Source organism: Bos indicus x Bos taurus, chromosome 29 (assembly GCF_003369695.1).
Source record: "Bos indicus x Bos taurus breed Angus x Brahman F1 hybrid chromosome 29, Bos_hybrid_MaternalHap_v2.0, whole genome shotgun sequence".
In the NCBI taxonomy this organism is placed as follows: domain Eukaryota; kingdom Metazoa; phylum Chordata; class Mammalia; order Artiodactyla; family Bovidae; genus Bos; species Bos indicus x Bos taurus.
The window spans coordinates 14,085,978-14,150,966 of NC_040104.1; the positions used below are offsets into that span (position 1 = coordinate 14,085,978).

The 64,989-nt window shown below is 47.3% G+C and overlaps 1 protein-coding gene across 2 annotated transcripts; it reads left to right on the top strand.

Moving 5' to 3' along the window:
• The first annotated feature begins 24,876 nt into the window (after window positions 1-24,876).
• Window positions 24,877-57,635, top strand: SNX19 (sorting nexin 19). 2 transcript variants are annotated; one of them, XM_027531215.1, is made up of 11 exons: window positions 24,877-27,089; window positions 29,140-29,278; window positions 30,546-30,646; window positions 30,749-30,868; window positions 32,767-32,897; window positions 34,058-34,154; window positions 34,639-34,819; window positions 37,516-37,645; window positions 54,823-55,007; window positions 55,726-55,813; window positions 56,522-57,635. In XM_027531215.1, exons 1-11 carry the CDS (start codon window positions 25,416-25,418, stop codon window positions 56,676-56,678), a joined length of 3,003 nt encoding a protein of 1,000 aa, XP_027387016.1. In that variant the 5' UTR covers window positions 24,877-25,415; the 3' UTR covers window positions 56,679-57,635. The 2 variants fall into 2 exon arrangements, with proteins under 2 accessions (XP_027387016.1, XP_027387017.1); XM_027531216.1 differs by lacking the exons at window positions 54,823-55,007; window positions 55,726-55,813; window positions 56,522-57,635 and adding an exon at window positions 40,714-41,074 and having other exon boundaries at window positions 24,920-27,089.
• The last annotated feature ends 7,354 nt before the right edge of the window (window positions 57,636-64,989 follow it).

Here is a 64,989-nt window from a genome sequence, read left to right on the forward strand (position 1 = left end):
CACCGCAGTTCAGAAGCATCAATTCTTTGTTGCTCAGCTTTCTTTATAATTCAACTCTCACATCCATACATGACTACTGGAAAAACCATAGCTTTGACTATGCAGATCTTTGTTGGCAAAGTAATGTCTCTGCTTTTGAATATGCTATCTAGGTTGGTCATAACTTTCCTTCCAAGGAGTAAGCGTCTTTTAATTTCATGGCTACAGTCACCATCTGCAGTGATTTTGGAGCCCCCCCAAATAAAATCTGTCACTGTTTCCATTGTTTCCTCATCTATTTCCCATGAAGTGATAGGACTGGATGCCATGATCTTCATTTTTTGAATGTTGAGTTTTAAGCAAACTTTTTCACTCTCCTCTTTCACTTTCATGAAGAGGCTCTTTAGTTCCTCTTCACTTTCTGCCATAAGGGTGGTGTCATCCATGTATCTGAGGTTATTGATATTTCTCCCAGCAATCTTGACTCCAGCTTATGCTTCATCCAACCCAGCATTTTGCATGATGTACACTGCATATAAGTTAAATAAGAAGGATGACAATATATTGCCTTGACATATTCCTTTCCCAATTTGGAACCAGTCTGTTGTTCCATGTCTGGTTCTAACTGTTGCTTCTTGACCTTCTCAGGAGGCAGTAAAGTGGTCTGGTATTCCCATCTCTTGAAGAATTTTCTACAGTTTGTTGTGATCCACACAGTCAAAGGCTGTGTAGTTCTAAGTGTCCAAAACGTGCTCTTCAGTTTTAAAGACACATATATCTATTCACATTTGGACTTTCCCTGTATTATTTGCGATATTGTCAGTAGAAATCTTTTGGTATACCTAGGTCCTTAATGATTTTCATCCTTATATGGAATGAATATATTTGTTGCATCTAAGGCTCTGAATTTATTCTTGCACTACTCTATCTTCTTTACTAACAGTAAGTTTGCTTTTTAAGTCTCCGAACCAATTCTCTGTTAGTTTGTTGGTGTGTATATTTAGATTCTAACTGTAAGTGATATGAGATTTTTCTTTCTCTGACTGACTTCTTCACTAAGTTAGATTACCCCTAGTTTTGTCTGTGTTCTTCAAATTTCATTATTTCATTCTTTCTTGGCTGAGTCATATTGCATTGTGTACCTGTGTCACATATTCATCATTCACTTCTCCCAAAATCCAACTGCATATTCCATTTGTTGGATATTGTAAATCTAGTCCAGTGCAACTTGACGGCATGGATTTTTTGAACATTTTGCTTTCCCCTCAAGCACTCTGTTGTGGTTCTATGGGATTTTCCGATGGGCCTGTTTTATCTCCTGCAGCCAGTCCTATGCTTCTCTCTATAGTGACCTTTATCATTTATATGCGACGAGGACCTTTGTGTTAGTTGCTCTGTTATGTCCGATTCTTTGCAACTTCATGGATGGTAGCCTGCCAGGCTCCTCTGTCCATGGGATCCTCCAGGCAAGAACACTGGGGTGGGTAGCTATTACTGATCTGATCGAGCCTGGTCTCCAGCATTGCTCTACAGGACACCATTTCTCCATGCCTTTTCCACCATTGATTCTTTGTAGATTTTTCATGACAGCCTTTCAGGTTGACGGGGAATGATCCCTCCTTGTAGTTAGGATTTGCGTGTCTGTCATAAGTCACCAGGTTCAGCAGCTTTTCATGGACTATTTTTTTAAACAGCGTATGAGTTGAAGTTACTTTAGAAATTTTCTTCTTGATTGCTTGCCCAGTTTTTATTATTTTCGATTGGTTTCCCTTAAAAATGTTTCAAGTGCAAATATCAGTTAATGCCCAGTGGTCCTTGTGAACCATGAACAATAGTTAATGTTGTTTTTGCGGGAAGGACCCCTGGTGGCAGAATTTCTTCTCGCCCTATGCTTGTTACTATGGTAACTGGAGACTTAGGCTTAGTCCTGGTTCCTGGTTGAAAATCCATTTGGAATGTGACAGCTTGTGTGTCATTACTTCATCTTTTTTTTTTAAGTAGAGGTAATGTATATTTTTATTCCAGTAAATTTGACTTACATTGTTATTTTTCCTTTAAAGTTTTGAAATTTTGTTCTTTTATCTCCATGCATGTGTCTATTCATGCACATACAGGTTATTTCACAGTGCTTAATACACCTCCCTTGGTAATGTAGGTCCATGTAGGTTATGTATTTTACATGTTTCTTTGGTATAAGTTGATCCCAGCCTCCTAATTTAACCCTTCCACCACCATTTTTTTGGGGGGGGGTTAATTATGATTTCCTAAGATGTGTGGTTATATGAAATATAAATGAGCTTATTGCGAACGATTTCTCAATCCTACGTGCGAGTGATATCATATGATATTTTTATTTTCCTGGTGAATGACTTCTCTTAACTAAGATTATCTCTCAGCTAGCCTATGTTTCTGCAAATGACATTATTTCTGTTTTTTCACGCTTGAGTCATGCTCCGCGGTGGAGATGTGTGTCCATTCGCCTGTGCCCGTGCAGTTCTTTCATTTCCGGTCTCTCTGATCGTGTGCCTGTTGCAGTGCACTCCTTGGTGCACATGTTTTTCAGATTCAGGCTCTCTCGGTGTCTGTTCACAGGAGTGGGACTGTAGTGTGTTAATGCACTTTCATTTTTACCTTAAAAGTGCACTTCCATGTTGGTTTTCCTAAGGCTGTTACCAATGACATCCCACCAGCATGAAAAAGGGGCCCTCTTATCTTAACCCCACTGCAGCGTGTCTTGAAGGTAGACGTTTTGATAGTGGCCTTTTTGCCTTCAATAAGGCGGTACGTCATTGTCATTTAGATTTTCAGTGTCTCATGATTTGCCTTATTGGTTAACTTTTCACGTGCTATATTTTAAACATTATAAATTTATTTACCTTTTTATATTTTCTTGTGATAATTTTCCCTATTACGTTTTTTATATTATATTCCTTTTTTTTTTTTTTTCTGAGTGTAGGTAGAATTTAAGTTCCCTAAAGGAGAGGAAAGCCTGGCGTGCTGCAGTCCGTGGGATCACAAAAGAGTCAGACGTGACTTAGTGACTGAACAACAAAGCAATTATTTATAGGTTGCTCTGTGGCGGCAGGATTCGCACATGTCCAACTGATGTTACTGATGCTATGAGAGCCTGAGTGAAATTTTTGGTTTGGGATTGTAAATTAGAATGGAGTATACCAGAACAGACACCCAAAGGCTTGTGTCTCCTTCCCATATATTTTCATTAAATACAATTTTATTTCTCATTGTAAGTAAGTTAAGTGTTAGCTGCTCAGTCGTGTCCGATTCTTTGCGATCCCATGGACTGTACCTGCCAGGTTCCTCTATTCATGGAATTTTCCAGGCAAGAATACTGGACTGGGTTGCCATTTCCTTCTCCCAGGATCTTCCCGACTCGGGGATTGAACCTGGATTTCCTGCATTGCAGGCAGATTTTTTACCATTTGAGCCACCAACATATATATATATATATATATATATATATATATATATATATATATATGTTCATGTAGGTTGCAGGTATACAAAATCTGCCTTTTAATTTTAAATATATATGTATATATTCACATTGGATTTCTTTCCTGTCTAATTCATTACACAATGTTGATAGAACTCCCTTAGTATACCTAGGCCTTTGTGTAATATCTGTCTCATATGGAATGGTTATATTAGTTACGTCTAACCTTTTGAATATATATCTCTTTCCCCTTCATTTTCCTTCTGTAAGCATAAGTGTGTCTTAGTTAATTCGTTGCTGTGTCATTTTACATTCCACCTATAAGTGATACCATTTATCCTATGATTATTGTATTTTTTTCATTCTAATCTCTACATAGTTTGATTATCCCGTTTGTATATGTCCCTGAAAATTGTGTTGTTTCCTTTTCTTTTCCTGGCTGAATCACATCGCATCGTGTCCATGTGTCATTTCCTCTTTACGCATTCATCTCTCCATAAATGTTTCGAATGCTTCCATTTGTTACATACTGCAAGTTGTAGGCCAGGGCACACTGGCTGCATGAGCCTTTTCCAAATCTTGATTTTGCTTAAATACTCTATGACATGGTTCTGCAGGATTTAGTGTTAGGTCTATTTTCTCCTCATAAAGCAGTTCCGTACCCCTCTCTGCTGTGACTCTTACCATTCACATGCCACTAGGCCGTAACACGGTTCCCTTTTCTCCGTCTTTTCTGCCATTACCCTTTCTGAATTTTCCCGATGCCTCTTCACACAGGTCCAGAGTGACCTCCTATTGTTGTTTTGATTTTGTGTCTGTCCTAATTCACCACATTCTGCAAGTTTTACCTAGGCTCTTTATTAAATGCTGTGAGTACAATTTGCTGTAGATATTTTCTTCTTGACAGTCTGTCCTGTTTTTTACTAGTTTTGATTCGTTTCCCATGAAAATGTTTTAACTGCAGGTATCCAGTATTTGTGGGCTCTGTATGACTATGAGGTGCCCATGAACAATAGATTTAAGGTTGTTGTTTAGGAAATAGCACAGGGCAGTGGAATTACTTTACGACCTTGTCTGGGTGCTACGGTAACCAGAGTTTTAGGGATAGTCCTGCTTCCTGATCACAAATTAGAATGGAATGTGAGATTATTAGCCACCAAAGCTCGGGTCTGATTATTTCTTCTTTTCCTAAATAATGTGTTTTTGATTGGAGTAAAGTTGACTTCCAACGCTGTGTTTGCTCTAGTGGTACAGAATCTTGTTTCCTTATAGCCAGGCGTGTATCTTCTCATGTTTTTTTTTTTTTACAACTAGGTTATTACAGAGTGTTTAGTACAACTCTCGTAGTAATGTCAGCCTATGCTGATAATATGTTTTACACTAATCATTGGTATAATTTTATTACAGTCTTCTAATTTTATCCTTCAACCTGCCTTTTCTTTTTGGTTATTATAACTTTGTTTACTTGGACAATATGATCATTTCATATGTGAGTGAGTTCATTGAGAACAATTGCTCATTTCCACACACAATGGCTATGATGGATATTACTTTTCTTGTTCCAATTTACTTCAGTTGCTGTGATTATCTCTAGACTGATCCATATCATTGCAAATGACACTTGTTCATTTCTGTCCTGGCAGAGTCGTATTCTGTAGTGCACATTATGACTTGTTCTTTATCCATTCATGATTTTGTCTCCTTCCTTGTCTTGGCTAACAGACATCCTGTTCCAGTGTACTTTTGGGTGCTTTAGTTATTTAAATTATGATGCCTCTGCATTTATTCTTAGGAATGGACTGCCAGATCATGTGGCAGCTCTATTTTTGACTTTAAAAAAGTCACTTCCCTATTAGTTTGTGTAATGACAGTGACCAGTTACATCCCATGAGTAAAAAAAAAAAAAAGTTCCCCTTTTTAAACCTGACACCAGCATTTCTTGAATGTAGACTTCTTGATAGTGATCTTTTTGAGTTCTCTGAAGTGATACTTTGTTGTCATTTTAATTTTCATATCTCTCTGATTTACCACATTAAGTAATTTTAGTGTACTCTTTCTTTAAGCATTGTAAATTTATTTACTTTTTTTTTCTTTTGCTTCCAAATGATTCTACACCAGAACACTTTGCTGAAGTGATTTTAATCTACAGATGAAAGACTCTTTAAATGATACTCAGAATACATTACAAACTTGGTTTTAAATTAGATTTGAGTCTAGAACAGGACTCAGTCACAATGATTCAACACAATGTGGAAGTACAGCAGTAAGGTGATGTCTTCTTAATTGCTCAAGGGGATAAAGATCTTCTTCAAATATGGATGGAAACTAATCTCTAAGAGTTGTTCTCCTTTATAGACTACAATATTATTGTCGGTTTCATATACTTTTACTTTATAAAGAACTCCCACAGGAAGAAATTTCTGGAGGTTTTCCCAGATATAAACGGCTACATTTTCTGTTGTGCTTACAATGTCTGCAAAATACGGCACACCTAGATCCAGATTCTTATGATCAAGGGGCTTCATAATCGCCTCCTCTATATACTCTTTGAGGTCAGTCAAATTCATGACCATTCCTGTAACAGGATCAACCTCTCCATGTACTGTTACCACAACTTTGTAATTGTGCCCATGGCCATTTGGGTTGTTGCACTTCCCAAATAATTTCAAGTTTTCTTCATTACTAAGAGATTTGCTGTGGAGGCGGTGGCTCGCGCTGAAGGAGACGAGGCGGGACACTCGCGCCCACCAGCCAGGGCCCAACCCTGCCCCGTTCATGGCTCTACCTATTTGCCTTTTGATATTTTGTTCTTTGCCCTGTTTCATGTTTTTTATTAGTTTCCCCTGATTTTTTTTTTTTTTGATGGCCGTTAACATTTAGAGCCCATCAAATTTTGCTAATCTTAACTGCCCGTAAGGAAGAGTTTTTAGGTGGCTGTTGGAGAGAATGGTCAAGGGCAACAGAGGTTCCTCTTGTCCAACTGTGGTTACTGAGGCAATGAGAGCCTTATCAAAGTACTAAATTGGGGTTTTACATTAGAGGGGAGTCGATCATAATAAACACAAAGTTGTGTGTTTCTGTCTTTTAATAAATATACCTGAAGTCCTTATTGTAATTATCATTAAATATACTTTCTCATTCTCCAATGCAAGGTTCTTTGAATTATAGTTGTTCAAAATGTGGCCTTTAATTTTGAATATACATATATCTATTCAAATTCATACTTTCCCCCATATTGGTTATTAGAGATTGTTGATGGAACTCCCTGGATACCCTCAAAAGTGAAAGTCAAAGTGGAGTCGCTCAGTCGTGTCTGACTCTCTGCAAACCCATGGACTGTAGCCCACCAGGCTCCTCCATCCATGGGATTCTCCAGGCAAGAGACTGGAGTGGGGTGCCACTTGCTTCTTCCAGGGGATCTTCCTGACCCAGTGGTCAAACCGGGTCTCCTGCATTGCAGGCAGATGCTTTACCATCTGAGCCACCAAGGAAGCCCTTGGTATACCTGCTGCTGCTGCTGCTAAGTCGCTTCAGTTGTGTCCGACTCTGTGTGACCCCATAGATGGCAGCCGATGAGGCTCCCCTATCCCTGGGATTCTCCAGGCAAGAACACTGGAGTGGGTTGCCATTTCCTTCTCTAGGAGATCTTCCCGACCCAGAGATTGAACCTGCATCTCCTGTGTCTCCTGCGTTGCAGGAGGATTCTTTACCAGCTGAGCCATCAAGGAAGCCCTTGGTTATCCTTTTTTATTATTTTCCATTTGTTTCCCTTAATTTTTTTTTTAAGTGCAGGCATCAGTAAGAGCCCAGCAGTTCTTATGAATATGAGCTGACCATGAGCAATAGATTAAATGGTGCTTTTTTTGAAATGTCCACAGGGCGGCAGAATTTCTTCTTTCCCTACTCTTGTTAACTGTGTTAATGGGAGTCTTATAGTCCTGGTTCCTGCAACAGATGAGTTTGGAATGTGAGAGTAGAAGCAGAGAAACCTTGTGTCCCCTTCTCCTCCTGCCTTCCGTGTTTCCCAGCATTGGGGTCTTTTCTAATGAGTCAGTTCTTCACGTCAGGTGGCCAAAGTATTGGAGTTTCAGCTTCAGCATCCGTCCTTCCAGTGAATATTCAGGACTGATTTCCTTTAGGATGGACTGGTTGGATCTCCTTTCAGTCCAAGGGACTCTCAAGAGTTTTCTCCAACACCACAGTTCAAAAGCATCAATTCTTTGGCGCTCAGCTTTCTTTATAGTCCAGCTCTCATATCCATACATGACCACTGGAAAAACCATAGCCTTGACTGGATGGACCTCTGTTGGCAAAGTAATGTCTCTGCTTTTTAATATGCATTGCTTTAATAAGCAGTGTAGAAAAAAAGTTTGTCCTTTGCTTCTCCTTGAGAGCCCCGGACCCCTTTCTCCTTCTCAAGGGCCCCGGATTCCTTATCAACCTTTTAATATGAGTCTCATTATTTCATCTTTTTTTTAAAGAGTTAATCTCTGTCTTTTTTATTAAATTTGATTACAATGTTGTTTTTTCCTCTAAATATCCCAAACTTTGTTCACACCTTACCATGCGTGTATGTATTCATTATTGGTATTTTTTCACAAATAGATTATTTCAGAGTGTTTAATATTCCTCCCTTGGTAATGAAGGTCCGTGTTATATATTTTATATCCTTTGTTGTATACATGAATCCCAATCTCCTACTATAAATTTAAACCCACCATTTCTTTTTGTAATTACAAATTCATTTCCTACGATGTCTGGTTATTTCAAAAGTAAATGTGCTTCCTGGGAGCGATTTCTCAGTCCCACCTGCGAGTGACAGAGTCGGCATTCCTATCTTCTCTCTGCCTGATCTTCCCCTGTGTCATCTCTGGGTCTGTGCTCCTCACTTTCGTAGCAGAGTCATAGTCCATCGTGTAGGTGTCTGCCTTGCTCCTCGTCTCTCCACCTCTGCACGTATGTTTTCTTTCATGTCTGATGTACGTGTACAACCTGCGGCAGCGCCCTTTTGGGTGCATTTATTTATCAAAACCTGTTTCCCTCTGCACCTGTCTGTGTGAGTTAGACCGTCAGATCATAGTGCCCTGTGTTTTCACAGTTACTACACACTTCCACACTGGCCTTTATAATGGATTTGCCAGTTACATCCCACAAGCATCCTAAAGGGACCACTTTAACTATCCCCACTGGATCATTTCCTCGGTGTAGATTTATAGATCCTGGCCTTCTGATTTCTCTGTCTTGATCTTGTCGTTTTTTGATTTTAATGTCTCTGACGAATCGCATTATGGTGAACTTTTCTATGTGTTATTTTTTTAAACAATGCAGTTGTATTTACTTTTTTATATTTTCTCTGATAGTTTCCCTATTTAAAAATTTTTATTCATTATCCCTTGTATATATTTTTAAGGGTGGGGACATTAGGGCGTGAAAAATCTTGTGAATATTAATTGCTCATTACCCGTAATTGTCAGGTTGCAACAGCGGGAAGTGCCACTAGATGGCAGAAGTTCCTCGTGTTAACTGTGGCCACACAGGCTATGAGAGCCTAAGGCAAGGTCCTGATTTGGGCTTATAAATCAGAGTGGAGCATACCAGAGCAATTGCTGAAAACTTGTCTTACTTTTTTTTTTTCAAATTAAATATGCCTTTAGTTACAATTGAAGGCTCCCCTCATAGCTCAGTTGGTAAAGAATCCACCTGCAGTGCGGGAGACCTGGGTTCAATCCCTGGGTTGGGAAGATGCCCTGGAGAAGGGAAAGGCTATCCACTCCAGTATTCTGGCCTGGAGAATTCCATGGACTGTATAGTCCATGGGGTCTAAGGGAAAGTCCTGATTTGGGGTTAAAATTCAGAGTGGAGCATACCAGAACAATTTCTGAAAACATGTGTCTCCTTTTTTTTTTTTTTTTTAATTAAATATGCCTTTAGTTATAATTGAAGTAACACTGACAGACAAGGTGATATGGTTTATAGTGTATGTGTTTATTTAATTTTAAATATACATATATAGATTCACATTCAGGTATTTTAATGTAATTTATTACTACAGAATACAGATAGATTATAGATAGTATACCTAGGTGTTATAGGACACTGGACGCAAAGGAGCTGAGAGACTACAAGAGGCTTCATAACATACGCAACTGGAGAGTCACCAAGAGGCTCACAGACCCAGGAGCTGAGTGTCTGCACAGGGCCTCATAGCTACACACAAGGTGAGCGTCTGCCTAGGGGCTTCCTTGGAACACCAGCCGAGTGAAAGCCTAGAGGCCCCACAGGCGCACAAAAGATGTCTTACTAAAAGCCGTATAGCTATAAACGAGCTCAGCTTCTGCCTAAAGGCCTCCTAGTAAGACAGGAGCTGAGCATCTGCCTAGAGGACTCAGTTATACAGGAGCTGAGCATCTACTTAGAGGCTCGTAGTTACACACGAGCTGAGCATCTGCCTAGAGCCCTCACGGTCCCACAGAAGCTGAGCATCTGCCTTGAGGACGCCTGACAGACATGAGGTGCACACCTGTCTAGAGGCCTCATAGGAACACAGAAGATGAGCGTCTCCCTAGAGGCCTCTGAGTTATACACCAGCTGAGAGTCTGCCCTCAGGCCTCGTAGTTATATAGGAGCTGAGCATCTTCCTTGAAGCTCCAGACAGGCACATGAGAGCGTCTGCCTAGAGGCCTCTTTTTATTCACACGTGGGAGTCTGTCTGAGGCCTCTAGACAGACCTGAGCTGAGCATCAGCCTAGAGCCCTCATAGAAACACAGGAGCTGAGTGTCTGATCTGAGTCCTCATAGTTACACACAAGCTGAGCATCTACTAGAGACCTGATAGTTATGCACATGCTGAACGTCTGCCTCATTGGCTCACAGGATCTAAGAGTCTGCCTAGAGGCCTCACAGGAACACAGGAGACGAGCTTCTGTGTAGAGGCCTCATAATTACACAGGAGATGAGCGACTCCTTGAGGCCTCTAGACAGAAACAAGCTGAGCGTCTGCACAGAGGCTCTAGGCTTCATAGATCCTCAGTAGCTGAGCGTCTGCCTAGAGGCCTCATAATTGTACACGAGCTGAGTGTCTGCATTGAATAAATATGATTGTATAAATCATATTTATACATGATTATGTGTCTTGAAGCCTCTAGACAGATACTAGTGAGTGTCTGCACAGAGGCCTCATAGACCCAAAAGAGCTGAGTGTCTGCCTGGAAGCCTCACAGTTACACACCAGCTGAGGCTCTTCCTTGGGGCTCATAGTTACACACCAGCTGAGCGTCTTCACAGAGGCCTCATAGTTATACAGGAGCTGAGCACCAGCCTGAGTCCTCATAGTTGTACACAAGCTGAGCATCTGCCGAGAGGCCTCATAGTTATACACCATCTTAGCATCTTCTCTGTGGCCTCGTATTTATACACGAGCTGAGGATATGCCTAGTGGCCTCAAAGTAATACACGAGCTGAACTTCTGCCTAGAAGCCTCATTGGACAGATGATCTGAGGGTGTGCCTAGAGGCCTCAAACTTACACATGAGCTGACAGTCTGAATAAAGCATCATTGTTGTCCACGAGCTGAGAGTCTACCTACAGACCTCATAGTTATAAACGAGCTGAACCTCTAAGCAGAGGCCTCATATTTGTACACGAAGCGAGCATATGCCTGGAAGCTTCAAGGTACAACATGAGCAGTTCTAAATCCCAAGAAAACCACCATTCATAGAGAGACATGCACCCCACTGTTCACTGTTGCACAGCTTCCAATAGGCAAGGCAGGAACCACAAAATTTCCACCCACAGCTAAAGCTTAAACAAGATGTGGTACATATATACAGTGGACTATTACTCAGTCATAAAAAGCATTACTGAAATTATGATACTTTCCACTCTTCTCTACAAGGTTGGACCTTGAAGGATCATATGCCAAGTGAAATGTGCTAGACAAAGAAAGAAACTAGCAGATAAAGAACATTCCTGGAAAAATTTAGATGAGATAAAAGGAGCTGAGAAATCAAAGAATTATATATATAAAAAAAAAAGTAAAAGGCCAGTATGATATGCAGGAGGTTGGGACTAACATATACAAACAAATCCATCACTCCAACATATACACCAAGATCTATATATGTATGGATAATCCACAAGAATAATCTCATTTCCTCCTTCCTTCCACATTCACATAAAATCTGTATCTCTGATAGATACTGCAGAAGATTCTGATGTTCAGCACGGGGAACTTTTCATGACCTTCTGCAATAAGCTGTATGGAAAAAGATTCCAAAAAGGAAAGATATCCTGTGTGTATATGTCATAACTGATTCAAGCAGCCGTATACTGACGAAAAGTACAAAACTGCAAATCAACTGTATCTAGCATAGCATCTAAATGAGAGAAAATAAAAAGAAATACAAGAAATATCTATTTCATTCCCTGTGACCTCCCTGACTTGGGCTGCTAACCCGTCCCTGGAGCCTGAGGAGGCTTTGTTCCCATGGCTGGACTGTGTTTGGTCATGATGCTAGAAATCTGAAAGTAGAAGTGTTTGTTAGACTCTTTGCAACTCTGAGGACTGCAGTCTGCCAGGCTCCTCTCTCCATGGAATTCTCTAGGCATGAATAATGGATTAAGTAGCCATTCCCTTCTCCAGGGGTTCTTCCCAACCAACATATTGAACCCTGGTATCCTACATTACAGACAGGTTCATTAACATCTGAGCTACCAGGGAAGCCCCCACCAGGGGTGTGGTCGTGATACTGGGAAGGGGGCCCTTAGGTTAGAGCCCTAGCACACCTGCACCGTCCGGCTGGCTCGGTCTGTGACCACATTCCCTCGTGCGACCAAAGGATGGGGGCACACCCTTTGACTTTGAGGACTTCAGGAAACACACCTCGTTGCCAGGGGTCCTGCTGATGGGGTCCCCAGTTCAAGTCTCCACCCTGAGAGGGCGGCCTCCTAGGCAACTCAGCGGGGTTGCATCCCAGGACATGAGTTTCAGCATGTTCATGGTGAACACGGTTCAGCCTTCTGCAATAACCTCTATGGCAAAGAATCCCCCCAAAGAAGAGAGATGCTGTATGGACATGTCATAATGGAATCAGGCGACTGGATGCTGACAAGCACAAAATTGGAGATTCAAGAAAAGTAAAAGAAAAGGAACACCTATTTTGTTCCCTCCAGTCTCCCTGACTTGGGCTGCTAACCCGTCCCTGGAGCCCGAGCAGGCTCGGGTCCCGTGGCTGCACAGGATGCGGCAGACAAAGTGGAACAGGCGCCCGTAAGCGAGCCTCCTCTTCAACCTGTCCTGTCTGGTTTGCTTGGCTGGGAACAAAGTCCCCAGTGTACCCAGCCCTCTGACCTCCAGGCCCTTGGTAAAATTCACCTAGCCTCTAGGTCACCTGCTGCTAGGGTTCCCATGTCAAGCCTCCTTCCTGAGAGTGCAGCCTCCTAGGCCCGCTCAGCACGGCTTGTGGTTCAGGTTGGGAGCGGCCCGGAGCGGGTGGTGGTGAAGCTTCAGGGGGAAGAAGCAGTGAGACACAAACCCTTGAGTGTTTCCTCAGGCACATTCCACTCAAATTCACAGCTTGGCAATCCAATCTCCCCCAAGGATCTCACAGCCCCGGGAATGAGAGGTGGGCCTGAAGAAGGATTGTCACGCTGTGCACATTTCCTGGAACTATAACTTGACTACCAGTGCTGACTCACACCTCCGACTCACAAGTCCTGGGGGGCTCTTAATGACAACTGCCCGCAGGAAACACCCCGGGGCTGGTATTTCAAACACAAACGCCAAACACAGCCAACGTTCAAGAAGCCATCTGCAACAGGTAAATTGTCCTCGTACCCTTTAATGAAAAAGAAAAAAACAATAACACCAAATGGCCATGGGACAAGAAGCTCAGCATCCTTAAATAGTACAGGAAAATAGAAACATGACAACCAAGGTCAAACCATACTGCTCAGAATGGCCATTACCAAACGTCTACTAGCAATACATGTAGGAGAGAGCTGGGAGGGGTGGGAACCCCCTACACAGTCGGTGGAAATGGACATTGGCAAGAGTCACTCGAAAGGACACTCTGAATGCTGGGGCCAGGGGGGAACAACTCTCAAGTGACCAGAGCTAGGATCTGACATTCTCACACCTGGGCCTTTAGCCCAAGGAAACCAGTCTTCAAAAAGACAAAGGCACCCCAGCATTCACTGTAGCACTACTTAGAGTAGCCAAGACACAGAACCATAGAATTGCCACCGACAGCTGAGAGCTTACACAAGATGCGCTGTATATGTACACGTGTGTGTGTGTGTGTGTGTGTGTGTGTGTACACACGCAGCCACGAAAAAGCACCACTGAAATGATGAAATTATGCCACTGGTCCCCAGAAGGGTGGACCTTGGAGGTTCATACCCTAAGCGAAATCAGCCAGATGCACAAAACCGCAGATGATGAACCTTTGAGGCAGAATAAAAAGAAAGAGAGAGAAAAAGAGAACTAATTTACAACACAAAAGGATCCTCTGAGGAGAATTAACCCAGTTCAGTTCAGTCGCTCAGTTGTGTCCAACTCTTTGCGACCCCATGGACTGCAGCAAGCCAGGCCTCCCGTCCATCACCAATTCAATTAACCCAAGCAAGGAATTAAAGAAAACAAAAAACAGTACTGGGTCAGGATGAATTAGGAGATTGGAACCAACAAATACACAGAAAGCCCTTACTCCAGCCTATACACAGAAGTCTGTCTATAATAATCCACAAGGATTTCCTCTTTCCTTCCTTTGACATTCTCACAAAATTGGTATCTCTGATAGATACTGCACAAGGATCTGATGTTCAGCACAGGGAATTTTTCTCTACCTCTACAATCACCTCTGTGGAATAAGAACCCAAAAAAGAAGAGCTGTGCTGCATGTATATGTCACAACTGAATCAAGCATCTGTACACTGAAGACAAGCTCAAACTGCAGATCAACTCTACTCAAACATAGGACTGGCATGAGATTCAAGAAAATGAAAAGAAATAACAGCAATATCTATTTCTTTCCTTCCAGCCTCCCTGACTTGGGCTGCTACCCTTCCCTGGAACCTGAGCAGGCTTGGTTCCCATGACTGGGATGGGGGCGTGGCACCGGAGAGGGGGCCCTTAATTTAGAGCCCGAGTACACCTGCACTGTCTGGTTGGCTCAGTCTGGACCACACGCCCTCGTGCACCCAAAGGATGGGGGCACACCCTCTGCCTTCCAGGACCTTGGAACACTCACCTAGTCGCCAGGGGTCCTGGTGATGGGGTCCCCAATTCCAAGTCTCCATCCTGAGAGTGCAGCCTCCTAGGCACCTCAGCAGGGGTTGTGGCCCAGGCTGGAATGAGTCTGGAGAGGAGGGAAGAAACTTTAGGGAGAAGAAGTAGTGACACACAAGCCCTGGAGTGTTGCTCAGGCCCATTCCACTAGAATTGCCAGCCCAGGAAGCTGACTCTCCTTAAGGCTCTATTTGGCGGGAGGCCCAGAGTTGAGAATGAAGAAGTGCTGTCGCCGTGTGGACATTTCCTGTAACTACAGCTTGATCACCTGGGCTGAGGGACACCTTTCAATTCACAAGGCCTGTGGGCCTGCTCTTTTCCAGTAGTCATGTATGGATGTGAGAGTTGGACTATAAAGAAAGCTGAGCGCCAGAGAATTGACGCTTTTGAACTTTGGTGTTGGAGAAGACTCCCGAGAGTGCCTTGAACTTCAAGGACATCCAACCAGTCCATCCTAAAGGAAATCAGTCCTGACTATTCATTGGAAGGACTGATGCTGAAGCTGAAACTCCAATACTTTGCCCACCTGATGCGAAGAACTGACTCATTTGAAAAGACCCTGATGCTGGGAAAGATTGAAGGCAGGAGGGGACAACAGAGGATGAGATGGTTGGATGGCATCACCAACTCAATGGACATGAGTTTGAGCAAGCTCTGGGAGATGGTGAAGGACAGGGGAGCCTGGCGTGCTGCAGTCCATGGGATCGCAAAGAGTCGGACATGACTGAGCGACTGAACAGCTACAAATAGTAAGTGCTGGAGAGGGTGTGCAGACAAGGGAACCATCCTCCATGGATGTTTGGGATGAACGTTGGTAACAGCCACTGTGGAGGACACTGGGAGGGTTCCTTCAACCATGAAAACGAAACTAGAAAGCGTCCTAACACCATGCACAAAATAAACTTCAAATTATAAATATCGGGATGTAATGATGGGTATTATGGAACTCTTGAGAAAAATATAAACAGGACCCAATTTGACATAAAATGTAGCAAGTTTGTTGAGGATCTGCCTCCTAGGATAATGAAAATAAACCACAAATCAGAAAATGGGACCTCTTTAACCACAAAACCATTTGCATTCCAAAGGAAACTCTAAACAAGAGAGACAATCTTCAGAATAGGAAGAAAGATTTGCAAAGGAAGATACCCACAAGGGATTCATCTCTAAAACATACAGCCAGCTCGTGCAACTCAATAGCAAAAATAAATACAACCCAAGAACAAAATGGACCAAAGATTGAAATGGATATTTCTCTGAGGAAGGCCTGCAGATTGCACTTAGGCATGTGAAAAGATGCTCAGCATCACTAAGTGTTAGAAAGACGCAAATCAAATGAGTCCAATGAGGCAATCACTCACATTGGTCGGAATGGCCATCTCAAAACATCTTTAAGAATAAATGCTAGGGCTTCCCTGGTGGTGCAGTGGTTAAGAATCTGTCTGCAAATGCAAGAGTCACAATTTCAGTCCCTGGTCTGGGAAGATTCCACATCTGTGGGACAACCAAGCCCTTGAACCACAACCACTGAGTCCTTGTGCCAGAACTACTGAAGCCTGGCACTCGAGAGCCTGTGTTCTGCAACCAGAAGCCACCACAGTGAGAAGCCTGTGCAGTGAAACTAGAGAGCAGCCTCTGCTTGCCGCAGATAGAGAAAGTCTGCACTCAGCAACCAAGCCCCAGTGCAACCAAAGACAAATGAATAAATAAAATTATTTAAGAAAGAATAAATGCTGGAGAGGGTATGGAGACAAGGGAACCCTCCTGAACTGTTGGGCACAATCCACATATGAACATCCAGCAGGGAGAACAGTGTGGAGGTTCATTTAAAAAATACCATAGAAATACTTTAGGACTCAGCAATCCCACGCCTGGGCATAAACCTGGAGAAAATAAAAAATTTAAAAGACACAGGAACCCCAGAAATCTCAGCCCCACAAGTTGTACAATAGACAAGGCTGGGAAGCAAGCTAACTAGAAATCACAGCTGAATGGATATATGATAGGATACATGTACACAATGCAATATTTCTCAACCACAAAGAAGCAGGAAATACTGCCAAGTCCAGCTTCAGGGAAGAAGCTTGAGATGATCATTCCAAGTGAAGTAAGGAAGACAGGGACAGACACGTGTCATATGATATCACTTCTAGGTGTAATCGAAAAATGCATACAAATGAACTTCTTTACAAAGGAGAAACAGCTTCACAGACTTAGAAAAAGAAACTTACAGTTACCAAAACAGAAATGTGGAGGGTGTGCAGGGAGTAAATAGCTGGTTCAGAACAATAATACACCTTATGAACACCTTATACACCTTAGAACAGGAGCTGCTGCTGTTGTTTAGTCACTCAGTCCTGTCTGACTCTTGCAACCCCATGGACTATAGCCGCTCAGGCTCCTCTGTCCATGGGATTTCCCAGGCAAGCCTATTGGAGTGGGTTACCATTTCCTACTCCAGGGGATCCTCCCGACCCAGCGGTTGAACCCGTATCTCCTGCTACTCTCCTGCATTGCAGGCAGATTCTTTACCATTGAGCCAGCAGGGAAGCCATTAAACAGATGCTGAAGGGCTCCTAATGGTCACAAGTCCAACGGGGTTTTAAATGACACCTGCCCTCAAGAAATGTCCTGGGATAAATCATCAGAAAAGAATTCCAAACAGGGCCACGTTTCAGGAAGCTAGTTTCAAGAGGCAAATTGTACTCACAAGGCATAAAATATTAAAAGCACATGGAAAGATACTCCACATCAATAATTATTAAGTCAATGCCAATCAAAACTACAATTGGTATCACCTCACAATGGCCATCATCAAAAAGATCTACAAAGAATAAATACCGCATAGGATGTACAGAAAGTGGAATCCTCCTACAACCGTGGTGGGAACGCAAATGGTGAAGCCACTGTGGAAAACAGCATGGAGATTCCTCAAAACACTAAACACAGAGGTATCATATGATCCTGCAATCCCATTCCTCTGCTTAGGTCCAGAGGAAAATCACCTTGCAAAGTGACACATGCATCTTGATTTTCAGGACAGCACTATTTACAATAGTCAAGACACAGAGTCCACTGAAATGTCCACTGACAGAAAATGAAGACTAGGTGGTACATTATACCCTGGAATACTACTCAGCCAGAGAACAGATAATCATACTGACAGCAGCGTGGATGAACCGATAAATTATTCTATGCGAGGTAAGTCAGAGAGACAGACAATACCCTAAGATATCACGTAGAGGTGGAATCTATAAATTCATACCAATGAGCGAATGTGCAACAGAAACAGACTCACAGCCTGAGAAAACCAGATTATGATTATATCATCAAAAGAGAGCTTGAAGGGAGGGATGAATTAAGAGTTTGGGATTAAAATATACATACTCAGTTCAGTTCAGTTCAGTCAGGTCCGACTCTTTACGTCCCCATGAATCGCAGCACGCCAGGCCTTCCTGTCCATCACCAACTCCCGGAGTTCACTCAGACTCACGTCCATCGAGTCAGTGATGCCATCCAGCCATCTCATCCTCTGTCGTCCCCTTCTCCTCCTGCCCCCAACCCCTCCCAGCATCAAAGTCTTTTCCAATGAGTCAACTCTTCGCATGACGTGGCCAAAGTACTGGAGTTTCAGCTTCAGCATCATTCCCTCCAAAGAAATCCCAGGGCTGATCTCCTTCAGAATGGACTGGTTGGATCTGCTTGCAGTCCAAGGGACTCTCAAGAGTCTTCTCCAACACCACACTTCAAAAGCATCAATTCTTCGGCACTCAGTCTTCTTCACAGTCCAACTCTCACATCCATACATGACCACAGGAAAAACCATAGCCTTGACTAGATGGACCTTTGTTGGCAAAGTAACGTCTCTGCTTTTGAATATGCTATCTAGGTTGGTCGTAACTTTCCTTCCAAGGAGTAAGCGTCTTTTAATTTCATGGCTGTAGTCACCATCTGCATATATCAAGTCGATAATGAAAAAGTACCTACTGGATAGAACAGGGAACTCTCCTGAACAAACTGTAATAACCTACATGAAAAAACAGAAGAACAGATATATGTCTATGTATAACTGAATCAAATTCATGTACACCTAAAACTAAACATCAGAAATCAAACTTTACTCCAATATAAAATAACAATTCAATTATAAATTACATTACCTGGGCTCGGTCTAGGGGAAACCAGACTGTGGTGACCCCTATGAATTGGATCTGTGATGTGCTGTGATATTAATATGACCCATGCGAAGCTGCCTGACCTCATGTGAATGCAACAAGATGAAGAGAAGAAAAAGTATCACAGGTAAATCAGGGCAACACCCTCAATTCAGAGGATGGGAATCTCAGAGGGGACAATTCACACTGCAGGTAAAGAGCAGACGGGTCTCCAGGTACAGGATCCTGACCCGTGCGGGTGGGGTGAGCCCACACAATCCCCAGGACTGAACCGGGGACACACGTCCTCAGTCTCCAAGGCGACACCTCCTCCCCAGTCCCTGCACCTGGGGCCCCTCGACCCTTGGTTAAAACACCAGGTCTCTGCTGGTTGGACCCCTAAGGCAGAAATGAGGGGGTTCCCGTAACCTCCTGGAATGGTAGAAAGAAGGGTAGGGTCGGTCTCCTCTCCCCACATTGTCCCACAGAAGTCCTCCCCTTTCCCTTTGGTTCTGTGATATTAACTGTTTCTGTGGCTGTCATGATCATGTTGAGTGCACTACCTTGGTTCTGGCAGGCTCGGTCCTTTCTTGTCCCGCTGAGGAGCTGAGAAAACACACCAGAGGCAGGGCTGGAAGACGAGGGGCAGGTCTGGTCTCTGCTGAGTAGGACGGTCGACCTGAAGGAGGTCACGGCAGCAACCTCACCTGATCCCGCTGGCTTTTTGCCTGATCCACATGCCCTGCAGTCAATCCACCAGATGCCTGCCCCCCTTCTCCCCATGCTCATGCTGGAATAATTACCAGGTAGCCCATCTGAGGAGTCCCCAGGAGCCCCAGGGAGGGGGAACCTCGCAGGGGTAAAGAGGCAAACAGGTACAGGCCTGTGTAAAGTGAATACACTAAAGTATTCATTCCTAAACACAAGTGAAGCTCTCACGTGTTCTTCCCTCTTTCTTAGCTTTGTGTGTGGGGTCTCCCCACACACGATCCTGACCATGCAGAGGGAGTGAGACTCACACAGTCCCCAGACCCCCCACCTGGGGTCACACGTCCCCTCGGTCAGGACACCATGGCTGTGGTCAGCGGGCCCCCAGCGTGTAAACCAGCCAGGCCCCTGGGGCCTCCTGGGACCCAAGAAAGAAGTGAAGGGTCCTCTCCTCTCCCCAGAGTAGTCCCTGAGAAGTCAGGCCCCTCCTGTCTTCACTTGGTTCTGTGTGATCTTTTGCTGGTTTGAAAGCTCGTGCTAGAGTTGAACACACTACCTTGGTTCTGGCGGGCTCTGTCTTTCCTGTCCTGCTGAGATGATGAGGAAACAGGAGAGCTGGGCTGAAGGACAGGGGGCAGCCCTGTTCTCTTCTGAGGAGAGTCGACCAGAAGGAGATCACAGCGGCAACTCACCTGCTGCCCATTGACTTCTTGCCCGATCCCTGGAATCAGCTCAGCAGGTGAACCTGCCTCCCTACTCAACCTGAATGTGCTGGAAAATTGGAATAATTACCAGGTAGCCCACCTGAGGCGCCTCCATGCCCCAGGGCGGGGGAACCTGGCAGGTAGAGAGACTCAGAGCCCACTGCAGCCCCGACCCCGGGAGGGCCATGGAACTCCCTCAGAGAAGAGCACGTTGCCCAGAGAAGCCACCTCAGCTCCAGACCCCAGACATCTGAGTGCTGACATTCAGACGCAGGCGCGGAGTTTTCCAGGACAGAGGCAGCCAGGTCCTACCCAGGTCTCCAGTCCTAGTGTAGACCGAACAGGGTCAGGTCCAAATGTTCTCATTGTAGAAGCACATGGTCACGTGTAAACATCGTCAGTGTAGACAGGACTTGGAGAGGTCTAAATGTCTCATGTAGACAGACCTTGGTCAGGCTTAGACCATCTTAAAGCTGCTCTCCCCAGAGGCGCAGGTCACACACAGGCAGGGTGTCTCACTGTTGGAAGAGGCTCACCCTCGTGTGGACTAGGATGTGGGTTTCTTGAATAAGAAATCATTGCTGGGCTCCACACTTCACCCACATCAGGAAACTGAAGGAATCTGTGTCATTAAGCATTTCAACTGGCAAAACAAAAATGTTACCATTTCTGTAGCCACGTGATGGTCAGGATCCAGGGGAGAGCCAGGAATTTCTTAGAGTGCAGCCCAGTATCCTGTAAAGACAGACAGGAAGTGGCCCGATTCCAGCATCCAAGGCTTAACAGCAGGAGACTACCACACTGGAAGACTTCTGGAAAAGTATGTTCTTTATCAGAGAAAAATGTATTGTTGAGATTACAAGCATATTATTATTTGTGAACCTAAACTATTCTTAAAACCTTGGCACCCTGATCTTTGTGGTTCCCGTTGGTTCCTTTGTATTCAGATTTTCTAGGTAGAAACAAGCCATCATTTCTAATTAGTTTCTTCTAATTCTGTATTTCTTATTATATGTATGAAAGGTCACACTTGAGAAAAAATTCCTGCAAGCAATTAGTGACTCATGGAGCCCATTAACTGCACACACTTTGTCTTCTAAGTTTCATTTTTCTCCCTGAAGAAACCTGAAAAAATAGTCCCCCTGATGTTTTTGCCTCTCTGTTTAAACTGAGCTAAAATAAAAATGATATTCATAGCAACAGATAAGAGTTTTTGAGGTTTGATATGTTATACCAGGGTAACAGGGGCTGGAGAAGATGGAACCCATCTATGCTGTCGGTAGGCAGACAGCATCCTTAAAGTTTTGGGGTGTTGGTTCAAGTATGTGCCAGAATATTGTACAGACCCAAATTAAAACTGTTATAAAGTTTTCATTGGCAGGGTCGACACCTTTGGGCATGAGGGTGTCCTGCAGTCCTGTGGCAGTTCCCCACAACAGCAACTTTTAAGGTTTTCCTTCTAGTACTTAATAGTCACAAAAATTGCTGGGCTCCTCATGACACTCGCTCTCATGAAATCTCCAGAGATAAAGAATGAAAATGCAAAGTAGGTCAAACTATCAGAAGAAAATAGCATGAGGTAAATACAATCTATAATTTTTTTTAAGAAAGTGTAAGAAAAGGTTCTTTTGAGAACCTCTTCTCTTTCAATTGAGAAAAGGTTCTCAATTAGGTGAATAATTAGACACAAGACAATCAAAATGACAATCTATCACCATAGAGAAGTCCAAAGACCACTCTCAAAAAAGTCTAGAGACAAAAATGCTACAGTGGGGTGAAGAAAAAAGACTCTTATATAGTGCTGGTGAAATTTTATTGGTGATTGTTGCTAGTGAGGACATATCTAGCTGTGCATTTTAATGGTTGAAACAGATGAACCATATGATCTGGCAGTCCAACTTCTGGGAGCGCATGTGGAGAAAATCAGATTTTGGAAAACTCATGCACACAATTATGCACCACAGCAATTGACAAAATAGCCCCGATATGGAAATAAGCAAATGTACATGGACAGGTTAATGGATAAAGAAAAAGTAATACATTCATACAACGAAATATGACTCTGACTTTAAACAAATAATGTCAACTGCAGGGACACAGATAAATCAAGAGGTAAAGTTAGACGGAGAGAGAAAATTATTACATGATTTTTCTTCATATGTATTTTCAGGTATATGTATTTTTCAGGTACAGGTGAGAAAGAGTACTCATCATGTGTGTGCGTCCTAAGGGCTTCGGTACTATGGACTGGAGCCTGCCAGGCTTCTCTGTTCACGGGATTCTCCAGGCAAGAAGACTGGAATGGGTTGCCACGCCCTTCTCCAGGGGATCTTCCTGACCCAGAGGATTGAGCCTGCGTCTCCTGCATCTCTTCCATTGGCAGGCGGGTCTTTACCACCAGCACCACCTGGGAAGCCCTATGCAGAGTACATCGTGTGAAACGCCGGGCTGGATGAATCACAAGCTGGAATCAAGATTGCCAGGAGAAATATCAATAACCTCAGACATGCAGATGACACCACCCTTATGGCAGAAAGTGAAGAGGAACTAAGCTTCTTGATGAAGGTGAAAGAGGAGAGAGGAAAAGCTGGCTTAAAACTCAACATTCAAAAAACTAAGATCATGGCATCTGGTCCCATCAATTCATAGCAAACAGATGGGGAAACGATGACAGATTTTATTTTCTTGGGTTCCAAAATCATTGCAGATGGTGACTGCTGCCATTAAATTAAAAGACGCTTGCTCTTTAGAAGAAAAGCCATGACAAACCTAGACATATTAAAAAACAGAGACATTGCTGACAAAGGTCCATCTAGTCAAAGATGGTTTTTCCAGTACTCATGTATGGATGTGAGAGCTGGACCATAAAGAAGGCTGAGTGCTGAAGAATTGATGCTTTTGAACTGTGGTATTGAAGAAGACTCTTGAGAGTCCCTTGGCCTGAAAGGAGGTCAAACTGCTGCTGCTACTGCTGCTAAGTCACTTCAGTTGTGTCCGACTCTGTGTGACCCCATGGACGGCAGCCTACCAGGCTCCCCCGTCCCTGGGACTCTCCAGGCAAGAACACTGGAGTGGGTTGCCATTTCCTTCTCCAATGCATGAAAGTGAAAAGTGAAAGTGAAGTCGCTCAGTCATGTCCGACCCTCAGCGACCCCATGGACTGCAGCCTACCAGGCTCCTCCATCCATGGGATTTTCCAGGCAAGAGTACTGGAGTGGGGTGCCATTGCCTTCTCCGGGAGATCAAACTAGTCAATCCTAAAGGAAATCAGTCCTGAATATTCATTGGAAGAACTAATGCTGAAACTGAAGCTTCAATACTTTGGTCACCTGATACGAAGAGCTGACTCATTAGAAAAGACCTTGATGCTGGACAAGATTGAAGGCAGGAGGAGAAGGGGATGACAGAGGACGAGATGGTTGCATAGCATCACCGACTCAATGGACAGGAGTTTGAGCAAGCTCTGGGAGATGGTGAAGGACAGGGAAGCCTGGGGTGCTGCAGTCTATGGGGTCGCAGAGAATTGGACAGGACTGTTGTTCAGTTGCTGAATAACAATTCAGGACTGAACAACACCCTTGAAGAGGCAGCAGAAAGGATCCCTTCTCTGTGAGATTCCCCTTCACTGCTACAAACCACAGTATAATAATTTGCAACCCTCATGCGTATAATAATTTGCATTTCACCATATCCCATACTGAATTGTGTCATTAAATATTCACTTGGGACCCAAGAACTCATCTCCCCAGTTATCTGCAAGGTTTTTGAGGACCCTTCACCACTTCTATTCCTCCACACCACCTATCACAGGGACTGAACAAAGATAATCAAACGATTTGATTGCTCGGGGTAAAGCTACTGACGAATAACCCAAACACAAAAATGATTTTGTTATATAGTATTATGGCACCCCACTCCAGTACTCTTGCCTGGAAAATCCCATGGACAGAGGAGCCTGGTAGGCTGCGGTTCATGGGGTCGCTGAGTTGGACACGACTGAGTGACTTCACTTTCACTTTTCACTTTCATGCACTGGAGAAGGAAATGGCAACCCACTCCAGTTTTCTTACCTGGAGAATCCCAGGGACGGGGAAGCCTGGTGGGCTGCCGTCTATGGGGTCGGGCAGAGTCGGACACGACTGAAGCGACTTAGAAGAAGAAGAAATTATGAAATTTTAGGAATACATCTATCTCTGTATTAATGTTTTATGCCTTGTATTCTGCAATTCCTGAGCTCAAGTTTGGTTAGCTGAGCACTGGGAATGAGAGAGGGGCGTTTTGGAATGTGGGGTGAATGTTAAAGTGTATCAGGCCATCGAAAAAAATGCCCATTTGAAATTAAAACAAACTGGATTACTGAGTTTGCCTAAACGGTAGAAGGTGTTTGCAGAGTTCATTTAAACACTGCAGCTCGCACCGAGTCTCGGAGGGGCATTACCTGCAAGACTGCTCCCAGATCCGCACCGCTAGGCACCTGTTTGGCGAGCTAGTGGTCGGCAAGATCTCAGGGCCCATACCTGTTCGCGCTGTGCAGTCACCGCTCCTCCTCACCACCAGGCGGCGCCGTGCAGCGCCGAGCAGAGCCGGGGAACGGATCGCACGGCGCTCTCCCCGCGCGCCCCGCTCCGACTGACGTCGACCCGGAAGTAGTCGCCGGCGCCCGGCCGGCCGGCAGCCTTAATAGCAGCAGGGTTGCGGAGGTTAGGTGCCCAGCTTCCCCAGCAAGGCGAGGGCCCCTCGGAGGCGGCGAAGGAGACACCACCGCTTTCACTGGAGCCGAGGCTCAGGCGGGCGGTGCGCGAGCCGGTTGCGGGCACCTCGATGGTGGACTCACTAAATATTCGGTGGGCCCACGGCCCTGCCGGGTCTCTGAAGCCGCAGGTCGCCGACCCCGCACCATGAAGGACGCAGGGTCTTCCTCGAGGGCAGCGTCCCGGCCGGACGGGGCTGCGGCGAGCCTCCGAGCTGGCCCTGTCGCCCGGCCTTGCCTGTAGGACGTCAGGGCCCGCGACCCGGCCCAGGCCTGACCGGCACCCGGCTCTTGTGTCCGCGCCACATTCGGCGCCCCCATCCCTGGCTTTGACGTGAGGGAGGGAGGCTCTGGTCCCGGGAGCCCTCGCCCGCCCGCCATGAAGACAGAGACGGAGATCCTGGCGCCGGAGCACCCGGCCGGGCCCGGCGTCAGTCACCTGCTGAGTAGCCGGAAGCTAGTGGCCCTGGGGGCCGTACTCGGCTGGCTCTTGGTCATCCACCTCCTGGTCAACGTGTGGCTTCTGTGCCTTCTGTCTGCATTGCTGCTGGTGCTGGGAGGATGGCTGGGCTCTGACGCCATCGTGGGGGCTTCAGGGCGGCTGCACCTGGAGCGCTTCATCCCAATGGCCGTCTGCCCCCCAAACCCGGAGGCTGAGAGGCAGCTGGAGCTGGAGATCGACCGCACCATCCGGATGATCATGCGGGACTTCGTGTCGTCCTGGTACCGCACGGTGAGCCAGGAGCCAGCCTTCGAGGAGGAGATGGAGGCAGCCATGCGAGGGCTGGTCCAGGAGCTCCGGAGGAGGATGGCCAGGGTGGACAGCCATGCTCTTGCCCAGAGGGTTCTGACTCTCTGCGGTTGTCACCTGCAGAGCTATATTCAGGCGAAGGAGGCCGCAGGGAAACAGAGTGGCCCAGGGGAGCCCTCCCAGCTCTGGGAGGCTTACTGCCGGGCCAGCGCTCCACACCCTGCAGTGCAGAGCCCCAGCGCTGAGGTCACCTACACACGTGGCATCGTGAATGTGTTGCTTCAAGGACTAGTGCCAAAGCCGCACTTGGAGACCCGGACTGGCAGGCACATAGTGGTGGAACTCATCACTTGCAATGTCATCTTACCACTGATCAGCAAGCTCTCGGATCCGGACTGGATCCACCTTGTACTCGTGGGCATCTTCTCCAAGGCCAGAACTAACCCAGCAGGAGTGGCTAATCCACTCTGCCCAGCCAGTGCCCTGGAACAGCCCTCAGTGCCCACATCTCTGCCGCTGATTGTTGAGGTCCAGGGTCTCGCAGAAGCCCCTTCTCCAGCAGCAGCCCCAGTGCTCCTAAGCTGCAGTGAACCAGACGGGCCTTCACACCCCTCCCCAGACATTGAAGAAGGCCATGAAGCGCTGGAGGGAGATCTAGGGGGAGTGCTGGAGGAGAGAAAAGTCGAAAACAGCTCTTCTCATTTCCTGCAGCCTCTGTTCTTGTCTGAAGATGCAGAGCTGGAGTCCCCGTTGTCTGAACTGAGCAAAGAAACCATCATGCTCATGACCCCAGGCCCCTTCCTCTCTGCCAGTATTCAGGATGCCCTGTGTGCCCTCGGGGGCTCCCAGCCTCTGGAGCCTAAGGATGGCAAGGGACCCGAAGGAATAGAAGGAGCAGAAGCTGAGGAGGGTCCAGGAACAGAAACAGAGCCGGGCCTGCTTGCCTCCATGCTGAATTCCTGCCCAGAGATCCAGATTGACACAGCGGACAAGGAGGGAGAGCAGGGAAATGACGCCTGTCTCACAACTTTGCTGCCCAGTCCAGAGAGGATATGCCCCCCACGCCCCTCGTGTTTAGAGAAGGATCTCACCAATGGTGGGAGCTCCCTGGACTCCAGTCTGCCACAGGTTCTGCTCTCCTCCTCTCCACCTGGACCCCTCAGCTCAGCCACCTTCAACTTCGAGTCCCTGGGCAGTCCAGACGGCCCCGTGGTCATCCAGAACCTTCGCATCACTGGCACCATTACTGCTCGAGAGCACAGTGGCACCGGTTTCCACCCATACACGCTCTACACGGTGAAGGTAACACAGTGCACGGTCACCACTCTGGTCTGGGAATGGATTTGGAAAGCAGTCAGTGAAGCCAGTGTTTGCAAGGAGGAAGTCTGCTCTTAGTTTGCTCTGGTTAATTCAACCAGTATCGATATGGAGGGTCTGAAGCTCATGAGTGCAGCAGAGTAGGCTTCCATGACACTCTCACAGACCGTCCTAGAATCTCAGGGCTGTCACTATGCTGGGAATCATATTTTTCCAGTGGATACAGCCCAGAAATCCTTTCCAGACTTCTTCCTTGCTAATTTCTTTTTTAAGTATTAATATCCTTTACACTTTGTTTTAGAAAGGAAGGTTGTTTACCTATATATACCTCAAAGGTGGCGAGTCCCTCTCCCTGGAGGTGTTTAAGTGTGGTAGTAGGAACTGCTTGGCAGAAGCGATAAGAAGGGGGTTCTTGTATCAGGTGGCTGGTTTGATTCAAGCAGCAGCTCCCTAAGGGTGATTTTGATAGAGTGAAAGTTGCTCAGTTGTGTCTGACTCTTTGTGACCCCATGCACTATACAGTCCATGGAATTCTCCAGGCCAGAATACCGGAGTGGGGAGCCTTTCCCTTCTCCAGGGGATCTTCCCAACTCAGGGATCGAACCCAGGTCTCCCACATTGCAGGCAGATTCTTTACCATCTGAGCCACAAAGGAAGCCCAAGAATACTGGAGCGGGTAGCCTATCCCTTTCCAGCGGATCTTTCCAATCCAGGCTCAAACTGGGGTTTCTTGCATTGCAGGTGGATTCTTTACCAGCTGAGCTATGAGGTTTTGATATAGGCTACCTCCAAGTTTCCCAGAAAGTTGTATTCTTAAAAAATAAGTAATCCTGGGACCCATTCTTGGGAAATTCTCATTCAGAATCCATTAGCACCTGTCAGAATCCATATTCTGACAGCAGATTCTGCAGCCCAAGAGATTCTGAGGCTTAGCCAAGTTTGGAGACGTATCATATAGTGTCCCTCACGGAGCAGAATAGCCACAGAGAGCATCCTAGCTCCCAGGGGCTCCGGATGTGAGAGCCCTCACCTGAATTCCACATGCATCTCTTATCTAGGCCTTTCCTTCTCAGTACTGGCCTGAGGGACTGCTTTGCTCCTTCCAACTCATAATGAACACCTCTGTCTGCCTCTAGACAAGCTTTCGACACCAGCCTCAGTCTCACCACTCTTGCATTGCTTGCCCACAGAATACCTTAACCAGACAGGAACACTGACCTACTCCTGATGAGAACAAGCATGTGTATCGTTCTCCCACAGCATTCGTTGTATCTTACACAGTCTCCCCCTGTAGGTTTGAAGTTGCAGCTTTCATGCCATTCGGGGTGTTTTCTCTGGGGGAACATTCAGCACTGCTGTCTTTTCCCACATGCCAGCCCTCCTCACATATGAAGACAGCCGACTGTGACCCCATAAAACATCTCCAGTCTTCACATGTCTTCTCATCATACAGACAGATGATCTGTCCTTGGAAAGAAAGGTTCAGTGTTGGTCCAAGAATAATAATTAATCAGCCCCAAGCAGAACAAAAACACATGTTCCTTTAGTGTAGTCCAGGCAAACAAATGATTGTTGTTCCTCAGCTGTTTTCGATTATTTGTTCTTCCCTCAAGTAATATAGATAATCACTGGTTTGAGGATAATGACAAGATGGTTATCTCCCTATAACATCCAGCCTCATAATTTAGGGGTAAGAGAGCCGGTATCATTATCAGTGTCATACCTTCTGTTTTATCCTCTGTCTTTGGGATTTGAAAGTGGTTATGAGTAAACAGGGTTTGCAGGGAGAACTTTGAAATGGAAGGAGTGAAAGGCAGTGGAACTTCGTTTCCCACCGCCTGGGCCGCCTCTGTTGGGAAAGGCATCGCATTGCATACAGCAGCCCCCCTGGGATTTGAGCTGTTCGTTAGAGCTTAGGGCGGCAGTGGGGCCTGAGAGGCTAGGGACAGAACAGGAGCAGCGTGCTCCCTTGACCCTGCTCTGCGCTTACTGTGTGCCAGTGAGCTGGTGCAGCCAACAGACGTTCTCTCGACAGTATGAGACGGCCCTCGACGGCGAGAGCAGCGGCGGCCTGCAGCAGGTGGCCTACCACACCGTGAACCGCCGTTACCGCGAGTTCCTGAACCTGCAGACCCGTCTGGAGGAGAAATCGGATCTCCGAAAGTTCATCAAAAGTCAGGAGTTCCCCAGCCCCGGAATGCCTGCTTGCCTTTCGCATCCAGCCACCCTGATCTGAAAGGCTGGAGGCCTGTTGTCTGTGAAGAGGGTGGAAAGGGAGAATGCGGCCTTGAGGGTCCCGTGCTCCCTCTGTTTGCTTTTAGGTGTTTGGGGTTTTGGTGCTGGGCAGCACTCATGACATGCTTTCTGGGGTACTGCTTTGCCTCTGAATGCTTTGTTCTGGGGCCCCATCTAGTTTAAGCTTAAAAAAGAAACTTCCGTATTTCCACCTGTGCCTCTGAGGAGTTAAACAGGTTCATAGACTGGTTGCTGTTAAATATTAAACTGTTACCCAGAAATCCTTGCTGCCTTTCCTTTAACAAAAGGCTTCTTGGTGTGCCGTTTGGTTCTCATAAGGCACAGGAACAATAAGAAGACATAAAATTTAATTCATACCATAAAAGCTGTTGAGCAGCTACTCTGTTTTTTAAGAAAATGCCAAGTGAAAGTGAAAGTTGCTCAGTCATGTCTGACCCTGACTATACAGTCCATGGAATTCTCCAGGCCAGAATACTAGAGTGGGTAACCGTGTCCTCCTCCAGGGGATCTTCCCAACCCAGGGATCAAACCCAGGTCTCCCACATTGCAGGCGGATTATTTACCAGCTCAGCAACCAGGGAAGCCCATGATCACTCAAATAAACATTTTTAATAAGTTGTGGCATAAATCGTGGATTTCAGTTATAGGTTTTCTTTCTTAATAGCAATAGTTAATACTGAAAATATATGCCCAGTTCTCTACTAAGCTCATTTAGTTCTCATAAAAGTCTACAAGATAGATACTATCATTATCCTCATTCTACAGAAAAAAGCAAAGATTAAGCAGGTTGCCTAAGGCCATTATTACAGCAGAGATTGGAGCCAAATTTAAAGTTGGGCAGTTAGACTTCAGGGCTGTTATACATCCTACTCTAGTGACCTCTTATACCTTAATATTATCATGAATAATGAAAGTAGGCCGTCTGTATCATGTCCTTGGGTTATATCTCTAACTCCTGAAATAAACTCCTGTGGAGGGAAGGCCCCAGGGGAGGGACTCTGAAGGGATGAGGCCCAGGCCTTGGTACCCAGCTCCCACCCCAACCTCAGGTCACTTCTCAGCTCAGTTTGCAGGTGAGGAGAAAAATCCCCAGGAAATACATTTGGCATTTCTGTGTCTTGTATATGTGATGGGTAATAAATGGAATAGTTCTTAGTAAATGTTAATTAACTTTTTTTTTTAAAGATGTGAAGGGCCCTAAAAAGCTCTTTCCAGATCTTCCATTTGGAAACATGGACAGTGACAGGGTGGAAGCCCGCAAGAGCCTCTTGGAATCGTTTCTAAAGGTCAGCATCCTCTGCTGTCACTGTAGCCACCAGACACCCAGGCCAAGGTGGGAGACCTGGGGACTGGAGTTTCTCTCTGAAGTCCTTCTTGTGTCTTTTCAGCAACTCTGTGCCATTCCTGAGATCGCGAACAGTGAGGAGATGCAGGAGTTCCTTGCTCTCAACACAGATGCTCGTATTGCCTTTGTCAAGAAGCCGTTTGTGGTCTCCAGAATAGACAAGGTATGAGCGGGACTGGGTTGCTCAGCCTTAGTTTCTTGCAGGGAAGGGGGAGGCATGTTTGAAAGGCAGGGGAGCCGGGGGAAGGGAGAGCAGCACAGAGGAGTAAGTGGAAGATGGACTGGGGTTTTCAAGACCTGTTACCAGTACGGCTGAGGCCATCATTGCTGAATGACAGCGAGTGTCAGTACTCCTGACGCTGTAAGCGTGCACAGGTCTCCTGATGGTATCATGACGCTGTGATTTTAGGGGAAGGGTACAAGGGTCGGTCCACATCTCCATGGACAGGTGGGAGCAGGAAGGCCTCTTCTGGTGATGAAGGTCATTCCCAGCGTTGGTCACTCAGGATGGAGCCCTTAGGCAGGACACTGAGCTGGATTTAGATTTGTGTAGTGATTCTCTGCTGGAGAACAAGGTTCCAGATGGTATCTTGGAACCTTTGGAGACAGTAGCAGAGCATTTGAGCACCACGCTGGAGCCTGTGAGCAGTGGTTTCTCACTGATTCTCACATCTCCAGGACAGAAGTCTGAGGTTTGTCCTGATCAAAAATGCATGTGTCGTAAGAGGTTAGAAAGCGCTGACTCTTTGGCAGAAGAGGGGGTCTCCCTCTTCCAATCTAGACTTTAGGGGATAAAATGATAAAGTGGGACTTCAAGTGAGGGATGTTCGGAGACATTCACTGCTATGAGGAGAAGACTGCAAACTAGGAAGGGGTAAATGCGGTGAAACCGCGGAGTTCCTTGCAGGTTTGCTCACCCATGCTGATGTGTTCTTTCACTGATTTTTTTTTTTTAACCTTCACTGATTTTTTTCAACACCTGCCCCTCTGGGTGCCCACTCAAAGCCACGCGCTATACTCATTGCTCATGACATAAGAGAGCACATACGGACTCTCCCGGCAGACTACCATTCTGTGAATCTGGAGAGGGAACTGTATTTTCTCAGCTACGTTCTCCACATCCATGCAGTTCACTATGTTCTTTCCCTGAGTTGCTGTCCCCTGGTCTCTACTGTGGTCCTCCTTGACCGTGTCAGTCTTGCCTTGGCTGTGCCAGCTGTGCTCCCCAAGGAGGACTAACACAGGATAAGACAAAGCCAGCAGCAGTGTTGATTAATAGCGAGAGTTACTAAAGGAACAGTCAATGTTTCCTTCCATCTCGTTGATATTTTAGGGTTTCATTTGTTTGTTCTCTTTAGCAGAAATCTGTATGTTATTTTCTCATTCTGAGAAATAGGGATAGCTCTTACTCTTCAGCAAAGATTGTTTTATTTCATCCGTATAAATAGAGAAGTTTGTATGAATTCCAGATCCTTAACTTTAACCTGAGTGGTTTTTGCCATTCTTTCTGTAGTTAAAGAAGAGGAATTGTTTGAACTAACTGTAAAACCAGTTTTTGTTGTTGTTTTTTACGGTGAATTGCTCTGCACATTTTTATATCATAAATGTTTTTAGACTATTCCTTATTTTGATAATCTTTTTCACTCTTCCTTTTCTTTGTATATTCTTACGTGTATCACTTCCTGTTTGTCACATCTTGGTGAAAGTGTTACCAATTTGAAAACTAAAAATCATTCTTCTGTATGAAAAGAAAGAAATTGAAAGTGAAAAGCATTTCACCAGCCTGCAGAACTCCCATATTTTTATTTGTCATGTTGTTTTGGCTTCTTTTCCCATGGAACCCATCGTCTGTCTTAACTCTGTGAGGAAGAAGATTTTCATGGCTGTGGAGGAAAGGGGAGAGAGTTGCCATTGAGTCATTAGCTGGTATCTGACCGTGTGGATGGATAGGGCTCTGCTAGACAGGTCAGCTGGCTTTTCGTCCAGGATGCAGAAAGCACCTTGAGACAGTTGCTGCTGCTCGGTGGTGCCTGTCTAACCCGCCGTCTATGACCCCTGCAGATGGTGGTGAGTGCTATCGTGGACACGTTGAAGACTGCGTTCCCTCGCTCTGAGCCCCAGAGCCCTACAGAGGAGCTGAGTGAGGCCGAGACAGAAAATAAGCCCCAGACAGAAGGCAAGAAGGCTTCCAAGTAAGATACCCTTCCCAATTCTCAGGGGATCCCCAGTTTTCAGTCAAGGCCCATCCCTGCTTTTAGGTCCTAGAATAGAGGGGAGGGGTCATCTGTGCCTGTTTTTATGCAGTCAGACTGTGTACCAAGCCCAAGGTCCTGCAGAGGTAGCCTGGCTTCATGTTGGTCTTGCCCTGGGAAGCCAGGGCCCAAACTGACCAGGGAATTTTGACTAGAAGGAAAACTCTAGAATATGGATGTTCTTTTTTTTTTTCCCCCTTGGGAAATTGAAACATTTCTTTTAAGAATTAAGGCTTATCATTGATCTCTGTTTGTCATGGTTTCTGGCTCAGGAGTCGGGTACACTAGCAGTAAACAGGAATGGGCTAGAAGGGACCCCTTCAGGGGGTCAGTGGTTATTGCTGCTGCTCCAGCCTACACTGGCGGCTCTCACAGCCAGCAGGTGGGGAGGAAGGGCACCACACTTACCTTCTCGGACGCTTGTTGTATGTATCTGGGCCATTACAGAGAGAGAGACAGTGCTGGTGGGAGGGAGGGGGTTGGAGAATGTTTATGTGTGCGTCTCACTGTCTTTTTCTCTGTGTTCATGTCTTATGGGCTGGCAAGAACCCTCGCAATTCTTAGCCTTTTTTTTCCCCCCTCACTGGGCCCATATTTTGAAGGGTAACCATGTTGCCTGTGCTTATAAGAACCCTATTTCTTGAAACATTGAGGTTAGGCCTTGTGATTCCCTTTCTGGTTTTATCTGGAACACAAGGGGAATAGTGGATGTGCAAAAAGGTGTGAAGAGCAAGGGCAACCTTGGTCTGTGGCACTTGTCTATTTAACTTTCAACAAATTTTTAACGAGTGCACAGTATGTGCTAGCCACTCTTCTAGCCTGTGGGATACAACTGTGACGGGCAAGTCCTTATTTTACATTAGCAAAAGCCCTTTCACAGGCGCATTGTAAGCATAGCTCAGTGCAAGAGCTGCAGTGTGTGTAAGAATATTGTTTGGAGGATTTCAGAGTGAGGCGTCTCTTGGCAACTCTGACCACCGTAAGCTTCCAAGAATAAGTGTGGACATGCCTGTTTTGAGGTATTAGTACTTGGTCAGCCCTTCGTATGGGGATCAAGACCATGAATTACACACTCTTTCTGCTCTTCGTTTCTGTGCCAGATCCAGATTGAGGTTCTCATCCAGTAAAATTGCTCCAGCACTGAATATAACTGAGGCACACGAGAAGGTTCTCTACTGTCTCCAGGACAGCGGTGTGGTGAGAATCCCTAGAGAATTCTTGGGATCATCAGTTAGGAGGTCAGTCCTGCCATTATAGGCAGTTGGGATGTTCTCCAGAATCAGAAAGGTCTTTGGTGCCTTCCTAAAGGACTCAACCGACATCTGGGTCTCTGGTTTTTATTCTAGGAGTATTTTCTCAGACTGGTTTGGAATTCCTATGAGTTCTGGGCTGGCCAGTTGGCTTCTCAAGGGTGGTGGGCTTCTCAAGGGTAGTAGCCTTGGGATAATAGGTGATAGAATGAGAAAGCCAGCTCCTAGAAGGAAACACGATTTTTGTAGCAAACGAGACTACGGAGGCATTGTTCTCCTTGCAGTTTAGGTTAAAACAAGCACCTTTTCCTTAAGTGGTCACAGGGTCAGTGGGGTCCTCTCCTCGAGACACGTGCAGGGAAGCAACGGGAGCCATAGGTGCCCCCACTCCCTGCACCCTGCCTGTGATACAGCCCCTGCTCTCTCCTCAGGAGTCAGAGACCCTCTCCGTGTCTGGGATGGAATCCTTTATTGAAAAACAGGCAAAGTTACTAGAAGTGCAGCCAGCAGATGCTCCCGGAAGAGATTCTGAACAGACTGCTGAGGGGTGTGTGGACGGTCATGTGTCAGATGCTGCTGCTCCAGCCCAAGGCCTCAGCAGCAGTGATCCAGGTGAGTGACAGCGGAGAGCCTAGTGTGTCCACTGGATTGTGACCGTTGGGTGGCTCTGTCAGGTGCCAGGGTACAGAATGGCACAGTCCCAGGGCTGAGTGGATCAGAAGAACTCGGGGCATAAGCAGGGCGTCCAGTCCAGCAAGATAAGGTCCATGCTTCTATTAATAGTAGTGTGATTATTTCAGTTGTTCCTAATGTACATTGGCATTATCTTTGGATTGCTCCCTTCGTTTAGAAACTGTCTTCTCTGGTGTCTGTGGTGCCACTTTCTGGTCTTCCTGTCTCTCTTGTGGTCCCTCCTCTGTCCCTTCTGTTGGCTCCTCAGCCGTCCAGAGCTTCATTCTGTCCCTACTCTGCGCACTTGTCCTGTGAGCTCCTCTGTTGATCGGTGTCAACCCTAACGTGTGCTGGTGATGCCTTAGTCCTGGAGGTGTGTTTCCACTTGGCTCCCGAAAGTCTCCACCTCGGTGTACTGTATGCTCAGTCTCTCAGTCGTGTCCGACTCTTTGCAACACCATAGACTGTAGCCTGCCAGGCTCCTCTGTCCATGGGATTTCCCAGTCAGGAATACTGGAATGGGCTTGCCATTTCCTACTCCAGGGGAATCTTCCTGACCCAGGGATTGAACCCACATCTCGTGTGTCTCCTGCATTGGCAGTTGGATTCTTTACCACTACTGCCTCCTGGGAAGCCCAGATGTACTGCAGGGCAGCTGAAATACAGCATGCACAAAATGGAATTTCTCTTTTCCTCTGGATCTTTTCCTTCGGTTGTGTTTACTGCCGTGGCCAACAATGCCGCCTGGTTACCAGGGTGGAGCAGAGGGAGATGAGGTAAGGCCGCTGCTCTGTCTTCAGGAGCTTGAGGCAGGGCAGTTGTGCTTCCTGGAGGTGCGGTGTTCTCTGCAGAGGGAGAATTAGGAGGCCTGGATACTGGTAGATTTGCTGTGCCAGAACTTATAAGAACAAAGTCTTTCAAATCCTGCCAAACAAAGGCTTCCCTTGCAAATAAAAGATCACAAAATCCTGGGCCCAGAAGAGGAAAAAAGGCTGACTTCACTATTGTTCAGGCACCCACAGTCAGTCCGCACTGTGGACCTCAGTTCAATTCTATGAAAAATGGAGTTTACAACCCCAGCTGTTCACCCACTTCTCTCTGGTTAAGTAAATGTGTTATGAGAGCAAAAGCGTCAAGAGAACTATGAGAAATTATAGATAAGATGGGATGGGTAAGATAATATAATTCCAGCCAAAATCAAATCTTTAAATGTTGTGCATTATCTCTCTAAAGAGATCATTTATTCCTGTGCCATTCTTTGAGCCCTGAGAGACTCCACGTGCTCGCACGATAGATAATTTACCACTTTCACCGAGAGGACCTGGGCCCTTGTTGCTTTCACTCATTGTCACTGCTATGCTCCTTGTCGCCACATGGTGGCAGCTCTGCATGTGTGCATGCTAAGTCTCTTCAGTGGTGTCCGACTCTGCAGCCGCATGGACTGCAGCCCGCCAGGCTCCTCTGGCCATGGGATTCTCCAAGCAAGAATACTGGAGTGGGTTGCTCTAGCATGGACTGCAACTCTAGGTAAATGCTAAACCTGCGAAGAAAAGAGAATTGAAGAGGGAGATTGAGGAATGCTATTTTTCCAAGAAACTGAATATCACATTTTGAGCAAATAACCAGAAAGCAGACACATCAGCTCCTATGCCCCCTTGAATGACAGAAAGAAAAGGAGAATATATACTAGATGGGATTAAGAAGAAAGTAAGCTTCAGTTCCAGCACATTTATCCAAGTTTGACGTCGTTCACATTCTGTAAGAACCCTTAAGTGAGCTGTGCTTGGGCACGCTTGCACAGAGAAAACCCACTGGTCCTAGACTAATACAGTTACTGTTGATGATTAATTATAACTTTAATCACAGCTGTAGTACCAGATAGAAGAGGATTTTTTCAGGAACATTCTGTAGTTCTGGGGCAGTCTCCTGGAAGGCAAGTCAGAGGCAATGGGGGACCCCATGAACAGAGTTAGAGAACAGACGCTTCCACCCATAAAATACATCTGTTTTAAAAAGTTCTGCTTAGTGTGAGTATGAGCGTGTTTGTGACCCTTTCCGTCTTTGAAACAGGAAAGAAGTGAGTAATCATCATGGCCTTTTACCAAAAGTACAGTGTTCTTCCCAGAACCACATGTTATCTCAAAATCAAACTGAGATCTCCTGGATCCTGACCCTCAGCTCTGAGGGAGCTGAGTTGCTTTCAGAGCCACTTGCTTACGGAAAACAAGTCCCACATCTGCTGGCCGCACATTTCCCTGCTGCCTGCGGAGGCGAGTGGATGGAAGGGAAAGGGACCGGGCTTTGCCAGTTGCAGTTAGTCACCAGTTGTGAGCACTTACTTGGAGCAAAATGTGTTCAGCTGCCTAGGGGAAACACAGAAGAACCAGAAGGAAAGTAGGCAAAATAGTTATCTATAATAAAAAATTACTCAGTGACTTAGGAACATAAATTGTAAAGAAAGACAGAACCTGCCACTGAACTTTGTAGAGATGCAGTAAACATCTCTTGACTTGAATACAGATAGATTACACAAATGTGAGATGCTTGACATAAAGGTAGAGCAGACCCAGGGCCCTGAAACGTGTCCTCGAGTGCGGGTCTCTGCCGGGTTACTCCAGATGGCCTTTCATCCCCAGGAACAGAGACCGAGTTGGCTGACACAGCCCTGGACCTGCTTGTCTTGCTGCTCATGGAACAGTGGCGATGGCTGTGTACAGAGAGTGTGCAGAAAGTTCTTCATCTTGTCTTCGGGACCCTAATCCAGAGGTAAGCCTGCTGGGTGCCCCTTCAGGTTAGAGTCTCAGGTTAGACGGAGGTTGGAGGTGGTTCCTGATTTCTGCCCTAGAGAGGGAAAGCGTAGAGTCCAGGAGACCTGCAGCCAAAAGAGAAGAGAGAACCTGTGTCCCGGGCTGCGGGGTGACGAGCTGCAGAGCATCACGTGGTTGTCTGAGGTGTGGACAGGCCTGCTTCTGCAGGACCCCTGGCATCACCCCTGAATTCAGGCGCTGAGCTGAGCTCCTCCTCCGCTAGGGTCCGTTCTCCCCCAGTTTACCCCCAGGCCCTGTACCTCTCACTTTAGTGGACGTGTCTCTTCACCAACAGTGTACAGTCACCGTGACTGCCAACGAGGAAGAAAAGAGAAAACTATCGTGTGCTCTCCTAGTAAAGACTAGTTTCTCCAGGAGGGGCGGACATGGTCACAGCTGAAGAAGCACTGACGCATGGTGGTGGGGAATAGGATACTGAGATTTAAAACTTGGGTTGTATAATTCCAGCACCAGTTGAATTTCCTGAAAAACTGGTACGCAGATGGAGTTTCTAGTGCTGGCTTTCTAACCATGAAACTGATGCAAGCTTTGCTCAGCTGCAGGAGTCCAGGAACCCTGCCTCTGAACCAGGCAGACACACACAACGCTTGAGCTGTGGCCGCTCATGCTTTGACCTCTCCCGTGTGAGACATCCTGGCCGATCCCAAAGTCAGGAGCCAAATCCTGAACCCTTCTGTTAGCGTGTGACTCATGCTAATAGGTCACTCTGAAATTAACAGTTTTATTAAAAAAAAAAAGAATTATGTATCTATTCTACAATAAGTAGGAAATCTATTAACATTAACTTTCCTACTGGGCAACTGTCTTGGTCATTTTCCTTTATTCATTGAGAAAATATTAAGGTCTGGTCGTTAGTGAACAAAACAGACACGGTCCCTCCTTTCACGTATTTTATGGTTTAATGAGGGTGAGAACGGAGGGCCTTATCCATGTTCACCAAGTGAGTGCTTGGTGGAGGCGCAAGCCCCCCGGGTGTTCCACAGCCGCATGCTTATCCACCGCAGCATACTGCTGCTCCGCTGTGTGTCGTCGCTCTGAGCTCTGGAACCATCGTGATGTCTGTCTGCAGGTGTCTGGGTGCATAGAAAGTGTTCCAGTAAATGTTGGGTCTTCGTACTTGCGATTCAGAAGAAGGGAAGGATAAGAAGTGGATTCTGTGTCTGATTCCTCCAGCTTGTGGCCCCAAGTTCCCTCCCAGTTCAGGGTGCCCCATCCAGGTCAGTCTTCAGCTGCAGCTTCCACTACTCCTATTACTCTCTGCTCTCTGAACCACACAGAACCCGTCCTGCTCAGCAATACGACCTTGTGAGGCCTTCCCAGGTGATTTTGTGCCCGTGACCAGAGCGTCCGTGTGTCTGACAGCAGGAGGCAGCCCCCAGGCCCCCTGCAGTACAGGTTCTGTCCCGGGGCGGCAGTGTTCTCCACGCACTCCTGCTTCCCCGCGTGCAGAGCTTCTGGAGTCAGGGCTGCCCTTCCTCACGAGAAGAGCCTGGAGTCAGGCTCAGTTCCTCCCCTGTCCACCCCCGTGCCCTGACAGTTGCATGGGAACCACACCTCGGGTTAGCTGGGTGGATGGCTGGCTGGTGAATGTGGCTTATGCCCTAAACAACATCAGAGAGAGAGCTTATGCCTGAATCCCCCTTGAGCTGCTTCTCTTTCCACTTAAAAAAAAAAAAATGGATGACACCTGTTGTTGTTGTTAAAGGGAAAAAATTTTGAATGTGTTAGTGAATTTGAATGAAGGCAAAGTGAGGATTGCAGAAGAGCAGAGTTTTGTGTCTAGGTACTTCCAGACAGCTCTCCATGACTGTGGTCTGTTAACCTCTGTTCGCCCTAGATGTTTTCAAGTGATGGCATTTTGTACTTGTTGACTTGCCTCATATCTCTTCCTGTCAGAACTTTATTCTTAAGACCATTTAGTTTTGTATGAGCTGCAGCAGAAATAGGAACCCAGCTGTTGACACCTTCCTCGCCCTGGGCCTCTACAAACTAGAGTTAAATGAAGAGCCTCATCTTCCTCTGTTCACAGTCTTTCATCTTCTCGATAAAGCATTATTCCCAGCTTTTTAATGGTACACTTGACCTTCTTCTCAAGTATCTTGTGCTGGGTCACATTGTTCTTAAAGCTTCCTTAAGACAGCAATCAGGAGGTCATGGAGAAGGAATCTCTCCCAGCGCCCCCTCCAGAGGCTCAGAGGACCTGATGCCTGTGGCCCGTGGTCTCTACCAGCAAGCTCTGAGTGCCGGCTCCCCAAGGAAGAGACAGGGCTTATTTCAGGTTCAGAGTGTAGACGTTGATGGTCTTCCTAGCTTCAGGATCCACCATCCAGCCAACATCTGTAGAGAGCTGACTTTGTGCAGACACTGTGCCAACATCATTTAATCCCCTCAGAAGCCCTGTGAAAGAGGCCTTATAATCCCTACTTTAAAGGTGAGGCAGCTAAGGCTTGCAAAGAATCATGATTGTTCAGTCAAGATCACAGAGCTAGTAAGTATGTACAGGCTGTTCAAACCCAGGTTTGTCTGATGTTCAGCTGCAGGATCAGACGTTTGCCCTGTGACTTGAAAAGATAAAAGCCAGCCCCCAAGTCTTTGACTCAGAGCAGTCCATATTCCCCACGAGGAGACTGCCAGTCAGCTTGTAAAATGAAAACTGCATTTGAATGTGCACCCACTCACATACGACACAGAATCCCCTGCGGCACACCAAAGCCAGTCTGTGTCACTTGTCCCCTGGACAGCTTGCGTTTTTATTTTTAAAGAGGCCGGCGCAGCGCTGCATTCCTGGGCTCTCTTTGCTTTGGTAAGCACATACTCTGGAATGTGATACCTCCCCAAAGCTGCAGCACCCCTTCCACCTGTCCTCACTACCCTCAGAGAGGTGTGGTTGGTCCCTGCCGGGTCAGGGTGGACCTCTCCCAGGCTGTCCCCAGGACTGAGGCCCAGGAGGCAGCATAGTTGCTCACTCTCTGAAACCGCATGCCGATGAGCTGCATCCTTTTGCAGAGCACCTGGATTCTCTAAGTTCTAAAGCGAAGGAGAGTCGATGTTGATGCCACGAGTACCTGCCACAACTTTTCTGGTTGACCTGGACGCACTGCCATCATGGACGGCGTCTAAAGTTAGGCGCTTCTCCTTTTAAAAATGTCATCATTGTCCAACCTCCAGCATTATCATCTCCAAGAAGACAAGTTCATTTCTTCTGCTTCCAGCTTTCTGTATTCTCCTTGATCCCTCTAAAGACCCATATACGTAACTGCCTAGGATGCCAGGGACTGCTCCCAGGTCCAAAGCATGCATACTGTCACTTTTTCCCTCTCTTGCACATATTTAGTCTTTACGCCACCCTCCCCCCACACCCCCGCCCAATCCCTCTGTCCCTGGCCTGCGAGGGAAAAGAGTAAATTCAACCTCATGACCCCTCCTTCCAAGCCAAGGTTGGAAGAGTTTGAGCCAGCTGCGTAAATCTCCCTTGATTGTTGATACTGTGGAGAGAGTGGGGGAAGGGAGCTGGGGAGAAGTTAGATGCCCAAAAAAGGCATTGTTAAGTCAAAGGCAAGTCTGCACGCATGCGCGCCTGACCTCGTGTGTCAGCTTCTGTGCTGGGAACATCCAATTATGTAAGAGGGAGTGCTCCTTATTTGGAGTTAGAGTCAAAAGGAGGGGAGAGGGGTGGGGGAGCAGTCTAAGCCAAGGCGTGAATCCAGCTTTTGCAGACCACTCATTCAGAAAGCAGGAGAAGCTGACAGTGTCTCTGAGTGCGTCAGACTCAGGTTTAGGGACTGGAACACTCAGACGCTGGGTGGGAGGGAGGGAGAGAGAGGAGAGACAACTGTGCTCCATTGACGGGAGAAGGTGTGGGGCAGGAGCATCCAGCCACGGTCAAGGGTGAGATTATTCTGGAGTCCTGATGTAGAGCGAAGGAATGAGAAGAAGCTGGCCCAGATCCCCGCCTGGGTGCCCAGAGCAAAGCCATGATAAAAATACAAGCCAGGCTAGCAGGAGAGTACACGAGGGCCACCTCCCGTGGCCCTGCCCTCCCCATGGCCCCAGAGATGGCAGCAGACACATTCCTGGTGTCTGTGTCTGCGTCAGGGTTTCTTAAAGAGTGTGACTGAATGAGTGAGTGAGTGAGCGAATGAGCATGTGTGTGTATTGAGGGCACGTGGGAACAGCAGTGTGGCAGAAGGGTGGGAAGAAAAGAAAGTTGTGTAACCTGTGGATGTAGGCGAGTAGAAAAGTACAGGAAGTCAGGAAGTAGATAGAGAAGAAGAAGAAAAAGAATATGTCGGGTTATGTTGTGGAGCATGCTGTGGGTCCAGGAGAAAATTCAGTGGCAAGCTCCGAACCCTGCACCAGGGCATGGAATTGTCTTCCGAGGGGAGAGGTCTCTACGAGTCATCTCCCAGGGAGGGTCAGGAGAAGGCGTATGGGTGGCGTATGCGCCCGTTGGAGAGGGCGGTGCTGGCAGCGGCAGTTACAAGTTGGATGACCAAGAATTCTCTTGTCATCCATTCTCTCTGGTCACTCCACAACTTCAAGTGTTCTCTGAGTGTAATCTGGTCAGGGGCCTGTTTCCCGGTGGGCCTCTCTAAATAGCAGATAGATAAACGGTCTTCCTGACGTTGATTATGTCTAACGGGCAGCTCCAGGCCCACCACTGAAAGGGCATGAGCAGCTGCAACCAAAAAGGAACTGACATTGACTAAATACGACATCAGGTAAGCAGGCGTGGATTTTATATACTAAGGAGCAATTCAGTTCTCTGAGGTAGACGTGTATTTTTTAAGTGAGCAAAGTGTTATTTAGATTAAGTAACCTTCTCAGAATTATAATAAGGGCCACACCCAGGATTCCACCCAAGTCACCCTGGCCTTCAAGCCCATCCCCTTCCCGCCACCGCCTGCGGCCTCCCCACTGAGCAAGCTTCCCCGTGAGGCAGTGGCCACAGGACTGACCTCACCTGAAAGTGCCATGTCCTACTTCTGTCCAAGAGACACACGTGTTTGATGGTAGCATATAAATTCATTTCCATCCGTGTTTTATTCTTAAACACTCCTGGATCAGAAATTATGTAGTCTCCCTTTAGTATCTCTGTTCTACGTCCTATTCCCAGTCAGAAAAAGGTTATCATAGTTCTGATTCAGAGTTTCTCAAGACACAGATGCTGGGTTTTTTCCTTTGCTCCATAAATTTCTCTTTCAGTTCAGCTCTGGTGCCTTGTGTTGCCTTACACCTGACCTCTTTCTGTGCACAGCTTCTATTGAAAAATGCGTTTGTTTGCAAGAGCTACAAAATGATCTCAAACCAAGTCTAGTTTTCCTGTCTGATCACATCCTTGCCCCTGCTAGTTGCAGCGCTGGCCTGGCTTTTAGGGGCTGACGTCTGTGTTCTGCAGCAGCGGCTTTGCTCAGGTTGTATCGTGCTTCCTTAGGGAGAGGAACACTACTTGTCCCCCGCCTTTTCCACTAGACCTTGAAAAAGGGGAGCTCTGACTTCGTAGACTGGATCAGGATAGGCTTCATTGTCTCCAGTTATATGAGCGCCCTCCCTGCCGTATTTCTTAGGCGTCTCTTATTCTACCCATCATAGGACCAAAGCACCCAGCCTTTCCTGTTGTGTGCTGAGAGCTTCTGCCTGAATCCGTCCTTACGGTTGTAACAGCTCAGTGTGCGTTTGCACTTCCGTGTGTGGGATACGCTCTTACAGTCTCGTACACTCACAGGTGCAGAATTGGCAGCAGTTAAAACCAGAGCATCATGACATATGTAAGCATCAAAACCTTTTTTCCAAGTCAAATTATTGCCATCTCTTGCCTATCTATAACTACAAAGAGGAGCCTGACACAGGTTTTAGGACAGGTTCAGACTGCAAGCATCTGGTGGGCAGGCACTCGTCTCTCTCTCCATCCTGCTGTAGGCATTTAGCTGTGTACATGGAGGGTGCTTCGTAAGTTTTTGTCAAATGAATGAACATCACTTGCCCTTCTGGTTGAATCGGTCTCTCTTCTCATCACTAGTGAGAATCTTGGGAGTTCCCCAGCACTGCTGGGATGAGAAACACAGATGTAAGAGAAACCCCCTTGCCTGCCTCCCCCACAGCTCTTTAGTTGGGCAGCTGCTCCCCATCCCCCAGAGTCATGGCTGGGCCTCGGGCTATCTCCCACCCCAGCGGCCTTCTCTTTCTTCTCCAGAGGAACAAAGTGCCCTCTGCCATCGTGGGCCTCCTGCCTAAGCTTGGACCTTCTGGAAGCTTCTCCTGCTGCTTTGCCTTCTCAGCCTCTGTCCTTCCATGTGTGAAACTAAGGATATGGGCTTTGAAGTCACACAGATCTGAATTCACATCTTCCCTTGAGGCTTGCTGTCTCTGACTCACCTTTGCTTCAGTTACTCTGAGTGGGAGTAACAGTGCCTTGCTCGTGAACTGATGAAGACTTTCGTTGCATGCCTGCCATCCGATGGCATCAGTAAATGTGAGTTCTTGTCCGTCTCTACAAGCCCCACGTCCTGTTTCCTTGGGGACTCTTGTTCCCTAGGGCGGTCACACATTTGCTGTAGGATAGAGAATCTGTTTACATTGCGATGGTTTTTTGGTGAGGTGTTTGTAGTGAGCTCGCTTTGTGATCTCTTAGGAGCAAACACCTTGTGAGACACATGGCCTTTTCTGCATCCTTCAAATTAGGGTGTCTTCCTCCGTTTTAGCTGTGTATGAACTCTGTCCTGTTCTCACATTCCTACTTAACATCTCCCCAAGTCGTATCCAGTGTTTCAGAACCAGGGAACTACCTTTTAACCCAGGTACTCCCAACACTTTACTTTCTAGGAAACTAACTTTATTTAGTTCTTGTTGTGGTGACCTCTTTATGAATAATTTTTGAAAAGTCTTTGTGAGATTTGATACTATGTCGACTTGCTGACTGCTAGCTCTTCAGGCCTTTTCTCCATCAAGGTCCTTTCAGCCTAAGAAAATAAATAACCCATAAAAATCCATTAGAAATACTGAACAGTGTAAGGTCAAAGAACACAGTATAGACCATAAACACAGTTTTAAAAAGTCATAAGGATTCTTGAGGGTAATTGTTAGGTAGGGTTTAGAGAGGAAAGTTTTTAATAAAGTTAGACCTTGCAAGACAAATCCCTTAGAATGGTTTAGGGTAAAGAATGTTCCAGACACTGGAACATTTTTAAAGAGGGAAACGGACATTATTTCTACTTTTAATAGTTGCCTTTAAACATGTTTTGCGTATTTTCAGCCAGCCCCTTTCTGAGTGTGTGTGTGTATGTGTGTGTGTGAGTGTGAGTGTAGAGAGTATGGAAAGCCTGCTGGACTCCTACTGCTTGGGGCAGTTAGGTGTGAATTCTCCATCTGGACTCCAGGTGGCACCACAGGATAAACAATCCCTGTTTGCAAGGCTTGGAGGGAGCTGCAGTTGTAGTCGTCACCCTGGTAGGGGTAGTGATGCAGTGTTTGCTGTCTCGCCCCATGGCCCGGAGGTGGCTTATGCGCTCTTTCCTTTGTGCCCCTGACTCTGTCAGCCAGCTTCTTTCTTCCTTCACCCCCGCCCCTTCAGGTGGTTCACTGTTCTGACACATCCCTGAGCCCGCCAGGAGAGTCAGTCTTACAGAGGGGAAACTAAAGCATGAAATGCAGAGCTCACGCCTTAGCCCCTTCGTTTAGTTCCCTAGACCTGGTAGAGCTTTGTAAGAGGATCCAGAGAACCCTTTCTCTGACACACGCACAAACACATAAGCACTTTCACAAACACTTTCACGTTTTCTCCTTTGATCTCAGCAGCTTTGTACAGAAGGCAGGGCCAGAGTCAGTCCGTTAAGAAGAATTCAGAGCTCGGTTCTTTCCGCTTCTCTGTGGCCCAGCCAGCCTCCAGCCTGCGCGGCTCTGCAGTGTTGCTGTCACTGGCTGCAGCGCACTGCGGGAAGCCTCGTGGCTCTTCTGGCCACTGGGCTTTGCTTCCCCGGAAGGGTATGGATCAGTTTTATGTGTGGTATTGGGGTGGAAACTCTGATGGCCTCTTCCAGACAGGAGACTCTGGACTAGGAGAGATTCCAAGAAACATGGAGGGAGTAACTTACTGTGCAGAATGTGTCATGCTGTTGCTCTTACTGGGGCCACATGAAAAACAGGCAGGTATCAAAAATGTGTGGCTGATTTTTCTGTTAGCCCTGATCTCAGAGCTGGTTTATGGTGCATTGATGACAGCCTAGTGTGAGGCTGAGAACAGTTGTCCTGAAGGCCTTCAGAGGGACATAGGTTTGTGTAATCACCTTTGAAACTGGAATCCTGAGTGTCATGATGCTCGGTCTAGAACAGATTTCTAAAGATCTCCATATGCGATCAGACTCTCTTTATCCCATGAGCACAGAGCCCCCAAGAGACTCCTTGTTCCATATTTTTTAGAAAGGTAGCGAGACCTTTGCTGTTGGCCATTTTTTACCCAAATATCCTGCTACATTATTCTCCCTAGCTTCAGGTGATGAGTTGGATTCAGATCAATGCTGTTCCATCCATCAGGGGCACTTCCCAAAATACACACATGACTCATAGTCCTCAAAACCCTTTTGCTTCCGTTTGACTTTCCGCCTCTTCTCTCCTCTGGGCCTATTTGCCAGGAAAACTGACAAAAACCTAGACTGCTCCAGCTGTCTGTCTTTTCTAGGGTTTATGGAGCGTGGCTGGCCCCCTTCTTTGCCCTCCACCTCTCTTTTCTTGCAGTGAGTGCAGAACCAGGTGTGATTGTGTGGGTTCTTCATGGTGAGTTCTGAGTTCTAGCACAGCTGACTTATTACCCAGTATTCTTCATTTAATATCCACCCTACAGCTGCTGTATTGGCACACAGCTTAATTTTAATATTAGCCTGAATAGAAAGTTCTTAGGAAGATAAATCTGCCAAACATTTATGTAGATGCATATAAAATGCCAAATACAAAGGATTTCTAAATTGTCTACCTTTATTATTTTCCTCCATCAGCACAAATAACTAAGAGCTCCATATGGTTTTGCTGCTTTGAGTACTGGGACGTTTGCCTTCTGCACAGCTTAGTGTGAGCTGTGTGCCTTGCATTAAGGCCAGTGTTTGTCCCACTTACAGCAGTGATTCACTTAGTAACTAATACTTATTGATCACCTACTATGTGCCAGACGCTGAGTTAAATGATCAAAATTTAAAAGACCCCTGGTTCCTACCCTAAGAAGTTTAATATCCAGTCAGAGATGCACTCTTATAAATAAGGAATTACAGTTTAAAGTTATGACTTTAAAAACAGCTCTTCATGATTAAGAGAAGGGACTAAGTAAATTATGAGAAATCCAGGGAGGGTTTATAGAGGAGATGACCTCTGAGATAGGGTTTAAAGGATGAAGGGAAAGTGAGAGCTGGCGTTGGAGAACAGAGAGTTGAAGGCAGAGCAGTGAAGCAAGACAGCGCATGTGTGGAACTCAGAGAAGTCTGCGGCGGTTGGGATGTACGATGTGTAGCCACATAGCCAGAGATTCCACTGCAGAGCTCAGTAGGCACTGACCCATACAGAGCCCTGTTGCTATTCAGAGAGCATAGGATTCACCTTTATTCATTAGCAAAACATGTACAGAATTAAACACAAGATGACATGATCAACTTAGTAACTTAGAAAAATCATTTACATAGTGCTGTCAAGGATTAATTGAAGAAAGCAATGTTCAAACCGGGGAGACAAATTGGGAAAGGGGTGATGAGGACCTAAGCAAAGATCGGTGCTGCAGAGATCATAAGGGGTGATGAATTCATGGGGTCCTGAGTACTGAGGAGGTCGGCTGGACCGGTTTTAGTAACTGTTTCAGTAATTAGGTGATGTTGCAGGGGGCAAGTGGGCTAGGGTTGGAGAAGAGGCAAAATCAAGAATGACTCTGGTTCTCCCTTGTGGATTGAGAAGCAATGCTAGCAGATGGCATAGTAGCCTTCCAAATAATGTATCTGACTTGTGATTCTGAAAGTTCCTTGTTGCTTATTAAGTCAGTGGATTATTACCTACTTTTGTGTGGTGCTAGATGATGACACATGAGGAAGCATGGACTGTATCTCTAATAAGTTTCAGATTTCGAATAGAAAACTTAAGGACCTCAAGGCCTAGATTTCTATCCTTTCTTCTACCTGTAAGCTGTGTCTTTGGAAGAAAGAGGAAGGTATGGATTGAACAGTTAACTGTGTAGCTGGAACAGAGGGAAGGTTTGTAAACTTCCTTACTCTGGCACATGATGCCCACGTGGTAGACTCCTAACTGCAACTGCAGTGAGAACATAACTCGAGGACAACAGGAAGGGCTTACTTGGCAGGACATCCATCGACTCAGTGAAGAAGAAAAAGCTGCAAAGAAAACTGAGGTAAAACTAAAACTGAATAGAATGGGAAATAGCTCACAGAAAGGAAAGTAGACGGAAGTGAACTAGAATTCACAGAAGAACATAACAGAGAATCCGTCTTATATACCACAGTAACAAAGGGACTTAAAGTTTATCATGGAGCATTTTGGAATAAGGTTGATTCATTCAGTATATGTTTGATTATGTGAACTGTCCTAGTCCAGTAAATGCTGAGGAAGACATCAAAATGAACTGAGATCCCTGCCATCAAAACTTCAAATCTTGTTCTTTTAAAACTTTTAAGAAGCTCAACCGATATGTATTGAGTAAATGGAATAAACAGATTAAACACAGGACTCCAACAAGGAAGGAGAAGAATCAGCATCAGATGAAATCAGAGTCGTTAACTGGGATCAGATTATAGATGAAAAAACAGAGAAAAGGGACACGCAGTGAGAAATGCAAACAGTAGAAATTAGAACTGGTGAGAACGGTGTCCACTAAACTTGAACTCAGAAGGAGCTGACGTTGTGGATAAACGTTAGGGGGAAAGCTTTTTTTAAAAAAAAGTTTAAAACAGGAACAACTAAGATAAATTGTTTGGAATAGATCTTGTACTATTAACTGGCTACCTTGAGAAATTATTTATTCATTTATTCAGCAGCAAATTGATGTACTCTTTGCCTGGGGTATTTCTGTTTTTGTTTTGTTATGTTTTTTTACGTAAAGGAAAGGGTCTAGTAAAAAGAAGTGAGCAAGCATGATTAAACTAGAATTGAAGACCAAAATAGGAATGGAAATAACAAGAGAGCATTCATCTGCTTTAAAATTCAGGTACCTGACCAGGTGAATTCTGTTCCATGGAACTGAAAGAATTTGCATTTATCATTGAAGATCTAAGATCATGAAGAAAATTTCTATATAGGGATGTGTTGCTCGGAGATGGACAAGTGACTAGCCTTTTAAAAAATGGATACAGGCTTCTGACCCTGACTTTTACCTCTGGAAACTTCTTAAGTGGATTCTTAAATAGATGTCTTGTGAACTCTCAGGAAGAGAAACATGGGCCCCAGAACCCAGTGTGCATTCAGTGGGAATGCTAACCTTGTTAGCAAGGTTTTTTTTTCTGTCTTAGCAGGATTGGTTGGAGAAGGCAATGGCACCCCACTCCAGTACTCCTGCCTGGAAAATCCCATGGACGGAGGAGCCTGGAAGTCTGCAGTCCATGGGGTCGCTGAGGGTCGGACACGACTGAGCGACTTCACTTTCACTTTTCACTTTCATGCATTGGAGAAGGAAATGGCAACCCACTCCAGTGTTCTTGCCTGGAGAATCCCAGGGACGGGGGAGCCACTCGTGGGCTTCTGTCTATGGGGTCACACAGAGTCGGACACGACTGAAATGACTTAGCAGCAGCAGCAGCAGCAGGATTGGTAGGCCATTAAATGATAGGAATGCATAGGTTGTTGTATTGTCTGTGGATTTCAACAGGATTGTGCCATATTTCCCTAATATCCATATGGACATACATGGTCTGGACTGCAGGACTTTTAAGTGGTCCATGGCTATCTGAGGATCTTTAGCCCAGGTAGCTAATAACTTGATAGCCTAGAGGGCACTTTCTAGTGAAAGCATAGAACTTATCCTTTTTGTCAGTGAATTTGCAAGTAACTCTGATCTTAGAGATATAATTAATACTCTGGGTGACAGAAGTCAAGATTCAGAAGACTTTAGAAGAGTTAGTTCAGTTCAGTCACTCAGTCGTGTCCAACTCTTTGCAACCCCGTGGAGTACAGCACGCCAGACTTCCCTGTCCATCACCAACTCCCAGAGCTTGCTCAAACTCATGTCCATCAAGTCACTGATGCCATCCAACCATCTCATCCTCTGTCATCACCTTCTCCTCTTGCCTTCAGTCTTAACCAGCATCAGGGTCTTTTCCAATGAGTCAGTTCTCCGCATCAGATGGCCAAAGTGTTGGAGTTTCAGCTTCACCGTCAGTCCTTCCAATGAGTATTCAGGACTGATTTCCTGAATTGACTGGTTTGATCTTGCAGAAGAGTTAGAATGGTCGTCTAAAGCAAACAAGATGGGATTTAACAAATAAATATTATAAAGCAGAATTTAGATTCTTCTTTTTTTTTTTAATTACACAAGTATAGTACAAAAGGACAAGCCTAGACTTAACAGGAGTCTGTGATTTCTGGTTAAAGCACATATGTGGACTCAGGGTTCTAGTTGGCTGCATACCCAGTGATGAGTCAGTGCTTTAGTGCGTGTGCCCCAAAAACCAGTACAGTCTTTGACTGTATTAATACAAGTATGGTATCTGGCTTGAGGAAGGCACCGTTCTCTGCCTTCTTTGCCGGTCAGGGCACATTGTGAGGTTGTGTCTGGTTCTGGGCACTGTCCGTTGTAAGAGAGGACAGCAGTGAAAACCCTAACCCTACCCGCCCTTCTCCCACCACCATCAGCACTGCTCAGTCGTGTCTGACTCTTTGCAGCTCCATAGACTGTAGCCCACCAGGCTCCTCTCTCCATGGAATTTTCCAGGCGAGGATACTGGAGTGGGTTGCCATGCCCTTCTCCAGGGGATCTTCGTGACCCAGTGAACAAACCTGCATCTCTTGTGTCTCCTGCATTGGCAGGTGGATTCTTCACCACTGCGCCACCTGGGAAGCCGTGCCCAACCCCCCACCCCTCCCACCCTCCGCCCCATGAAGCCATACTTATCCAGGGCCTTCCTCTCTGAGCCATGGAGGCAGTCTTAGAAAAGACATGAGGGGAATTTGGTTAATTGGCTTAGATGTGGTCCCTTAAAGCTTTCTCCCCTTATTCTTGAGATTTGATTCTGCTCTTTTGATGGAAAATGACCTTCTGCTAACCTTGAAGTGCCATCTTAAGCCCTAGTATTAAACTGTCTCATTTTTAGCCACCACTTCATTTCTCGGTGTGTAGCTATTTCAGACCAGGTTCCTTTGAACGTGGACTGGACCCCGACTCCCAGTGTAGTGGGTGCCCTGGTCTCTGCATCCTCTGTCCTTCCATGTCTGGGACTGGAGGCTCTTCATGTCTCAGTGTCCATCTGCTGCTGTTTTTTTCTCCTTTTATTGCCTGTTCTGGGCCCCCTAGAACATCTTCTCTGTGCTCTGAGTCCTTCAGAGATGGCCTGACAGAACAGTTGTGGTCTGGCTTTTTTTCTTCTTTGGGGAGAAGCTAGAAGATAGAAGAAGATATCTAAATCAAATATCAGAACTGGAATAGTAGTAGAAAATAAAACCAGTGCTATTTGAGGCTCTTCTCCATATTTATTTTAGCGTATTTACCTCATGCATCTTGTGTTACATCAACAATAACATTTGTATTTAGTAAATGATTTCTTATAAATAATTTGTAAATAGTAAATAGTCCAAGGGATGTGTGTGTGTATCTCCACCTTGAAACTGGAGCTCTTAGCTTAACAGTGGTAGCAGCAGATTCCAGAACCTGATGCTGGAGGAGCTATTATGGCACACTGGACTGCAGACACAGAACACAGATTCCATTCCTTGTGCTTCAAGACACAGATTTCTCTTTGACGTCCCCACCCCTGGGTTAAGAACGGAAGGATGACATGTGGAATGGAGAAATGCAGGGAGCTAACAAGGCTTTCCAGGTGGCTCAGTAAGGAATCCACCTGCCAGCGTAGGAGACGTGGGTTCGATCCCTGGGTCGGGAAGATCCGCTGGAGAAGGAATGGCAACCCACTTCAGTATTCTTTCCTGGAGGATTCCATGGACAAAGGAACCTGGCAGGCTATACAGTCCATGGGGTTGCAAAGAGCTGAACACGACTTAGAGACTAAACAGCAACAACAAGGGAGCTAAGGGTGGGAGTCAGGGTGTCGGTCGCTTAACATTCGCCCCAGAGCCTCATCTGCTGGCTTCCTGTGCCTCAGCCCAGCCTCAGGACTGAGGGAGTTCACAGTGTTAGATAAAGAAGGGTGGTGCGCATGGAGCCTCACTCTGGAATAGGAAGGGGAAATGGGTTGAAGGAGGGGAGCAGTGGTTGGATGAAGAAATCCCTGTGCTCTTCCTTGTTTATCAAATACTGTTTCTGTGCAGCGTGTTGGGCAGACTATACAGATCCCTGGAGGGGCATCGTGTGTGGCAATAAAGCATGCTTTTGAGAGGGGTCTCTGGCGCACAGGTGGTTTGTACTGTCTGCGGGTGGGGCAGCAGCGGTGCTGGTGATTATCTGGATTTGGACTTGATCGCTTTCCCCTCCAGACAGGGATGCTCGTCACTTGTGTCGAGAGGCCAAATCTCCCACGTTCCGTGAACAAAAGGTTGCCGCCTGCGTCTTCTCCACAGGTTGCCTTCTCCCCCGGCTAGGAAACGAAAGCAGGCTCATCCCAGTGCCCGGGAGGCAGCCTCTTGTTTCCTTCGAGAGGAAGAGGAGGAACAGTGTTGGGAAGAGGACCCTGAAAAGGGAGGGAAGCGTCTGTGTGGTGGGCGCGGCTTGTCTGCTGCCCGTGGGCATGAGGCGGAGCAGGAGCACTGAACCTCTCAGCACCCCACTTCTGCAGTGGACCCCTCTCTTTAGACACGAAGTTGGTTTCATTTCAGCTGGTTTACACAAGTCCTGCCTCTCCCATTCCCAGGACTGACTCTTCTAGGCCCTTCTGTTTATTAGTCCTGTGCCTCAGGGCTTAGGGCACTTACCGGTGCCTTTGTTTTGTTCAGCAGCTAATGTTCTGCTTGGTGACCTCAAACGTCTTTGTCAATTAGTTCTGCTAAGCTCTGACAATTTTATTATACTCACTGACTCATCCTCCTCATGAGGGGCTTATTCTTGCTTTTTTATACTGTGATTCTTCTTCCCAGCATCCGCATTGAGAGTTTGATGGGTTATAGACCAGTAGGTTTGTATAATTTGTCTCTTGCCACATGTTAACGTTTGTTCTGCATCCAGCATGTGTTGATGAGATGCTTGGTCACCACGGGAGGGAGCAAAGGGGACCTCCTTGTCCAAATCCAGTTCGAGGTCCTGTTCCCATTGAGTGAATGACCATTAAAGTAAAGCAGGCCCACGAGGGGGCCGGGCACCCAGGGCTGCTGTTGTCATGCTCAGTCAAGGAAGGGTTGAGTGGATGCTGAGGTTTCTCCAAAGAGTCGCAGGTGCTACTGGCTCCAGAGGACAAACTGAAGGTCAAACGGAAGGGCAAGCCAGCCTATTGTTTGCATCTGTGAACGGGAGGCTGAGCTGGAGCTAATGCTGGCTGAAAGGGAAAGTGTTAGTCGCTCAGTCGTGTCCAACTCTTTGTGACCCAATGGACTGTAGCCTGCCAGGCTCCTCTGTCCATGGGATTCTCCAGGCAAGAGTACTGGAGTGGGTGGCCATTCCCTTCTCCAGGGGCTCTTCCTGACCCAGTGATTGAACCCTGTGTTTCCTGCACTGGCAGACAGATTCTTTACCACTAAACCACCTGGGAAGCCCAAATGGTGATGGCTATTTCAGGCAAGCTTTGTGCCGCTCTTGATCTCCATCGATGTCTGCCGTTGTTGCCCTGCCGTTACCTTTCAGACTTCCTATTCTTAGAATCATCTGTGAGCCCTGGGCCTGGGGGAGTGCAGCCCCCAAAGCTGGAATGCCTAGCGTGAGCGGAATGCAGACTGTCTGGCAGAGTGGAGGTTAAATAAAGTTTGCCTTGGCAGCCCCCTCCACTCTTGGATGGACGACAGGCAGCTCAGGTCTGGAGTGATGGCATGGGCTGTGTGGTGCAGCACCAAATAAAGTCTTCTTTGCATGAGTGACGTTGCCAGCAGTCCATTCATCCCCGTCACGGCCATGCCATTCTCAGCACGGGCCCCATGAAGCAGGCTTCTGCAGTGTCGAACCTCAGCAAGTGACCACACCGCTCTGGAGACCTGCAGAGACAGGGAAAGCGCTTTGGTGGAAATGCCTCACAGGCCCTGCAGATTGCGGTACCTGCCCTCTCAGTCACTGACTCATTTGTGGAAGCAAGACAGAGGGGTACATTTTCACTGTAATAAGAGCAGTTGCCAGTCAGTCATTTCACTGACATTTCCCAGACATTTCACTGTGGGAAGATGTTGTGGTGGGGACCTCTTGCAGTGCTTATAATGTAGTTGGGAAAGGCAAGCTGTAAATATATGAGGCAGTAAGTAATATTCCAAACTGGAATACCAGTGCTTAGTCTGTGTTGTAGAAGGAGCACCACAGGAGGCCTAAGGAGCGAGCATTTCTGGGTGGAATGCTCAGGGAGGAATTTGTAGAGGATGTGGGGTTTGAACAGGTTTTGCTAGAAGGACAGATTTCTGCTGCTGGCCAGGAGAAGGCCTGGTCTCTCGGGAGCAATAGGTGATGTCAGGAGTCCTCAAGACAGGTTGTGGGGGCGTGGATGGTTGGCCACGGAGCGGGGTTTGTATAAAGTTCCCAGACCGTGCACTGTGTACACGGCACTGAGAAGTCCCAGTGCTTCTCACTGGAGGACGGTTGGAAACGTGCAACCTCCGCAGAGCCAGCAGCCCTCACATGCTCTGTTCTCAGCCCCTGACACATGGGTGCTCACACTCAGTGAATGGCTGTAATCCTGTCGTCACTCATCTTCAAGTTCTGGGAGCCCGCGCTGTCGACTGGCTTGGTCTCACCTGTGGGAGCTGACGCTGCCTTGGCGTTGTTCTGCCCTCATTGCCTGGAGGACTTGCCCTGGCTCTGGGTCCTCCACGTTGCCCTGACCCTTCTCTCTTCCCCTGCAGGTGGCTGGAGGTGCAGGTGGCTCATCTGACGTGTCCACAGCGCTGGGTGCAGTACCTCCGGCTCCTCCAGGAGTCCATCTGGCCGGGCGGGGCTTTGCCCAAGTGTCCTCGGCCTGTGAGGACCCCGGAGCAGAAGGCAGCAGCTGAGAAACAGGCTCTGCAGAGCCTGATGGGTGTCCTGCCAGGTGACTGCAGAGAGACTGATGGTGCCGTAGCCTTCCTCCCCACGCCGCTTTCCTGCCATTACCCCACGCCCTTCCCCTGTTTTCAAAGGGCCTTATCTGCAGCAGGACTCAGCAAATGTGTTGACCTGCTATTTCTGAGGCCAACAGGAAAGTGATTGGGACTTCTGGGGAGGCTGAGGGAACAGGAAATGTCTTCGGGGCAGGTGATGACTTCCAGCCCTGTGGATCGGGGAGGAGCACGACATGCTTGCAGAAGCCCAGCTTGGGGACCAGCGGCCAACGAGTAAAGTGCACGGTCCTCAGCTACATAGACACAAACTCCGAAGAGGGCTTTTCCCTCCCTTTATATGGTTTTTCGGAGGACGGGGAAGGCAGTTTGCTGCCTGTGGTTGTGCTGGGGGAGGAGGGTACAGTGGTGGACGCTTGCCCCAGACTGTGCTGTTTACTCTTGTTAACCTCTGTTCTCCAGCCTACACCATTGTATCAGAAGCAGCGGCAGGTTACAGAATTGTCTCCTGGGGCCCATCTTATTTAGATATCTAACTTAAGAACCATTTTTGTTGGCTTTTCCTGTCTCCTGAGGATATAGTTTGTGTGGTTCAGAGATGTGCCAGAAGTACCCAGTGTGAATAAAGACAGCAGACATCCTGAGGAGACAGTCCTTGCAGAGGCTAAGGCTTCGTGGTGAACTAAAACCATGTCCACCTTTCCTCTTCAGATGTCATCGTAGAAATCCTTGGGGAGAACAAATGCCGGCTGAGCTGGAGTCTGGTCTTGGAGTCGCTGCAGCAGCCCCTGATCAACAGGTGGGCACGGCGGAAGCCGTCTCTGGTCTCAGAGGGTCCCGGGCTTCTGGTTAAACGGCTGCGCTGAGAAGACTAGAACCGCAGTGTCTCCCTGCCCTGGGCCCCGGCTGCAGGTGCAACGACCGTTTCCCTGGCTTCCGAGCAGGGGTCAGTTGGTCAGGAGCTGGTGGGACCAGCCACTGTTTGCATTGGGAAGAACTCTATGCAGGCCCCTGTGGGAGCTCCTGAGAAGGCCCTGGCAGTCCTCAGCACAGAGAGGTCATGATCCCCTGGCCGGTGCCGGGGGATGGAGAATCCCGCTGGTGTTGAGAGCATGCTCCCTCCCCTCAGCCCTGCCCTGAGCACGTTGTGTCCGTGAACTCTCACTCCTCAAGTCCTGTCTGCCTCATCACAGGTGACCTGAAGGTTCCTAGTAAGTCGTTACTACAGGGATTCCCCTCGCTCAGAGCTCTTCAGAGCAGTGCCAACGTGCTAGATGTAAAGAAATAGGGGATTTCCTTAAATCCAGTCTCAAGTACCATTTCCACCTTTGTTGCAATCCTAGCCTTCTTTAGTTCAGCAGACTTTTATTTTACAGCCGAGACATTGCAGTCCACTGAGGATATCAGTAGCGGGCAATGGGGAGGTGAGATAAATGTCATCAACAGGATCTGGTGTCCTGAGACCTAGCCAGACCTTCCCCCAAGTTGTTCTTTTTGTTTGTTTCAGGCATTTGATTTACTGCCTCTGGGACATCATCCTGGAATTGTTAGAGCTCAGTGCCTCTGCCGAGGAGTCTGCCGTAACCAGCTCCACCGCAGACACCCCAGGAAGACGGGCATCTCCCCTTAGCCAGAGGCCATTGTCCCGTTTCTTCGAGGGTTAGGAAGAGCGGATCACTCTGCCACCCAGAGACCAAGCAGAAGACCATACCCTCTGGAACAGGGCCATACTCAGAAGGCCTAGGGTCTCAGCAGCAACGTCCCCCCTCCCTCCTGCCACACACACACACACACACTTGGTCTGTAGCAGGCAATGGGCGTATATGCACCATTGCACACACATCCATTTCCATGCCTCCTTGTGTGTGGACTATTGCTGGTGGGTGGATCCTAGTTCCTCTGGAAAAGGGAGCCATGGGGGAGAGGAATGAGCCACCCCCGCCCCCTTGCCCTCCTTCCTGACACTATTTGCCGGTAGCCTGGCCTGTGCACACGTGCACCTGACCCCCCATACCCCCCACCCCCATGCAGGCTCCAGGGAGACTGGGAAAAGCACCACAGCTGGGTTTTCTTGAAGGAGAAGACAGTCTTCTGAGTTCTCTCTTCCCACCAGGAAACACAATCCATCCAGGAGTACTCTTGAAAGCCAAAGCACTGGTCTCTCAAGCGTCCCCACAGCCCACAGAGGGAGCCGCTTCTCAAGGCTCTCCACGCTCACCGGTGTTGCCCAGCACCTCGGCCTGCAGAGGACGTGACTTCGGCTGCTGCCCTAGGAAGCTGCGTCCCTGAAGGGCAGACTGCCGAAGCTCCGGGGGGCCACCCCACCCCTCCACCCTTTCCTGAGAGAGGGCTGCACTACAGACTGTACCAGCCCCTCCCCAAGAGCAAGTGCATGCTGGCCTCTGTGGCCTTCCCTGTCTGCCTTCACCCACCCAGCACAGCAGGTCACTCCGCTGTGACGAGTGAAGAACAAGACAGTCAGCACTAGCCTGGAACATTCCTGCTTCTCCTGTCACCCTCCCGCCTCTGACCGTTCATTCCCAGCTTCCACTCTCCTTTGCTTATGGCGCCCGACAGCAGATGTTAGGTCCTGGGCAGAGTAAAATCGTGTGTCAACGTGGTCTCTGGCTCTATGGGTTAGGATGCTTTAGGCTGAAATTACTAAGAACGTTTGTTTTTTTCCATCAAACCAGTCCCTGAGTAGGTGAGGCCCCGGGTTGGCGGATGCAGCATCTCGGACCTCATCGAGGGCCCAGATTCTTCCCATCTTTTTGTTTTGCCTTGTAAACACATTAGCTCATCTTCAGGCCACCAGCCTTCACAGTTGCTGCAGTTCAGGGCATCACATCCACGTATGACAATATCCTTGAAAGAATGGGGGCGTCTCCCCCAGGTTTTCTTTTAAAAAATGAGGAAACAGTTTTCCAGAAGCCCTTCAAGAGTCCTCAGGACTCATTGCCAAAACCACCCGCCCTGAGCCAATCCATGACGTTGAGGATGCTTGAACACGATTGGCTCCTAGTAGTGTTTCCTCCTGGGGAGGTCACTCGCCAGGAAGGTTAGATACCTGAGAAAATAGATGTTAGCAAGGAAGAAGCAGAGGTCGGGTGTTGTTGAAGAGTCTCCCTTGCAGGGCTCATTCTGCAAACACCACCAAAGCCCCCCTGTGCTTAACTTAAGAGTGAGGTTTGCCAAACATGCCACCTGAAGCTCTTCACATGCTTCACCTTCCCTCACCCACACGTCAGCCCCAGGAGGTGGTTCTGCTCTGTTCCCACTTCACGGGCACATGAGGCATAGAGGTGGGGACCGGTCACAGGTGCTTGAGGAAATGGCAGAGCCCACACGCAGAACCACTGTTCCAGTCTACCAGAGGGCGGGTTCTCACCTGTGAGGAGCCTGTGGTCTGGCAGACTCCTTGGTCAGGGCCATGTGGCCACGCGGTGGTCTCTGCTGCAGCCATTCAGCTCTCCCATGGGGGCCTGGGCAGCCACAGCATGTGCTCCTGTGATGGGCCCGGAGCTCCGAGTACCCTGAAGCTCTGTTCACACGCCACGGCAGCTGCTGGGTTTAGTCTGGAAGTAGGCCACAGACCTCATCCTAGTGAGTTAGCAGTGCTTGCTGAAGTCAAGTATGCGTGAGAATTACCTAGAGCCAGGGTAGAGGCCTGGGGAGCTGCGTGTTAAGCTCCCAGGGGTAGCCAGCAAGAATGTAGGCCTTTAGCCACACCTGGAGTGTCGAGGGGTTAGAACCCAGACAGCTCCACTTGGGTGCTGTTAATGCACCACTGAATATTAAAGTCACTTAATTGAGGTTGTAATTCTATCTGAACTGACTCTTAAAGGATTAATAAGAGTTAGCCTGTGAAAGCATGGGGAGTTCAGATGAAACAGTGAACCATGGGTGAAGACATGGAGAGTAGCCCCCCCCGAAAGACACCTCCTGTGTGACCCACTTCTCTGAGGTGCCTGGAGTGGTCGGGCTTACAGGACAGAAGGCGGTCATGGGGCAGAGGGGCGGGGGTGCAGTGGGGACAGAGTTTCAGCTGCTCGGGAGGAAGAGCTCTGGGGATCTGTTTTCACGTATATGTAGTATGTGTAGCACTGCTGAACTGTACACTGAACAATGGTTACAATGCTGGACTTTATGTGTATTTTACTGCAGTTTAGAAATTTTAAAAATAAGCAGTATGGCACCAGGCAAGCCCAGCGTGTGGGGAGGGTGAGGCTGGAGCCTCCTGGGCTGGGAGAGGGCGCGGTGTGCCTGGAACCTGGGGTCCATTCCAGCCGCGTGGTGGGGGTCATGAAAGAATCTGGGGAGCATTCATCAGCAGTCCTGGGCCTTGATCACGCACACAATCAGCCCTGCTTGGTCCTGCCCCTGGAGACTTGACTCCTGCCTGCGTCATTCTGACCCCTTGAGTGCTCCCAGCCCATCCCCACTGCTGACATATACAGTGGCTTCAGGCTCTGTGGAGTGTAGTGAACTTCAGGTGGTAAAACCCCAATCGGAATCCTCGCTCTGCCTCTTGGCAGAGGATGAAGATACGTTGGGAAGCTCACCTTCACGGAGACTGATTTCTTAGAAAAGGGGACAGAAAGGTTACCGCCCTTTTGAGCACAGAAAGAGCTCAGGTGTAACAGCTGGCCCTGCTGTGCCATGTCGGTGGCATGGCTTCCCTGCTCCCTTGTGTCGGGGGAGCAGCGGAGATGCCAGTCTTGGGGAGCCTCCTTGGAACCTGCTGCTTCTCGTCTTCCTGTGCTCCGGAGCAGGAGGGTGTGTTTCCTTAGGATGAGGGAGGAAGGTGAGCCAGCCCTGCTAGATACAGATGACAATGGGAACCTGGGAGGAAGGGAAAGTACGATGCTGTGGGCGTGGGAGCCCAGCTGGGCAGGCTCTGCCATAACTTAGCAGCTCTGTTTCCGCCGGGAGAGCCAAAAATCACAGGGCAGTGCCCGCTGACACTGCCTTTGTGGACAGAGAACGAAACCACTGCAGGGTGAATTCCAGACAGCAAACCTGCCTCACTGTGGTGTAAAGGGTGAGGGTGTGCTTCACACAAAACAGTGTCTCTCAGGAGACAGCCAGTGAGGGGAGGCACCCCAAACATGTCTAGACCCTCAGACTTGCCTGATACTTAGCAAAGGTGGCAGGGTCTGGTTTAAAGGTGGTGGCAGAAAAACAAACCCAGAAGAATATCCAGTCAGAAGCAAATGTGGATCGTCACACCTTTTTCCTGCTGTGACCAGCAACAGGGTTGGAGGCAGGGCAAGCTCAATGCAGTGGAGGAGGTGTGGGCACCGACAGTCACCTGGACAGACGCCCTGCACTTGTCTCAGTCTCGCTGAGCCCTCCTGCCACGTCCCTCTCGCTTCTCACCTGTCTCTGGTCTGAAAGTACTTTTGAACTCGGCTTTTTTGGAAACGAAAACAAATGTGACAGGATACAGAAAACTACTAGCTCTGATGTCTTCACCAACACGACAAAATCTAATTTCTCCGCACATCTTGATCCTTCAAACCTTACCTACAAGCGCTTCTGTATGAGTCACTAGCATACCATTTCTAGGATGTAGAGGGTTGGGAGGGGGAAAATGAAAGAAAATAATAGAATCAAACTTAGAAAACCATAAGTGACCTTGTCTACTTATTCTAATCCCAAATAGGGCTCTCTGTCACTGGTCAGTGTTTAGGAGATGCAGACTAATTTTAACACTGAAGTGTTATAAGGATTAAGAAGGTAAATCTGCAGCTTTTACGTAAGCAGTCCACACTTTGACATTTTTTAAATTGAAGTATAGCTGGTTAACAATATTACTACTTTCAGCTGTACAGCAGAATGATCTGGTTATATGAATACATCCATTTTTAAGGTTTTGATTCTTTTCATTATAGTTTATTACAAGATAATACAGTTCCCTGTGCTATACAGTAAGGGCTTCTCTGGTGGCTCAGATGGTAAAGCATCTGCCTACAATTCAGGAGACCAGGTTCGATCCCTGAGTTGGGAAGATAACCTGGAGGAGGAAATGGCAACCCAGTCCAGTATTTTTACCTGAACAATTCCATGGACAGAAGAGCCTGGTGGGCTACAATCCTCCTTGTTGTTTATTTTTTATATGGCCATGTGCATACTTTTGACTTTTCCTTTCTTCCCTGTGTGTTCCATGTTACTGTTGCACTCTATTATTATGAGCAAGTTCAGTTCAGTCACTCAGTCGTGTCCGACTCTGTGACCCCATGAATCGCAGCACGCCAGGTCTCCCTGTCCATCACCAACTCCCGGAGTTCACCCAGACTCCATCGAGTCAGTGATGCCATCCTGCCATCTCATCCTCTGTGGTCCCCTTCTCCTCCTGCCCCCAATCCCTCCCATCATCAGAGTCTTTTCTAATGAGTCAACTCTTCGCATGACGTGGCCAAAGTACTGGAGTTTCAGCTTCAGCATCATTCCTTCCAAAGAAATCCCAGGGCTGATCTCCTTCAGAATGGACTGGTTGGATCTCCTTGCAGTCCAAGGGACTCTCAAGAGTCTTCTCCAACACCACAGTTCAAAAGCATCAATTCTTCGGCACTCAGCCTTCTTCACAGTCCAACTCTCACATCCATACATGACCACAGGAAAAACCATAGCCTTGACTAGACGGACCTTTGTTGGCAAAGTGATGTCTCTGCTTTTGAATATGCTATCTAGGTTGGACATAACTTTTCTTCCAAGGAGTAAGCGTCTTTTAATTTCATGGCTGCAACAAGAGAGAGTGGCAATCAAGCCGGCCAGATACTTGGATTAATCCATGAGGGTGAAGACCAAGATAGACAAACACAAAAGTCTGAGATTGCAGATAAAGGCACTCACATGAACACAGAAGCTGTGATTTCTCTGTGCCTGGTAGCATTGCATGGTGATCCATCAGCCCGGGGCATCAGACCTTTTGCCTATGCTCCTTGATAAAGAACCATTCTGCCACTCATTGCTATCAAAAAGATGAGCCTTGATTTAGCAAAATGTCTGCGTTTCATCTCAAATCTTGCTGTTAGGGAGGACAGACCTTATTAAGAAAAAAAAGCAACCCTTTCTTTGGAGTTTTTGTCCTTTACAAAGACATGGGGAGTCCCAAGTCAACCCAGGGGTGGCAAGCCAGGTTCTTTAGAGAAAAGTGAGGGTCCCTCTCATCAGGGCTCCGTGTGTCTCTGGGAGAACTGTGTGGACAGGGTGGGTGGTAGGGCTTTTACTCGGGGACAGAATGTGTTGTGGAGATGGTCTCTCAGAAGTCTAGGGGCCTGTGCTCTGCTCTTGCCTACTTCCGTCCTCTGTCACATGCTCTTTGCTCAGGTGTGTTCCCTTCCTTACTCCAGCTCTGCACAGGTGGGCACCTTCCATCGTGAGAGCTGATTCACATGCCACCTCCTCGAAGCTTTATCTGATTGGATAACTCAGAGTTACCTACACTGCCTCTCAGATCAATGTGCAAAGATGTGGGGTCTTCAGCGACAGGTTACAATTCTTTGAGGTCAAGGAGCGTCATTCCTTTTCTGCTCCTGTTACACGCTGGTGCCTCCTCAACCCTCCTGTCTGCCTGGTGCACAATAGTCACTGATGCTCACTCAATTAAGGACATTGTACTCATCAACTTTTAGGAGGCAGAATATGTGAATAAGTTGAATGAAAGAAGAATTTGCTGGGGACAAAATAGGAATGAGGGGGAAGCAAATTTTCACTTTTAGGACCTTACATCTTCATTCTAAAGCAAGTATCGCACGAAAGAAGTTTATTTTCCTATTTCCTGTGCCAAAACCCACACAGCTTTATAACAGTACTGTTTGCAGTCCAAGTGTGTAGGCCGATAAGGTTCTAAAGCAATGTGCTTCTTCAGGAAAATTGGTCCTGATTTGAAAGTGGTTTTTAAGATTAGCCAGCCACAGAAACACCCAGCATACCCTGTCTCCATTCCAAGTCCTCCACCTTCACCTGCTCTTTACCTTACTGGGATTGGAAGACAAAAATTTGCCTGCAAGTAATAGCCTCAACTGCTTCCTGTCCCAGATGCAAATTCATCAGGAGTGCAATTATGGTGAGGACAAACAGCTTTCTCTTCCATTTGCTTTCTGGAAATCCTTTGGTCCCAGACCTAAAATTTTTTATTTCATACCTTCTCTGATAGTTTAAGTCACGTCTAAGATGCTGCAAGGAAGACCCTTCAGAGATGCAATAATAACCACAAGAAAAGGAGTATGGAAATGCCGCGTCACTCTCACAGGTGTTTGCTGTCTTCCCCGCCACATTCACTGCTGTGACTGTGAGCCCAAGCACAAATCAAAACTGGGCAGCTGCCATCAGAATGAAAACTCAGGAATCTAAGACGTCCGGAGTAGCTGCAGGTCAGCGTGTCGGCCCTGGGGGATAAAGTCGCCTGCTGTTTCTGGGCCCCAGTAGGAGCCTCTAGGCCATGACTTGAAAGAGGGCAACAGCAGGTGAAGGAGGAAGTTCAGTCTGAGGATTAAACAATGACGCATTTCAGGGAAAGGAGGAAACCCTAGACAACCTAGAGCTTGGGTCACGTGCTATCTCAGAGCAGGCCCATGGAAGGGGGCCCCCGTCTGCTGTGGAACCAAGTCTGCCCCTGGGCCAGTGCACATGTGCACGACACATGATGTGGGGCAGTCTCAGGAGCCAGTCTGGTGTGTATCCACCCCGGGGCGGATTGGGCAGCCTTCAGTGTAAACCTCTTCGGGATTAACCACTTACTCAGGGTAGAACCCTGGGTAATTAATACCAGATCTGTTCCCTGCACTTCCTACATCCTGCATAAGGGTGAGGACCGGAGTGTTTCCTTTCCAGCATTCTGTTTGGACGAGATAGAAGAAGCTGTTGTCCTAATGCTGGAGACATAAGTCATCCCCTCGCACAGTGCCTTGTGCAGATGGCTTGTGAGTGGCACGTGGCATTTACTGGCCAGGCGAGAGCTGTCTGGAGAGAGAAGGGGGCAGTAAGTATGTGTGTATGGAGATGGCAGTAGTGTCTGTGGCCTGAAGTGCGGGGCTGTGCTCTTCCCTGCAGCAGTCTGGAGAGGAGCGAGGCCAGAGCTTGTGTCTCAGCAGGCCTGCACTCTGGAGGAATGCCCTATGCTGGGGTGGACAGACCTGAGAGTTGTGTAAGATTAGGGTTTCTGTAGCGGTTTCCCGCTACAGAATTTTCCTCATCTAGTCTTGCTAGATGTGACAGGAATTTTCCTCATCTAGTCTTGCTCATAGCAAGCAGCCTGAACCAGTTGTTTGCCTCACCCAATTCCTTCCCCGTGTTTATTTCTGAAGCCCTTTCCTTAAAAACAAAACCAAGTAAATAATAACAGGGGAAAAAAGGTTTAAAAAGACTTCATATCTCTGGCATTTTTCCTTTCTTATGCAACTCAAAAATTGCTTTCTCTTTAGTCCCTAAATTTTTCTCCTGTATCAGCTTACCAGTCTTTGTGGACCGATTGGCTGTCCCTAGTCTAACTGTCTCTTTGATCAATCAATGCGGACATCAACTTAAGATTACATGTAAACCTTAAACAGGTGATATTTCTTATCCTTGACTCCACATTTGATATTCTATGAGGAAGACTGGGGTGGGCTCCCCGAGTAGGGGACCACCATCCCTTCCCCTTAGTTGCAAGTTCAAGCGGTCCAAGAACTTGCCCAGATGGTGTTCAGCACCACAGGGCCTGAGACGGGGAGACCTTTAGGGGAGTTGTCCTGGGGGAGGGAAGAGCGTTCTCCGCCTGCTCACACCAGGCCGGCAGCCACAAAGGCCGGCAGCCGCAAAACCTCAGATCCCAGTGTGTGCCTCTGTCCGAGCGGACGGCGTGTGCTCGAAAACCGCAGACAGAACCACAGCTTGGGAGCCAGACATGACCTTGTTCTTCAGTGAAAAACAAGTGAACGTCACCTGCCCCAGGGTCACTTGGCAGCAGAGCCCCGCGACAGAAGGGGCTCC

Coding starts and splice junctions, on each gene's coding strand:
- SNX19 (XM_027531215.1), top strand. CDS start 25,416: ATGAAGACAGAGACGGAGATCCTGGCGCCGGAGCACCCGGCCGGGCCC. Junction 37,646..54,822: donor TTCGGGACCCTAATCCAGAG/GTAAGCCTGCTG, acceptor CTTCCCCTGCAG/GTGGCTGGAGGTGCAGGTGG. Junction 55,008..55,725: donor CCTGATGGGTGTCCTGCCAG/GTGACTGCAGAG, acceptor TTTCCTCTTCAG/ATGTCATCGTAGAAATCCTT.